Source organism: Entelurus aequoreus, linkage group LG17, assembly GCF_033978785.1.
Source record: "Entelurus aequoreus isolate RoL-2023_Sb linkage group LG17, RoL_Eaeq_v1.1, whole genome shotgun sequence".
Classification (NCBI taxonomy): domain Eukaryota; kingdom Metazoa; phylum Chordata; class Actinopteri; order Syngnathiformes; family Syngnathidae; genus Entelurus; species Entelurus aequoreus.
The window spans coordinates 22,767,227-22,839,315 of record NC_084747.1 but is presented as its reverse complement, the minus strand read 5'-3'; the positions used below and the strand labels follow the sequence as shown (position 1 = coordinate 22,839,315).

Here is a 72,089-nt window from a genome sequence, read left to right as displayed (position 1 = left end):
GGACGATGTTGAGGGTCTTCCAATAGATGACGATGTTGAGGGTCTTCCAATAGAGGACGATGTTGAGGGTCTTCCAATAGAGGACGATGTTGAGGGTCTTCCAATAGATGACGATGTTGAGGGTCTTCCAATAGATGACGATGTTGAGGGTCTTCCAATAGATGACGATGTTGAGGGTCTTCCAATAGAGGACGATGTTGAGGGTCTTCCAATAGATGACGATGTTGAGGGTCTTCCAATAGATGACGATGTTGAGGGTCTTCCAATAGAGGACGATGTTGAGGGTCTTCCAATAGATGACGATGTTGAGGGTCTTCCAATAGATGACGATGTTGAGGGTCTTCCAATAGATGACGATGTTGAGGGTCTTCCAATAGATGACGATGTTGAGGGTCTTCCAATAGATGACGATGTTGAGGGTCTTCCAATAGAGGACGATGTTGAGGGTCTTCCAATAGATGACGATGTTGAGGGTCTTCCAATAGATGACGATGTTGAGGGTCTTCCAATAGATGACGATGTTGAGGGTCTTCCAATAGATGACGATGTTGAGGGTCTTCCAATAGAGGACGATGTTGAGGGTCTTCCAATAGATGACGATGTTGAGGGTCTTCCAATAGATGACGATGTTGAGGGTCTTCCAATAGATGACGATGTTGAGGGTCTTCCAATAGATGACGATGTTGAGGGTCTTCCAATAGAGGACGATGTTGAGGGTCTTCCAATAGATGACGATACATCCCCAAATATTCCACCTGCTACTGTTTTTAGATGTGGTTTAGCTATGGTGAAACCTTTCTTTATCAATGGTAGCGCCATCCTGAACAAATTAGGGAATACCCCACCCAAACCGTGACCATATTGTGTAGCAACCCCTGAAAAACCATTTAATTCACCACCGGCCTGGGTTAGATAATAATTAACTTAAAGGCCTACTGAAATGATTTTTTTTTATTTAAACGGGAATAGCAGATCCATTCTATGTGTCATACTTGATCATTTCGCGATATTGCCATATTTTTGCTGAAAGGATTTAGTAGAGAAAATCGACGATAAAGTTTGCAACTTTTGCTCGCTGATAAAAAAAAACCTTGCCCCTACCGGAAGTAGCGTGACGTCACAAGCGGTAGTGCTGCTCACAATTCCCCGTTGTTTACAATGGAGCGAGAGATATTAGGAGCGAGAATGTGACGATTACCCCATTAATTTGAGCGAGGATGAAAGATTCGTGGATGAGGAACGTTAGAGTGACGGACTAGAATGCAGTTCAAGAGATATCTTTTTTCACTCTGACCGTAACTTAGGTACTAGCTGGCTCATTGGATTCCACACTTTCTCCTTTTTCTATTGTGGATCACGGATTTGTATTTTAAACCACCTGGGATACTATATCCTCTTGAAAATGAGAGTCGAGAAGGCGAAATGGACATTAACAGTGACTTTTATCTCCACGACAATACATCGACGAAGCTCTTTAGCATGAGCTAACGTGATATCATCTGTCTCAAATGCAGATAGAAACAAAATAAATAAATCCCTGACTGGAAGGATAGACGGAAGATCAACAATACTATTATCAGGAGACACCGAACCAAACACTGGACATGTAAATACACGGTTAATGTGTATTCGACGCCTGTCGAAGCCTAGCAATGCTGTTGCTAACGACGCTAACTTAACAACGGGACCTCGTCAGAGCTATGATAAAAACATTAGCGCTCCACCTACGCCAGCCAGCCCTCCTCCGCTCATCAACACCCGTGCTCACCTGCGTTCCAGCGATCGACGATGCGGTCGGCGGCCCGGAGACGTAGGAAGTCAAGGTGAGTTCGCCGCTAGCGCGTCTGCTATCCAACAAAGTCCTCCTTGTTGTGTTGCTACAGCCAGCCGCATACACCGATCCCACCTACAACGTTCTTCTTTGCAGCCTCCATTGTTCATTAAACAAATTGCAAAAGATTCACCAACACAGATGTCCAGAATACTGTGGAATTTTGTCCAAGAAAACAGAGCTCTGTGTATTGTGTCCAAAAGGGTCCAAACACTTCCGTGGACCTCGCGACGTCACGCGCATACGTCATCCTCCAAAGGCGTTTTGAACCGGAAGTTCCCCGGGAAATGTAAAATGTCACTTTATAAGTTAACCCGGCCGTATTGGCATGTGTTGCAATGTTAAGATTTCATCATTGATATATAAACTATCAGACTGCGTGGTCGCTAGTAGTGGCTTTCAGTAGGCCTTTAACTACCTTTGTTTCGGATGTATGGTCAACCCGTCATTTTCTTTAAATATTGGCTTTTATGAGTCTAAAGTGCAACTTGACTATGACTTCTCCGCATGCAAAGTTTATGTACTGATTCTGATCGTATTTTAGAGCAATGTCAAGGTCATGAATAGTATTCTTGGAGAGAGGTACGTAATGAGGACGATCAAAGTGTAAAGTGGCTACACGACTTGTGTCTGACGTGGTATTTATACACTTTAACAATCTGACACTGGCATCCCCTGTTAACTGATAGTCTACAATGTCAGAGTATATGTAAATATCATAAAAACCAGCATAAATATCAGCCGGAAGTGGCGCATACTGCTTTACATTGGGACGGCAGAGTAGTGGTTGTGCGGGATGAACACCCAGGATGCTACCAAGTTTACCTTTGAATGCGATGAGCGCTTGGTTTGTCGATTTTACATAGACAAGTCCTGTAACGTTGTCGTATCCAAACTGTGTGATTTACTCTCGCAAAACTTATCCTTTAAATCAGGGGTCACCAACGCGGTGCCCCGTAAGGACCAGATGAGTAGCCCGCTGGCCTGTTCTAAAAATAGCTCAAATAGCAGCACTTACCAGTGAGCTGCCTCTATTTTTTAAATTGTATTTATTTACTAGCAAGCTGGTCTCGCTTTGGCCAACATTTTTAATTCTAAGAGAGACAAAACTCAAATAGAATTTGAAAATCCAAGAAAATATTTTAAAGACTTGGTCTTCACTTGTTTAAATAAGTTCATTAATTTTTTTACTTTGCTTCTTATAACTTTCAGAAAGACAATTTTAGAGAAAAAATACAACCTTAAAAATGATTTTAGGATTTTTAAACACATATACCTTTTTACCTTTTAAATTCCTTCCTCTTCTTTCCTGACAATTTAAATCAATGTTCAAGTAAATGTATTTTTTTTATTGTAAAGAATAATAAATAAATTTTAATTTAATTCTTCATTTTAGCTTCTGTTTTTTCGACAAAGAATATTTGTGAAATATTTCTTCAAACTTATTATGATTAAAATTCAAAAAAAATATTCTGGCAAATCTAGAAAATCTGTAGAATCAAATGTAAGTCTTATTTCAAAGTCTTTTGAATTTCTTTTAACATTTTTGTTCTGGAAAATCTAGAAGAAATAATGATTTGTCTTTGTTAGAAATATAGCTTGGTCCAATTTGTTATATATTCTAACAAAGTGTGAATTGGATTTTAACCTATTTAAAACATGTCATCAAAATTCTAAAATTAATCTTGATCAGGAAAAATTACTAATGATGTTCCATAAATTATTTTTTTTATTTTTTCAAAAAGATTCGAATTAGCTAGTTTTTCTCTTCTTTTTTTCGGTAGAATTTTGAATTTTAAAGAGTCGAAATTGAAGATAAACTATGTTTCAAAATTTAATTGTCATTTGTTTCGTGTTTTCTCCTCTTTTAAACCGTTCAATTAAGTGTAAATATCCTTCATTATTAATAATAACATAGAGTTAAAGGTAAATTGAGCAAATTGCCTATTTCTGGCAATTTATTTAAGTGTGTATCAAACTGGTAGCCCTTCGCATTAATCAAGAAGTAGCTCTTGCTTTCAAAAAGGTTGCTGACCCCTGCTTTAAATGATCTGCAATTTCTTGAATATCTTGATAATGACCACTCGGCAGTATTAATCGCTCAACGTTTTGCTTATCATCCGTCACGGCGGGGTGGACGGATGTTTTTTCATCCTGTTTTGGAAAAGTTGTCCATGTACGTTGGGAATTGAATTTCAACAAGTCTCACCTGATATGGTTGATTCCGAATGACAGGTGTGTGTCATTTTTGTTACATAATTCCATATCTTGTTTGTAGAATACACACCCGGACAAATCTCGCCACCCCTAGTGTGTGCGGGACAATCATTGGTACTTTAACTATGGCTAGCGTTGCCAGGCAGCAAATCTTTCTGATCCATGTCGACACAGATTTTTAAATGAGGAAAAGACGATGTAGTCTAGCACAGACATGGATTGAGGGATGGTTGAGCAAACATGTTCGGCAGATATCCAAGAATTGAACTTTTCGGGCCACCTTAACCATTTTACAAAGAGCATCTGTTTGCCACCAAATTGTTTTCTTGTAAGTATTTTTTTCAATTTTATATTCCTTTCTTTTATCTACGATCACCTGCTGTAATTCGGGTTCATAAAATGTACCTTTTACGGCTTCTCCAGATAGATCTTTGATCCTATAGTCCGCTGGCTTTCTAGCTAGGCGTTCAGTAATTGTGAAATATTCCTCCGTGAATGTTTGTCCATACCCCTTGCGAAAAGTATCGTGATACTCACATTATCCCCGACATCATAGCCAAGTGTTGCAGGTTTACAACGTGTACAAGTTTGCAAATACTTGTTTTTGATTGACATCTACAGGTGCCATTTTTATGCTACTGTGGTATGATTTATTGTACGGTAAGACAAGACCTTGGAGGCAATCTACCTACCGTGGAGAATTGTTAGCTGTAAGATATCACCACATTTGAGGTAAACTTCTCAACAACACAAGCTTGTTTCTCACTCTCTGCTGAAGAAGGTACAACGCCATGCTGTTTCATTCATGCTTGGAATCGGCTGTTATAAAATTCCGTCAGAAAGGTCCTCGAGTTTGATTCCTGTGCGTGCTGAACATGAATCCACACACGTGCTGTGTCAGTCTGCAGGGAAGTGAAACTCAGGATTCTATTGGATGACGTACTCCATTCAGAAAGGATTCAAAGTCCATCCATCCATCCATTTTCTACCGCTTATCAAATACTTTTCTTAACATTCTGAGTCAATTCAGCGTTAAAATGAATACAAAGTTTTTACAGGTGGGTGCAGGTTGGACCCCTTTGCCTGCAAGCCCCGCCCACAGACTTGGCCCCACGTCTGTGCCTACATGACCCCCGACCACACAGCTGTAAACCCTGCTTCTGGTTCTCTGACTAGTCTCTAGTGCTCTAGCCCGGACGCCAGGTGGTACCTGGTAGGCCCTTGTCGGTAGACCTGGGACATGTGGAGGGACCAGGTCTCACAGCTGGACCGGGTCCGCCTCAGCCTCAGCAGGAAGTCTGGGCTTCCCCACCAAACCCGCGACCCGGATCAGCGGGAAAAAATGGGCGGATTGAAGTGACTTCCTGTCCGGGTGGGGTACTTCCTGCTTCACTTCCTCCTCGAAGCAGCCAATGGCGTCCACTGTGATAAGCTCCTCCTCCTCCTCCAGGGTCTCCTGCACCTGTCGCTTGTGCGCCGCACATTTCATGTGTTCCACCAACTTCCTGGGAGACTTGAAGTGACGCCTGCACGCCGCACAGAAGGGCCGCGACTCCCGCTTACACACCTGCACGCGCGCACACACACACCGTTTTTCATCTGTCCCACCCACCTGCAGGTGATGTCATCACTCACTTTGTGTTGCTTGGATCGGCGGTGGAGGATGACGTCACCGCTGTAGTGCGTCTGACACGTGTCACACCAGCGACCCCTCCTGCACGGTGGCAGTGGGCGTGGCTTAAAAAATGACATCACCTTTGGGCATGTGTGTGTGCGTTCCTACCTGCTCATGAGCGTGATGGAGCGTGTGATCTCCTTCACTTTGGTCATGTGATCCGATCCGGCCATGTGCTCCTCGAACACCTTAAACACACACACACACACACACACACACACACACACACACGCGCGCGTTGGCTCGTGACGCCATGTTTTGGCGACAGAAGGCGTGGCCTCACCTGCCAGGAGGGACAGGTGACGCCGCACACGTGACAGTGAGGTCTGTCGTCCGTCGCGTCCTTTTGTGGGAACTCGCGACTGTCGCTGCTCTGCTGGATGGTGACCTTGAGTGAGCCCGCACTGTGGAGCTAAACAAATAATCAATAATCAATCAACACAACAAAATACTATACTTCACCTCGGCAGTCCTGTTGGCGTCACCGAGCTCCGCTGCCCTCTGCTGGTCAGAGGGAGGGACTCCATCTGACAAGGTGAATTGAAAACATGTAGAAAATAAAACATACTTTTTGTTTTAAAACATTGGAACAATTGAACACACAAGCAGTAAATGTAGCGGTCCGTGTGCCTTCCCTTCATTCTATTTCCAATTCTGAAACGCAAATCAAAAAATACAATTAGGGCCGTTTTTCGATTGTTATTATATATGGCAGATTTGAAAACAAACAAAAAAAGGGGTAGATTTTCATTCAAATATTGTCATAAAATTGGATTTTGTGCAGTTTTCCTTTTATGGATTTTAATCTTCCAGATGAACACAAACATTGAATCCAAAATGCAAAAAATGTGTGTTTATCTGTGGGATGACTAATTGAACCGGAAGCGGTATTTTAGCTTTTCCTTCGCATTTAGCATGTTTTTACCATAACGCTAACATCTTTGTCCTTTTAAAAAAGTGTCATTATATAGTTGTTCGACTTTTGTTTCACAAATGAAAATAGAAAAAAATGGCCCAAATTTTTTGATTGGCATTTAAGAATTCAAAATAAAATGAACGGCACGGATGATTTTCATTAAAATATTGCCATAAAATTTGATTTTGTGCTGTTTTCCTTTTATGGATTTTTTTCCCCAGATAAACACAAAAATCCAGTTCATGTTCATCCAAAAATGCAAAAATGTGTGTTTATCTGCAGGGCCGGCCCATGGCATAGGCTGTATAGGCAAATGCTAAGGGCGCCATCCATCATGGGGCGCCACGCCAGTGCCACAAATGTTGGAGGAAAAAATAAAAAAATAAATAAAAAAAACGGTTGGTACTATTATTTCTAAATACATAAAATAATCCCACGTTAATTAAAATGCAAAGTAAAGCCTATTTAATATAAATATTATTTGTTACAACATTACGCCCCATCTCCCCCGGCACGGTGCGCCCCCTCCCTTCCCGTATCATGACTCTTTTTGGACGTCCCACATCAAAAAATCAACACAAGATGTCAAAACGGCCAAAACTGTCAGGTGCCCAGGGAAGAAAAAAGAGAAAAGAAGAGGAGGAACGAGAAAAAGACAGCGGTAGCAGGTAGGTAACGTTAGCCTACATGAAATTATTTGTCTGTTACAGAATGTGATAGTAACTTGGCTTTTTAGCATTAAGCTAATGTTACATGATTCGGCAATTGCTAATCAATAAATAGCTAGTTCTGTTTTAACGTCGGGTTAATATTGTGGAGGGGGCTAAATTGTTATGGAAAATAATAATGTAACGTTAGGTAATTACAGTACTCCCTGGTGTACAGTCATTTTTAAGTCATTCTAGTTAATGCAATATTAAAAAGCACAAATAGAGAACTCTGTAGTTCAGGATCCCCTTTTTTTGTAGTTGTTAAAGTCATACTGGTTTGATATCTTGTTTTGTGCAGTGCCTTATTTATATTGTATTTTTAATTTATTTTATGCAACTTGTTGACATGTTTTATTTTGTGTTTATGTATGTAAAAAATATTGTATTTCATATATTCATTTTTTATTTTTTGTATTCATTTATTTATCCTTTTTTTTTATCTTGTTAACTATTCTGATTGTTAATTTGCTTTCTTTAAGTAAAAAAAAAAGGTCAAAGACAAAGCTATTCGGTTTCTTGTGAGTATATACACTTCACTGCCGATGTGGGGGGGCGCCACCTAAAATCTTGCATAGGGCGCCAGATTGGTTAGGGCCGGGCCTGTTTATCTGTGTGATGACAAATTGAACCGGAAGCAGTATTTTAGCTTTTCCTTCGCGTTGAGCTTGTTTTTACCATAACGGCAACAACTTTGTTCTTTGTTTCTGTCCTTTTAAAAAAAGTCTCATTATATAGTTGTTCAACTTTTGTTTCACAAATGAAAATAGGAAAAATGGCCCGAAATGTGTTTTTTTAATTTGCATTTAAGAATTCGAAATAAAATGAACGGCACGGACGATTTTTATTAAAATATTGCCATAAAATTTGATTTTGTACTGTTTTCCTTTTGTGGATTTTTTTCCCCAGATAAACACAAAAATCCAATTCATGTTCATCCAAAAGTGCAAAAATGTGTGTTTATCTGTGTGATGACAAATTGAACCGGAAGCAGTATTTTAGCTTTTCCTTCGCCTTTAGCATGTTTTTACCATAACAGTAACATCTTTGTCCTTTTAAAAACGTGTCATTAAATAGTTAAATAGTTAAAAATAGTACAAAAAAATTGGCCCAAAATGTGTTTTTTGATTTGCATTGGAGAATTGGAAATGGAATGAACGGGAGATACACGGACCTATATCGACAATAAACAAATGAATTAAGGACCTTCCACTGCATGTCAATATTTTCAAATATCCACGAGGTTAATCAATATACATCCTTATACAAAAAAATGATAAATAAAGTAGAGACAATACCCATTTTTTTAAATTAAATTTAAAAAAAAAACATATACCAAAAATTGGGCTTATCTAAAACAACTTAAATTCCTCCAATAAATGTTTTCTATTTTTTTACCATCTTCAAAGAGTGTATTAATAATTTGAAATCATTAATCCAATGGGAGAATTTAAGTTTCCCATTCCAAAATCGACATTTATGTGTGAACAATTTAGCTTGCGACATATTAGCGACACATATCTATGTTTATTCATTCTGGTTTATTGAAACTACAGGAGCCAGTAAAGTTACAGACATGATGTGTTATGTTTAAGGCTAAAAGTCAAACATTACCAGCAAATTTACAAAAAAATGTTTGTCATCACTTCTGAGAATGAAGAGCGTAGAATAAAAAGGTCATTTCAAACATCAGTATTAAGGACAACTTTTAAACAAATGTGCATATCAGTGGTGGAATTCTCTTTACAATGAGATAAAAGATTGTGGAAATATATTACAATTGAAAAAAAGATATAAAGACAGAGCAATAAGATCATAAGTGTTTACATTTTGCTTTATATTTATTATTTGACTTATTTTTTGTCTGGTTTTGTATTTGTTTTGTATCATCCCGTGAGGTGTATATTACTTTTTTTGTTCGGTTTGTACTTCATCAAGTTTTGCACTTGTTTTTTTTCCACAGGTGTCAAAGTCAAGGCCCTGGGGGAGGGGCACCTCTTTTTCTTTTTCTTTTTTACCTGTAAACGTGTCAACAAGACGTTTCTTCATTTTTTGCTAAAAACGTTTCTATTTTGACAGAAAATACATCGTACCTTATGCAACTGCAGTTCGTCTTAATTTGACGTTGTTTGATGCAGAAATATTATATAAGCATTGTTTTGTCCAAAATTAGCTGAACTTCAATATATGCTTGTCAACTTGACTTAGGATTTCAAAGCAAATGTTCCATCAATTCCAGGATGAAAAAGAGTGTGACACCCCCGCTTTACATGCCATGAAATCCCATATTCTGTGACATGTAGTGTGATTTGATGGCGCTCCAACCCTGAGTGGCCGCAATGCCTCAACAAAGTCTTCTTTGTGAAACAAGCTGCTTTTTTTTTGGAGACGGCGTGATCTGCAGTGGCTTTTCATTTGTAAGCCATTGGGTTGAGTTTTTCCTTGCCCTGATGTGGGATCTGGGGCCGTACTTATCAAGCTTCTTAGAGTGCCATTTTACACTTAAGTCCTGAGAATTTGCGAAATTTAGTCCTACTCTCAAACTTAAGAATAAAAGCTTTTTATCAACGTTCTTAAGTCTAAGAATCACTCCTACTCTCCACGATATTTAAGAGACCTTCAGAGGTGTCTTAAGTGGTTAGGAGTTGCACTGAGGCGAGAGAGACGTGCGCCAACGTTCAGGGAACGGAACAATGTTTTTGTTTTTTTTGATGACGAGCAGCTGATCAAACGGTATCGTTTAGACAGAGCGGATATTATTTTTGTCACAGATTTAATACTTTTCGATTCCTTGTTGATTTCTGCATGTGGCTGCAGTGGGCTAGTATATATAGAGCCACCCACACCAGTTTCAAATTAGTTGCCTAATTAATGAATTGGAAAGAAAATGTTATGACAGTAGCGTATATGTGTGGCCGTGAGGTGAGTGACGTCAGTGAGTGTGTGGGCGAGAGAAGAGAGGGAGCGGTAGCGTGAGTGCCGGCGGGGACTAGTTTGTTTTGTATTATTTTGTAGTTTATTGTCAAAATATACACTCCCATTGTCCACTTAAATATTTCCAAGATATTTCTTTATTCTTAGACAACGGATTCCCTTCCGTGATTGGTCATTTCTATGGACACAGAAATGACGTCACCTAAAATTCCATTTACGGCACATAGTAATGTCGTAATTCAGCTCTGAGTGTGACACTTAAGATTCAGTCCTACACTTCGCTGAAAGTGTGAGTAAGACGCTTGATAACTAACTTTTAAGTGCAGCTTTCAGCGAAGAATTTATTTACTCTTAAGTCAACTCTTAGCAGACTTCTTAGGAGTCATTCTAAGAAGCTTGATAAGTACGGCCCCTGGCTTGTGCAGCCCTTTGAGACACTTGTAGATTTAGGGCTATATAAATAAACTTTGATTGATTTGTTTTCATTATATTTGGATGTATTTGTTGGGTTTGTATTCTTGTGAATGTGGGCTATCCATGAAGTGAGACTACTTATTATGTTGAAGGGGCCAGGAAATATCAGATTTCCTTCTCAAGCATAGGTGTGTAAATATGTGTTTACTTGCTAAAGTTTCATTGTCTATTGATCAAAAATGCACATCGATGAAGGAGATAAATACATTTTAAAAAATGAAAAAAACACCTTCGGCATTACTCTCACTTCCTGGATGGTCATGTGACCCGGAGGGCTGGCTCCTATTGGCCAGACCTGCATCTCCCGCTGCTCTGTTGGACATAAACAAAAGCACTTTTATCATTTTTAACGCTCGATACGATCACGTCTTTCCTTCCTTGCTCTGAAGGACATATTACATTTGTGAAAGAACCATTTCTATCTCTTACCTGTTATTTTTCTTGTGTGACTTCCTCATAGTCTTTGACGTTTACAGCACATTAGTGCTGCTATCTTCTGTACCATCAAATGTACTCATTTTAATTGCCGACTTGTCTTAAAACACATCTTTTGTTTTGTCATCACAACCTTAATTGACTTACAACGTGTTCTGTCAGCTAAAACGTGCGTTTGACACATTAGAAGGCCAACAGCGAAGACTAACGTTGTTTAACCTCCCTTAATATTCAATAAGTGCCCATGAAAAAAACAATAATTGTGCTTAAATATGAGCTAATAACAGGACGAATACAATAAATACGGTCACAATTATAGCGAAGTTAGCGCACCTTTTCGCCCGGCAGAAGCTAATGCTAACGAGGCTACATGTAAACAAACATACGCTCTTGGTCGCCCCCTGCTGGCCGAGAGGACAAGGCGCGGGCTTATTACGTCATCACCAAGCGCCCAGCTTTAGTTCAAGAGGAATACATCTGAACATAAAAATAAACACGAATAAAAACAAAACAACTTTGCACTTAGTTTAGTAATATATATATATATATATATATATATATATATATATATATATATATATATATATATATATATATATATATATATATATATATATATATATATATATATATATATATATATATATATATATATATATATATATATATATATATATATATGTCTTGCATTCTATTTTAGTTACTTTGAGTTTACAACCCCTTTGGCGCTGTTTTGTACTGTTTTTGTACTAATTTTGATAATTATTTCTCAACTGTTTGTAAATGTTGCAATTTATAAACAAAGGTTTATAAAATAAAATAAATAAAATAAAAATAACAATTTCAAAATATGTTAAAAAAAAAAAAATACAATTCTGTAAAATTTTCAAACAAGTAATTAAGATATTGAAACAAAACTTCCATGAATGAATCATTAAAAAAATAAAGAAACAATAAAAAAGTTAAAAAAATTACCATCATGAAAAAAAAAAAAAAAGAAACTAAAATATGTGCACACATAAAAAAATCAAACATAAAACAATTTTTTTTTTAAATCATACTCCAAATTACTTTTTTTTATTTGCAATTCATGATGATTTCATTCAAGTCATTTAGAATGGAATAGAATAGAATAGAATACATCTTTATTGTCATTGTACAACGAAATTGCAAGCAAACTAATTTAGTGCAAATTCATAATAACACATAAAAACATAAGAACATGGTACTCAGATAAATAGATACACATACATAAAAATAGCAAGCATGCACAGTTTTTATTGTCGTCTTGTGTTCAGCGACACTATTGCTCTCGAGTAAAAAGTGTTCTTAAATCGGTTTGCCCGGCATTTTATTGTCCTGTATCTCCTGCCCGAGGGCAGCAGTTCAAAAAGTTGATGTCCGGGGTGAGATGTTATGTCCCTTATGATGTATTGGGCTCAATTTCAATTTCAACTCTTTATCTAAAATGAAGGGACAAGCGGTTGAAAATGGATGAATGGAGGGACGGCACATATTAATACAATTATAAATAATATGTAAATATGTCAAATTTTACAGCCAAAGGCTAATTTGTGCCTGTAGTCCCCAGACAGGTTGGCGTATATTTACATTCAAACATTACCAATAAAACATGGAGACTGTTGGAAGCATATCCATATTTAAGTGTTACTTCTTTCTAAAAACTCCTATAGTCATATTTACATCAGCTAATGTCTCGTGTGGTACAAAGTGCTTGGATTGGAGTGTCCTTGGTTAGAGTCAGAGCGCTGTCTTTGTTGAGACTGCCATTACATTCCTAAGATAAGGAGCACAGCTAGACTGGGGAAACAGCAGGTGGGGGGGACAGGAGAAGGAGGAAGTAGACAGGAGTTCCGGGGTTTTGGTAGACCGATCTGGACCGGGCTAGGGAACGCTTGGGTGCTGGGTTGGTCTCAGGTTTGTCCTCTAAGCTTTGAGAATAAACTACAAAATACCAACTATTGCCTGGAGATTGAATATAAACATCAGCGTCAGATCATTAAAAGAGGGTTCCAAAACCAGGTAATTCAATTAAAAATAATATTGGAATGACATACAAATAAAAAAGGGGAATGCCCTGACTTTCAGGAAGATGGTGTGGTTACGACTGTGAAGGGCGCCATCTTGGTGTTGATAAGCCCAACACCAACTGCAAGATTGGCTAAAAAAAAACATAAGTTATAATGCAAGTTGAACAACCAGACAATGTGCATACAAATTAAACAAAAACATTCAGAAGTCAAATATTTGATGTGAAGTAGTTGGAGCTTTGAATCAGTCAATAATTCACATCAACATTGTACAAACCCCGTTTCCATATGAGTTGGGAAATGGTGTTAGATGTAAATATAAACGGAATACAATGATTTGCAAATCCTTTTCAAGCCATATTCAGTTGAATATGCTACAAAGACAACGTATTTGATGTTCAAACTGATAAAAAAAAATGTTGTTGTTGCAAATAATCATTCACTTTAGAATTTGATGGCAGCAACACGTGACAAAGAAGTTGGGAAAGGTGGCAATAAATACTGATAGAGTTGAGGAATGCTCATCAAACTCTTGTCTTACATTAAACATTAAGAAAACTGCAACAATGTATTTTGTAAACAAATATAAAATGTCATCCTTTCCAAATAGAACGGTTGATAAGGAAATAATACAAAATGTTAGTGAATATTGTTACCTGGGTGTCGTTTTGGAGCCAACACTTGGCTTTAAAAATGTGGAAGGAGTAGTCGCTAGAAAAAAGGGCGTAAATAGGGCATTGAAAAACCAGGAATTCTGGAAAATCCTGGAATTTTTTTTAACTTGGAAAAAAAGTCGTTTAAATTTCCAGGATGGTGGAATGTGTTGAAGGTGGAATGGTTTGAATAGGTTGAAACATGTGGAAATGATGGAAGTTTGAAAAATGGCCAATTCATTTTGAATGGGAAAAATGTCTGGGAAAACCTGGAATTCTGGGAAATCTGGGAATTTTTTTTAACTTGGAAAAAAAGTCGTTTAAATTTCCAGGATGGTGGAATGTGTTGAAGGTGGAATGGTTTGAATAGGTTGAAACATGTGGAAATGATGGAAGTTTGAAAAATGGCCAATTCATTTTGAATGGGAAAAATGTCTGGGAAAACCTGGAATTCTGGGAAATCTGGGAATTTTTTTTAACTTGGAAAAAAAGTCATTTAAATTTCCAGGATGGTGGAATGTGTTGAAGGTGGAATGGTTTGAATAGGTTGAAACATGTGGAAATGATGGAAGTTTGAAAAATGGCCAATTCATTTTGAATGGGAAAAATGTCTGGGAAAACCTGGAATTCTGGGAAATCTGGGAATTCTGGGAATTTGACAAGGGAAAGCCCCGCAATTCCCGAATAGGCTGAACAGTTTGAACAGATGTGCCAGAGTCTTAAATACAACATAAAAAGGTTCAAATGTATCAGGAATTCATTAACACTGGAGGCAGCTCAAACTTATTTTAATGCAATGATTATGTCTCCTTTTTATTATTGTACAACATGTTGGTCGCAGGCAAGCAAAATGACACGGAGGCCATTGGAAACTTTGCACAAACAATCCCTCAAAATCCTTGACCGAAAACCACAACACCACCATCACTGTTTAGTTCTCCAAAAATATAGATTGTTAAATTTAGCTAACATTCAAAGATTAGCATCAATACGAATGGCCCATGGAATCCTAAATAACACCGCACCAGCGCCACTTAAGCACTTTGTCCAGTTTACATCTGCTGTGACAACTAGCAACACGCGAGCCTCCACCAGGGGGCGGTGTAGCGTACCCAGATGTAAAACCTCTTTTGCACTGTTCATATAAAGCCATAAAGGAATGGAAGGACCTCACAACAAACTTGAAAAGTCTAACAGATGACTCTTCATTCACAATTGAAGTTAAAAAGTAACTTTGAAGCAATCAAAGCTGCTCACACGGTCACTAAGGCGGACATTATGTTTGACACATCAACCTAATGTGTATTATATTTATCCATGAGAGCATTTTTATTGTAAATTGTGAGGTGTGTGTGTTCAAATCATGGTTGTTGTTACAAATAATGACAGATGTGAACAAAAGCATGTATTGTCTTTGTGTGATGATGTACATGACGTGTGCTTGTATTGTATATTAAGTATGTGTACATGAAAGGGCATTTTATGACTTTTCCTAATTTAAAAACATGCTATAGTATGTTTTTATTGTCATAATTTTATTGCATGATTTTTGCATCCCTTTAATTTAGGTAGCCAGGGACTGCAGATGGAAAGTAGCTATTTAGCTATAATCTGGTACAGAACATATCTGTCTTTGAGCTTAATGTTTCTGTGCATTGTCCCTCCGAATAAAGACTAAACTAAACACTTATTTGGAACATCCCACAGGTGAGCAGGCTAATTGGGAACAGGTGGGTGCCATGATTGGGTATAAAAGTAGATTCTATAAAATGCTCAGTCATTCACAAACAAGGATGGGGCGAGGGTCACCACTTTGTCAACAAATGCCTGAGCAAATTGTTGAACAGTTTAAGAACAACCTTTCTCAAGCAGCTATTGCAAGGAATTGAGGGATTTCACCATCTACGCTCCGTAATATCATCAAAGAGAATGTGGAGAAATCACTGCACGTAAGCAGCTAAGCCCGTGACCTTCCATCCCTCAGGCTGTACTGCATCAACAAGCCACATCAGTGTGTAAAGGATATCACCACATGGGCTCAGGAACACTTCAGAAAGCCACTGTCGGTAACTACAGTTGGTCGCTACATCTGTAAGTGCAAGTTAAAACTCTCCTATGCAAGGCGAAAACCGTTTATCAACAACACCCAGAAACGCCATTAATGCTGAAAGGTACATACAGGTTTTGGAGCAACATGTGTTGCCATCCAAGCAACGTTACCATGGACGCCCCTGCTTATTTCAGCCAGACAATGCCAAGCCACGTGTTACATCAACGTGGCTTCATAGTAAAAGAGTGCGGGTACTAGACTGGCCTGCCTGTAGTCCAGACATTGAAAATGTGTGGCGCATTATGAAGCCTAAAATAGCACAAGGGAGACCCCCGGACTGTTGAACAACTTAAAGGCCTACTGAAATGATTTTTTTTTATTTAAACGGGAATAGCAGATCCATTCTATGTGTCATACTTGATCATTTGGCGATATTGCCATATTTTTGCTGAAAGGATTTAGTAGAGAAAATCGACGATAAAGTTCGCAACTTTCGCAACTGATAAAAAAAAGCCTTGCCTGTAGCGGAAGTAGCGTGACGTCACAGGAGCTAGTATTCCTCACAATTCCCCGTTGTTTACAATGGAGCGAGAGAGATTCGGACCGAGAAAGTGATGATTATCCCATTAATTTGAGCGAGGATGAAAGATTCGTAGATGAGGAACGTTACAGTGAAGGACTTGAGAGGCAGTGATGGACGTATCTTTTTTCGCTCTGACCGTAACTTAGGTACAAGCTGGCTCATTGGATTCCACACTCTCCTTTTTCTATTGTAGATCACAGATTTGTATTTTAAACCACCTGGGATACTATATCCTCTTGAAAATGAGAGTCCAGAACGCCAAATGGACATTCAGTGCCTTTTATCTCCACGACAATACATCGGCGAAATGCTTTAGCTACGAGCTAACATGATAGCATCTTGCTTTAACTGCATATAGAAACAAAAGAAATAAACCCCTGACTGGAAGGATAGATAGAAAATCAACAATACTATTAAACCGTGGACATGTAAATACACGGTTAATGCTTTCCAGGCTGGCGAAGGTTAACAATGCTGTGCTAACGACGCCATTGAAGCTAACTTAGCAACCGGACTGCACAGAGCTATGCTAAAAACATTAGCTCTCCACCTACGCCAGCCAGCCCTCATCTGCTCATCAACACCCGTGCTCACCTGCGTTCCAGCGATCGGCAGAAGGACGAAGGACTTCACCCGATGCGTTTGGCGGCCCGGAGACGTAGGAAGTCAAGGTGAAGTCGGCGGCTAGCGCGGCTAGCGCTCCAACAAAGTCCTCCTGGTTGTGTTGCTGTAGTCCGCTGCTAATACACTGATCCCACCTACAACTGTCTTCTTTGCAGCCTTCATTGTTCATTAAACAAATGGCAAAAGATGTCCAGAATACTGTGGAATTATGAAATGAAAACAGAGCTTTTTGTATAGGATTCTACGGGGTACCATAACTTCCGTTACTCGGACTTCGTCACGCGCATACGTCATCATACCGCGATGTTTCAGCCGGATATTTCCCGGGAATTTTAAAATGTCACTTTATAAGTTAACCCGGCCGTATTGGCATGTGTTGCAATGTTAAGATGTCATCATTGATATATAAACTATCAGACTGCGTGGTCGCTAGTAGTGGCTTTCAGTAGGACTTTAAGCTGTACATCAAGCAAGAATGGGAAAGAATTCCACTTCAAAAATGTGTCTCCTCAGTTCCCAAACCTTTACTGAGTGTTGTTAAAAGGAAAGGCCATGTAACACAGTGGTAAAAATACCTTTTTTGCAATGTGTTGCTGCCATTAAAGTCTAAGTTCAAGTTTGTCAGTGTGAACATGAAATATCTTGTCTTTGCAGTCTATTCTATTGAATATAAGTTGAAAAGGATTTGTTGTATTCTCTTTTTATTTACCATTTACACAACGTGACAACTTCACTGCTTTTGGGCTTTGTACTTCCATTTGAGGCCTTGCGTTCTATCCTAAGGGACAGACAGCGAGAGACGTTTGCACAGTGCCTGTGATTTTAAAAGGGGTAAATCTTTATTGTTTTAAGTTCTCTTTTATGCATTTTAAAAAGTATGTTTTAACGTATTACTTCTCTGAAAGTGCTCCGTGACTTGTGCTGCTGACCTCTAGACCAGGTCACCTTGTGAAAGAGATCTTGATCTCAGTGGGTTTCTTATCTGGTTAAATAAAGGTTGTGAACATAAATTAAATCATATTAAAATAACTGAATTAAATGTCTAAGACAGAATTAGACGGTGGCTATTAATCAAATAATATTAAAAATAACTTCAATAAATCTTTGTTTGAGACAAAAAAGACCGTGAATAATAGTCAAATGATATTAAGACAACTTTATCTAAGACTAAATGAGACAGCGAATATCATTATAATTTTAAATTATATTAAAATTATAATTATAATTTAAATTATAATTTTAATAATTATAATTATAATCATTTTGAATTCAATTTCTAAGACAGATGGAAAAAATGTGAATATTATATACATTTTATAAAAATGACTCTGGATTAAATATCTATTTTAGACAGAGACGGTGAATAATAATAATGAAATAATATTCAAATAAATGTCTAAGACAGAAAGAGACAGTGAATATTGAATAAATAATATTAAAAATAGCTTGAATAAATGTGTGAATATTAGGTTTAAAAACAACTCTGAATTAAATATTCATTTAAGTATTTATTTAAGACACAAAAAACTGTGAATGTTAATTGAATAATAGCAAATTAAACGTGAAAGAGACAGCAAATATCATGAAATAATATGTTGTTTATTTCATGCAGACACTGAATATTAATACTTAATAGTCAAATATGTTTAATGTTTATTTCATGCAGACACTGAATATTAATACTTAATAGTCAAATATGTTTAATGTTTATTTCATGCAGACACTGAATATTAATACTTAATAGTCAAATATGTTTAATGTTTATTTCATGCAGACACTGAATATTAATACTTAATAGTCAAATATATATTTAATGTTTATTTCATGCACAGACACTGAATATTAATACTTAATAGTCAAATATATATTTAATGTTTATTTCATGCACAGACACTGAATATTAATACTTAATAGTCAAATATATATTTAATGTTTATTTCATGCACAGACACTGAATATTAATACTTAATAGTCAAATATATATTTAATGTTTATTTCATGCACAGACACTGAATATTAATACTTAATAGTCAAATATATATTTAATGTTTATTTCATGCACAGGCACTGAATATTAATACTTAATAGTCAAATATATATTTAATGTTTATTTCATGCACAGACACTGAATATTAATACTTAATAGTCAAATATATTTAATGTTTATTTCATGCAGACACTGAATATTAATACTTAATAGTCAAATATATATTTCATGTTTATTTCATGCAGACACTGAATATTAATACTTAATAGTCAAATATATTTAATGTTATTTCATGCACAGACACTGAATATTAATACTTAATAGTCAAATATATTTAATGTTTATTTCATGCAGACACTGAATATTAATACTTAATAGTCAAATATATGTAATGTTTATTTCATGCAGACACTGAATATTAATACTTAATAGTCAAATATATATTTCATGTTTATTTCATGCAGACACTGAATATTAATACTTAATAGTCAAATATATTTAATGTTTATTTCATGCGCAGACACTGAATATTAATACTTAATAGTCAAATATATTTAATGTTTATTTCATGCAGACACTGAATATTAATACTTAATAGTCAAATATATGTAATGTTTATTTCATGCACAGACACTGAATATTAATACTTAATAGTCAAATATATTTAATGTTTATTTCATGCACAGACACTGAATATTAATACTTAATAGTCAAATATATTTAATGTTTATTTCATGCACAGACACTGAATATTAATACTTAATAGTCAAATATATTTAATGTTTATTTCATGCAGACACTGAATATTAATACTTAATAGTCAAATATATTTAATGTTTATTTTATGCACAGACACTGAATATTAATACTTAATAGTCAAATATGTTTAATGTTTATTTCATGCACAGACACTGAATATTAATACTTAATAGTCAAATATGTTTAATGTTTATTTCATGCACAGACACTGAATATTAATACTTAATAGTCAAATATGTTTGAATTATTTCTATTTAAGACAGATATTTTGTGAACATGAATTAAATATACCGGTACCTCTTATGATGATATGTGCTATAGAAAATGGATGGATGGATGATGGATGGATAATGGATGGATGATGGATGGATATATGGATGGAGGGATGATGGATGAATGGATAGATGATGGATGGATGGATGATGGATGGATATATGGATGGATGGATGATGGATAGATGATGAATGGATAGATGATGAATGGATAGATGATGGACGGATGGATGATGGATGGATATATGGATGGATGGATGATGGATAGATGATGGATGGATGGATGGATGGGTGGATATATGGCTGGATGATGGATGGATGGATGATGGATCTATGGATGATGGATGGATGGATATATGGCTGGATGATGGATGTATGTATGGATGTATGAATACATGATGGATGGATGGATATATGGCTGGATGGTGGATGGATATATGGATGGATGGATGATGGATGGATGGATATATGGCTGGATGATGGATGGATGGATATATGGCTGGATGGTGGATGGATATATGGATGGATGGATGATGGATGGATGGATATATGGCTGGATGATGGATTGGATATATGGATGGATGGTTGATGGATAAATATATGGATGGATGATGTATGGATGGATGGACAATGTATGGATGATGTATGGATGATGGATGGATGATGGATGGATGATGGCTGGATGAAGGCTGGATGATGGCTGGATGATGGCTGGATGATGGATGATGGATGGATGGACTTTTGTCGGCCCTGATCCATCACTTGTTAGTATAGTAGTGGTCTGCCCCTCCCCCACCCGACACTCACGTGCACGGGTGTGCGACATTGAGGTCATGTGTCTGCTGGTGTGATGACGTCACCCAGCAGGACACGCCCATTGTCATGTCAATCAGGTCACATGATCTTTGACTGACACGTACGAGCAATTACAGGTTACGAGGCGCCCGTCACCATGGTAACAGAGGCAGGGTGTTTGTTTCCGGTTGTAAACACGGACGTGAACATGTCAACATTCGTGTCACGTGTCACGTCTCTACCGGACACAACATTAGGTACATGCTCACAATATTACAAACAGCTGTTGAATGCGCGCGCGCGCCCGTGCCTAATGAAGTGGCCGGCGAGTGTGTGTGCGCATGTGCGTGACCGTGTGCGCGTCTTCGCTTCATTAACTCACAACAAGCAGAGCGGGATCGGCTCGTGCTCGCGGTCGCCGCGCCCGCGCGCCTCCTGTCCTCCGCCTCGGGAGCGCGCGTGAGTATCAAGGACAGGCGCGAGCTCGCCAGCATCATCAGGTCTATTTGGCGCGGACGCGCACACGCAGACCGGAGGAGAGGTAAACAAAGGTGAGTGTGTGCGTGTGTGCGTGTGTGTTGTGTGCGTGCGTGTGTGTGTGCGTGTGTGTGTGCGTGTGTGTGTGCGTGTGTGTGTGCCTGTAAATGTGTGTGTGTGCGTGTGTGTGTGCGTGTGTGTGTGCCTGTAAATGTGTGTGTGTGTGTGTGTGTGTGTGTGTGTGTGTGTGTGTGTGTGTGTGTGTGTGTGTGTGTGTGTGTGTGTGCCTATGTACGTGCGTGTGCCAGTGTGTGTGTGTGTGTGTGTGTGCGTGCGTGCATGCGTGTCGAACGCGACTGACGTCCGTGTGGTTGTCGCGTGCAGCCAACAGCTAGCGCGGGAGTCAACAGGACGGGCGCGCGACAGGAAGAGAAGAAGAAGAAGAAGAAGCTTCTCCAAGTGGATGACGACATCTCAGCCTGTGACGTCACGGCCAACGAGGACTCTTATTGTGGAAGCAGCGTCCGAAAGAGTAAGTCCCAGCTTTTATTGTTGCGTGAGCGATGACGTGACGTGGTGTGGCCCCCCCCCCCAGTGGAGGTGCGCTGCACGCTGCTGCTGGCGGTGCTGCACTGCAGCTCGGTGGCGCTGTGTGGCTGCGAGCCGCGGCAGGTCAACGTGGGCGCCGTGCTGAGCCAGAAGCGCTACGAGCAGGTGTTCAAGGACGCCGTCGGCCACGCCAACGCCGTCTACGGCCGCGACAAGTTCAAGATGAACGCCATCTCCGTCACGCACAAGCCCAACGCCATCCAGATGGCGCTGTCCGTCTGCGAGGACCTCATCTACAACCAGGTGACCAAAAGGGGCCAACATGGCGCCCGTTAGATTAACGCGCCGTTAATCCGCCCGTGCGGGATTAAACCGGCGCGCACGTCAAAGATGGCGCTCTTCTCGTGCCGCAGGTGTACGCCATCTTGGTGAGCCACCCGCCGCAGTCCAACGACCACCTGACGCCCACACCCGTCTCCTACACGGCGGGCTTCTACCGCATCCCCGTGGTGGGCCTGACCACGCGCATGTCCATCTACTCCGACAAGGTGAGCCGCCCGTCGTGCGTCGGCCATCTTGTGGCGGCGTGCTCACGTGGCGCCTGCCGTCCGTCCCTCAGAGCATCCACCTGTCCTTCCTGCGCACCGTGCCGCCGTACTCGCACCAGGCCAACGTCTGGTTCGACCTGATGAGGGAGTTCCGCTGGAACCACATCATCCTCATCGTCAGCGACGACCACGAAGGACGCGCCGCGCAGAAGAAGCTGGAGACGCTGCTGGAGGAGAAGGAGAGCAAAGTGAGTACACACACACACACACACACACACACACACACACACACACACACACACACACACACACACACACACACACACACACACACACACACACACACACACTTCTCTTTGTGAGGACGTCCATTCCAAGAGAGGAGAAGAGTGCGTTGCCGTGGCGACAGTTGTCCTCACAAAGACAGTGGTCCAGTTCATCCTCATCATCCTCGTCTTCACCGCTTGGTCTTTTCTTTGTTTGTCAACATCATGTGACTCGGTGGCCATCGCCAACCACTTCCTGCTCCTCGCCAACAAAGACTTTCACCACGCTCCCGTCGGACGCTGTGGCGAGCAGGAACGTCCTCGCGGCGCTTTCCGCCTGTTGATTCTCACAACAACTCTTATTCATCCCGATTCTGAATCGATTCGTCATTTTTATAAATCGATAAAAAAATACAAATAATAATATTTTATTTTATTTTATTTTTTTATATTATCACTGTTACTATAATTATCCATACTACTAATTAGAGGTGCACAAAAAAAAAAATCACAATTATTTATCCCGATTCTAAATTCGATTAATCATTTTCAAAAATCGATTAAAAAAAATACAAATCATCATTTTGTTATTTTTAACACAATTATCACTATTACTATAATTATTCATACTACTAATTAGGGGTGCACAAAAAAAATCGATTAATATCCAAATCACAATTCTTATTCATGCTGATTCTAAATCAATTCATAATTTTAAAAAATCGATCAATAAATAAAAATCATCCTTTTTAAAAAAATTATTACTATTGTCACTATTACTGTAATTATTTATACTACTAGTTAAAAAATTTGATTAACAACCAAATCGCGATTTTTATTCATCCCGATTCTAAATCGATTAATAATTTTCAAAAATCGATAAAAAAAAAAGAATAATAATCTATTATTTTTTTTATTTTTTATTTTTATTTACAACAATTACCATTATTACTATAATTATTCATACTACTAATTTGGGGTGAACAAAAAAATCGATTAATGTCAGAATCCCGATTCTTATTTATCCTGATTCTAAATCGATTCATATTTTCAAAAAATCTATAAATAAATAAAAATCATTATTTTTAATTTTTTTAATACTATTGTCACTATTACTGTAATTATTTATACTACTAGTTAGGATGCACGAAAAAAATGTGATTAACAACCAAATCGCGATACTTATTCATTCCGGTTCTAAATCGATTAATAATTTTCAAAAATCGATTTAAAAAAAAGATTAATCATCTTTTTCTTTTTTTTTTTTTTAATGTTAATTTACAACTATTACCATTATTACTATAATTATTCATACTGCTAATTAGGGGTGCACAAAAAAAAATCGATTAATATCCAAATCACAATTCTTATTCATGCTGATTCTAAATCCATTCATAATTTTTAAAAATCAATCAATAAATAAAAATCATCCTTTTTTTAAAAAAATGATTACTATTGTCACTATTACTGTAATTATTTATACTACTAGTTAGGATGCACGAAAAAAAATGTGATTAACAACCAAATCGCGATTGTTATTCATCCCGATTCTGAATCGATTCGCCATTTTCATAAATCGATAAAAAAAATACAAATAATAATCTTTTATTTTATTTTATTTTTTTATATTATCACTGTTACTATAATTATCCATACTACTAATTAGAGGTGCACAAAAAACAAATCACAATTCTTATTCATCCCGATTCTAAATTCGATTAATCATTTTCAAAAATCGATTAAAAAAAATACAAATCATCATTTTGTTATTTTTAACACAATTATCACTATTACTATAATTATTCATACTACTAATTAGGGGTGCACAAAAAAAATCGATTAATATCCAAATCACAATTCTTATTCATGCTGATTCTAAATCAATTCATAATTTTTAAAAATCAATCAATAAATAAAAATCATCCTTTTTAAAAAAAAATTATTACTATTGTCACTATTATTGTAATTATTTATACTACTAGTTAAAAAATTGATTTTTATTCATCCCGATTCTAAATCGATTAATAATTTTCAAAAATCGATTTAAAAAAAAGAATAATAATCTATTATTTATTTTTTTATTTTTTTAAATTTACAACAATTACCATTATTACTATAATTATTTATACTACTAATTTAGGGTGAACAAAAAAGTCGATTAATGTCAGAATCCCAATACTTATTTATCCTGATTGTAAATCAATTCATATTTTTTTAAAAATCAATAAATAAATACAAATCATTATTTTTAATTTTTTTATTACTATTGTCACTATTACTGTAATTATTTATACTACTAGTTAGGGATACACGAAAAAAATGGATTAACAACCAAATCGCGATACTTATTCATTCCGGTTCTAAATCGATTAATAATTTTCAAAAATCGATTAAAAAAAAAGAATAATAATCTTTTTTTTTTTTTTTAAATGTTCATTTACAACTATTACCATTATTACTATAATTATTCATACTACTAATTAGGGGTGCACAAAAAAAATCGATTAATATCCAATCACAATTCTTATTCATGCTGATTCTAAATCAATTCATAATTTTAAAAAATCAATCAATAAATAAAAATCATCCTTTTTAAAAAAATTATTACTATTGTCACTATTACTGTAATTATTTATACTACTAGTTAAAAAATTGATTTTTATTCATCCCGATTCTAAATCGATTAATAATTTTCAAAAATCGATTTAAAAAAAACAATAATAATCTATTATTTATTTTTTTATTTTTTTAAATTTACAACAATTACCATTATTACTATAATTATTTATACTACTAATTTAGGGTGAACAAAAAAATCGATTAATGTCAGAATCCCAATACTTATTTATCCTGATTCTAAATCAATTTATATTTTTTTAAAAATCAATAAATAAATAAAAATCATTATTTTTAATTTTTTTAATACTATTGTCACTATTACTGTAATTATTTATACTACTAGTTAGGGATGCACGAAAAAAATGTGATTAACAACCAAATCGCGATTCTTATTCATCCCGATTCTAAATCGATTAATAATTTTAAAAAATCGATTAAAAAAAAAGAATAATAATCTATTATTTATTTTTTTTATTTTTTTTATTTACAATTACCATTATTACTATAATTATTCATACTACTAATTTGGGGTGAACAAAAAAATCGATTAATGTCAGAATCCCGATTCTTATTTATCCTGATTCTAAATTGATTCATATTTTTAAAAAATCTATAAATAAATAAAAATCATTATTTTTAATTTTTTTAATACTATTGTCACTATTACTGTAATTATTTATACTACTAGTTAGGGATGCACGAAAAAAATGGATTAACAACCAAATCGCGATACTTATTCATTCCGGTTCTAAATCGATTAATAATTTTCAAAAATCGATTTAAAAAAAAGATTAATCATCTTTTTCTTTTTTTTTTTTTTAATGTTAATTTACAACTATTACCATTATTACTATAATTATTCATACTACTAATTAGGGGTGCACAAAAAAAAATCAATTAATATCCAAATCACAATTCTTATTCATGCTGATTCTAAATCCATTCATAATTTTTAAAAATCAATCAATAAATAAAAATCATCCTTTTTTTTAAAAATGATTACTATTGTCACTATTACTGTAATTATTTATACTACTAGTTAGGATGCACGAAAAAAAATGTGATTAACAACCAAATCGCGATTGTTATTCATCCCGATTCTGAATCGATTCGCCATTTTCATAAATCGATAAAAAAATACAAATAATAATCTTTTATTTTATTTTATTTTTTTATATTATCACTGTTACTATAATTATCCATACTACTAATTAGAGGTGCACAAAAAAAAAATCACAATTCTTATTCATCCCGATTCTAAATTCGATTAATCATTTTCAAAAATCGATTAAAAAAAATACAAATCATCATTTTGTTATTTTTAACACAATTATCACTATTACTATAATTATTCATACTACTAATTAGGGGTGCACAAAAAAAATCGATTAATATCCAAATCACAATTCTTATTCATGCTGATTCTAAATCAATTCATAATTTTTAAAAATCAATCAATAAATAAAAATCATCCTTTTTTTAAAAAATTATTACTATTGTCACTATTATTGTAATTATTTATACTACTAGTTAAAAAAATTGATTTTTATTCATCCCGATTCTAAATCGATTAATAATTTTCAAAAATCGATTTAAAAAAAAGAATAATAATCTATTATTTATTTTTTTATTTTTTTAAATTTACAACAATTACCATTATTACTATAATTATTTATACTACTAATTTAGGGTGAACAAAAAAATCGATTAATGTCAGAATCCCAATACTTATTTATCCTGATTGTAAATCAATTCATATTTTTTTAAAAATCAATAAATAAATAAAAATCATTATTTTTAATTTTTTTATTACTATTGTCACTATTACTGTAATTATTTATACTACTAGTTAGGGATGCACGAAAAAAATGGATTAACAACCAAATCGCGATACTTATTCATTGCGGTTCTAAATCGATTAATAATTTTCAAAAATCGATTAAAAAAAAAGAATAATAATCTTTTTTTTTTTTTTTTTTAAATGTTCATTTACAACTATTACCATTATTACTATAATTATTCATACTACTAATTAGGGGTGCACAAAAAAAATCGATTAATATCCAATCACAATTCTTATTCATGCTGATTCTAAATCAATTCATAATTTTAAAAAATCAATCAATAAATAAAAATCATCCTTTTTAAAAAAATTATTACTATTGTCACTATTACTGTAATTATTTATACTACTAGTTAAAAAATTGATTTTTATTCATCCCGATTCTAAATCGATTAATAATTTTCAAAAATCGATTTAAAAAAAACAACAATAATCTATTATTTATTTTTTTATTTTTTTAAATTTACAACAATTACCATTATTACTATAATTATTTATACTACTAATTTAGGGTGAACAAAAAAATCGATTAATGTCAGAATCCCAATACTTATTTATCCTGATTCTAAATCAATTCATATTTTTTTAAAAATCAATAAATAAATAAAAATCATTATTTTTAATTTTTTAAATACTATTGTCACTATTACTGTAATTATTTATACTACTAGTTAGGGATGCACGAAAAAAATGTGATTAACAACCAAATCGCGATTCTTATTCATCCCGATTCTAAATCGATTAATAATTTTCAAAAATCGATTAAAAAAAAAGAATAATAATCTATTATTTATTTTTTTTATTTTTTTTATTTACAATTACCATTATTACTATAATTATTCATACTACTAATTTGGGGTGAACAAAAAAATCGATTAATGTCAGAATCCCGATTCTTATTTATCCTGATTCTAAATTGATTCATATTTTAAAAAAATCTATAAATAAATAAAAATCATTATTTTTAATTTTTTTAATACTATTGTCACTATTACTGTAATTATTTATACTACTAGTTAGGGATGCACGAAAAAAATGGATTAACAACCAAATCGCGATACTTATTCATTCCGGTTCTAAATCGATTAATAATTTTCAAAAATCGATTAAAAAAAAAGAATAATAATCTTTTTTCTTTTTTTTTTAAATGTTCATTTACAACTATTACCATTATTACTATAATTATTCATACTACTAATTAGGGGTGAACAAAAAAATTAAATAATGTCCGAATCACAATTCTTATTTATCCCGATTCTAAATTCGATTGATCATTTTCAAAAATCGATAAAAAAATGTTAAAAAAATCATTTAAATTTTTTTTATTTTTTTTTAACACAATTACCACTATTACTATGAATATTTATACTACTAGTTAGGGATACGCCAAAAAAATCGATTAACGTCGGAATTCTTCTTCTTCGTGATTCTAAATCAATTCATCATTTTCAAAGAGCGATTTAAAAAATATAATAATATTTTAAATTTAATGATTCTACTACTGTTATCACTATTACTAGAATTATTCATACTACTAATTAGGGATGCACAAAAAAAATCGATTAACGTCCAAATTACGATTCTTATTCATCCAGATTCTAAATTCGATTCATAATTTTTTTTAAATCGATTTTTTTTTAAAAATCATTAAAAAAAAAAAAAAGTTCAACACAATAATCGCTATTACTATAAATATTTATACTACTAGTTAGGGATGTGCAAAAAAAAATCGATTAACGTTGAAAACGCTATTATTATTCTTCGTGATTCTAAATCCAGTCATCATTTTCAAAAATCGATTTTAAAAAAAGAATATATATATATTTTATTTTATTTTATTTTTTTTAAAATTTAATTTACAACTTAACTTTATGACTATTACTATAATTATTCATACTACTAATTAGGGGTGCACCAAAAAATTGATTAATGTCCAAATTGCGATTCTTATTTATTCCGATTCTAAATATGATTCATAATTTTCAAAAATCGATAAAAAAGAAGAAAAATATATATTTTTTAAATTTAAAACTATTACCACTATTACTATAATTATTCATACTACTAATTAGGTGTGCACAAAAAAATCGATTAATGTCCGAATCACAATTCTTATTCATCCCAATTCTAAATTTAGTCATCATTTAAAAAAATAGAAAAAAATAAATAAAAATAAAAATTATTGTAATTTTATTTTTTTAACACAATTATCAATATTACTATAATTCTGTATACTACTAGTAAGGGATGCGCAAAAAAAAATCCATTAACGTCCGAATTCTTATTCTTCGTGATTCTAAATCGATTCATCATTTTCAAAATCGATTGAAAAAATAAAATAATATTTTTAATTTTATTTATATCAATTGTTCTACTACTATTATCACTATTACTATAATTATTCATACTACTAGTTAGGAATGTACAAAAAATCGATTAACGTCCAAAACGCAATTATTATTCTTCGTGATTCTAAATCGAGTCATCATTTAAAAAATCGATTTAAAAAAAAGAATAATAATCTTTTATTTATTTTAAAAAAAAAATAATTTACAACTATTACCATTATTACTATAATAATGTATTCTACTAATTAGGAGTGCACAAAAAAAATCGATTAATGTCCGAATTACAATTCTAATTTATTCTGATTCAAAATTTTATACGTAATTTTCAAAAATCGATAAAAAAAATGTTTTATTTTTATTTATTTTTTAAAAAACTATTACCACTATTACTATAAGTATTCATACTACTAATTAGAAGTGCACAAAAAAATTGATTAATGTCCAAGTCACAATTCTTATTAATCCCGATTCTAAATCTATTCTCAATTTTCAAAAATCTATAAAAACTAATAATAAATAATTGTTTAAAAATTTATTTTTTTTAACACAATTATCACTATTACTATAAATATTCATACTACTAGTTAGGGATGTGCAAATTGTTTTTATTAATATCCAAATTCTTATCCTTCATGATTCTAAATCGATTCATAATTTTCAAAAATCGATTTAAAAAATACAATAATATTTTTTATTTCATTTATTATTTATTATTTACTACTATAATCACTATTACTGTAATTATTCATACTACCAGTTAGGGATGCACAAACAAATTGATTTGCATCCAAATCGTGATTTTTATACATCAGGATTGTATTATGTATAATTATTTATAATTTATCATTTAAAAAAATCAATTTAAAAAAAAATCAACATCACAATTTATTAATTTATTTCAAACATTTTTTTATTAATATTATCACTATTACTATGATTAATTATACTACTATTTAGGGGTGCACAAAAAAATGTAATCATGTCCGAATCGCGTCCAATTCTAAATGGAATGATAATATTCAAAAATCGATTAAAAAAAAAAAAAAAGAAGTCCGAAAGAGGAAGAGATGATAGAGTATTATCTGCTCGCAGGCGCTACTTGGTGGTTGTTTGAGCACACTGCAGCTAGTCCTGGATAGTCCCGCTCCTTCATGCTTCAGTCACACGCAGGATTCTCACAAGAATGAGGGAAAATGACAACCTTACCTACTCTATACTTATATGATGCTGCCATGCTCGCGGACAATGAAGTCAATGAAGCTAACAAAAAATTCAACAACTTCATGCTAAAGCGCTAACTGGTGGATCCGTGACGTTTGGCGTTGGAAACCAAAGTAGTTTTGTCCGATTAAAAGCAGAGCGAGTGTAAATTTGATGAGATGCAGAGCGGCGAGAGACCAAGGCGGACTAACGGGACACGCCGCTGCCACACTAGCTTAGCGTCACAGTCACTTTGTAGGCCACCGCTTGGCGCACTTGTCCATTATTTCTGGCCCGCTAACCACGCCTGCACCTTTTATCTTCGCTCACATTCATTTCCCCGAGCTGTGCGCTAACTGCTAAGAGACGAAAGGTTCAGATTTAGCAACAACGAGCTCAGCTTCTACTCACATTTCTGAAGGTGCTAGCAGCTTAAATCAACCTTTAGCTGTAAGCTAGGCCAGGCTAATGTCAGCGACAAGACAAGAAAACACACTTAGCGAGCTAACAGTCAAAACGCTATTTAGGGAACATTTTGATCGCTATCTTTGTTGTTCTTTCCTTTTAACTCCAACAAAAGCCTCTTAATATAACTCCTCCTGTGCTACTTTTAAATCCGGACTTGGCAGGAAAACAAAGACCTGCTGAGATAATGACAATAACAAAGTCATAAACACTAGCTGTGTTTAAAATACAAACTCCTTAGCTGTTTAACATCTATATGCTAATGACAAAAGGCTAACACTACAGTTATTTAACATCCTAAGTAGCTAAATGCTATCTCTACATCTGTTTAACATTACATGCTGATGTAGCTAAGTACTTACAACTGTAAGCACCCACATTTCAAATGTTAATGTAGCTAAACACTAACCTCACAGCTATTTAACATGCTAAGTAGCTAAATGCTAATTCTACAGATGTTTAACATTACTTGCTAATGTTGAAAAATACAAACTATATAGCTGTTTAATATTTATATGCTGATTACTAGGCGCTAACTCTACAGTTATTTAACATGCTAAATAGCTAAATGGTATCTCTACAGCTGTTTAACGTAGCTAATAGCATCCACATGCTAATGTGGCTAAATGCTAACCTCACAGCTATTGAACATGTTAAGTAGCTAAATGCTATATCTACAGATGTTGAACATTACATGCTAATGTAGAAAAATGCTAACTCTATAGCTGTTTTTAACATTTATATGCCGATAACTACACGCTAACCCTACAGTTATTTAACATGCTAAGTAGCTAAATGCTAATTCTACAGATGTTGAACATTACATGCTAATGTAGAAAAATGCTAACTCTATAGCTGTTTTTAACATTTATATGCAGATGACTACACGCTAACCCTACAGTTATTTAACATGCTAAGTAGCTAAATGCTAATTCTACAGATGTTGAACATTACATGCTAATGTGGAAAAACGCAAACTCTATAGCTGTTTAACATTTACATGCCGATGACTAAACGGTAACACTACAGTTATTTAACATGCTAAGTAGCTAAATGCTAGTTGTACAGATGTTTAACATTACATACTAATGTAGAAAAAAACACAAACTCTATAGCTGTTTAACATTTATATGCCGATGACTAAACGCTAACACTACAGTTATTTAACATGCTAAGTAGCTAAATGCTAGTTGTACAGATGTTTAACATTACATGCTAATGTAGAAAAAAACACAAACTCTATAGCCGTTTAACATTTATATGCCGATGACTAAACGCTAACCCTACAGTTATTTAACATGCTAAGTAGCTAAATGCTAATTCTACAGATGTTTAACATTACATGCTAATGTAGAAAAATACTAAGTCTATAGCTGTTTAACATTTATATGCTGATGACTACACGCTAACACTACAGTTATTTAACATGCTAAGTAGCTAAATGCTAGTTGTACAGATGTTTAACATTACATACTAATGTAGGAAAATGCTAAGTCTATAGCTGTTTAACATTTATATGCCGATGACTACACGCTAACCCTACAGTTATTTAACATGCTAAGTAGCTAAATGCTAGTTGTACAGATGTTTAACATTACATGCTAATGTAGAAAAAAACACAAACTTGATAGCCGTTTAACATTTATATGCCGATGACTAAACACTAACACTACAGTTATTTAACATGCTAAGTAGCTAAATGCTAATTCTACAGATGTTTAACATTACATGCTAATGTAGGAAAATGTTAAGTCTATAGCTGTTTAACATTTATATGCCGATGACTACACGCTAACCCTACAGTTATTTAACATGCTAAGTAGCTAAATGCTAGTTGTACAGATGTTTAACATTACATGCTAATGTAGAAAAATGCTAACTCTATAGCTGTTTTTAACATTTATATGCCGATGACTACACGCTAACCCTACAGTTATTTAACATGCTAAGTAGCTAAATGCTAATTCTACAGATGTTTAACATTACTTGCTAATGTAGAAAAATACTAAGTCTATAGCTGTTTAACATTTATATGCTGATGACTAAACACTAACACTACAGTTATTTAACATGCTAAGTAGCTAAATGCTAAGTCTATAGCTGTTTAACATTTATATGCTGATGACTACACGCTAACTGAAGCGGCGCTTGAGAGGCTCACGCGGCAGAGCCAGTCAGGTGGGCGGAGCCAGTCAGGTGGGCGGAGCCAGGCTCAGTGCTGTGTTTGCAGGGTTGTTTGTTGTTCTCTGACTGTTGTGTCGTTCTGTCTCTGTGTCACATGACCATCATCAGACTAAAATCAGGAACTATGAAAACGTGGACCAACACAACTTTGACTTCAGGAGAACGCCAAAGGTATATCAAAAACGTTGCATGGCCGCGACCACGGTGCACGCCGCCCAACCGGGAAGCCAGGCCCCGCCCACTCAGATCCAAGATGGTGGCTGCCATCTTCCTTTTCTTTTGTCATGACTCGTGGGAATGTTAGCAAAAGGACAGACCACACCCCCACGTGAGGGCTGCATGCGGGGGCCGGGTCGCTGGGTCTGATGGACGCCGCCCACTAGGCGGGAGCCCCGCCCCCTACTCCTCTGCCCCACTTCCCGCCACTCTTGACTTTTCTTTGATTTGCGGTTGCATCAGCGCTCTCTCAACATGCACGTCCCTGATTGGTTGATTGGACTCTTGCATGTGCCACTTTTGTCCCGCCTCCCCCCACTCGGGCAAGAGGGAGCATGGCCGGGGCGGCGTGGTTGGCGGGAGGGGAGGGCGTACGCCAGCTAACGCCGTGTGTCCTATGATGTGTGCTGTGTGGGACGTCCAGGCCGAGAAGGTCCTGCTCTTCAACCAGGACACCAACCTGACGGCTCTGCTGCTGGAGGCCAAGGACCTGGAGGCCCGGGTCATCATCCTCTCTGCCAGGTGGGTGCACGTCACCTGGCCAGCCGGCGAGCGTACACTTGTAAAGAACATCATGTCATGGCTGTCTGGTCTTTCCAATCGTTTCTACTTCCTTTACCACTTTTGAGGTGTGTTTGGGGGTCATTGTCCTGTTGGAACACCCGACTGCGCCCAAGACCCAACCTCCGGGCTGATGATTTTAGCTTGTCCTGAACAATTTGGAGCTAATCTTCCTTTTTCATTGTCCCATTTACACTCGGTGTCAGGTTCAAACACAGGTGACATCTATCAGAAAGGACAAGAAGCAAAGGTAATCAAACAGAGACAGGATTCAATTTAGCTCATGAGGAGAAACGTCTGGGCTGCAACTTGGTACAGTGTCCCACCACGCTCTGAAGCCAGTCCCAATGCGCTCCTCCTTTATTTGGGCATTTTCTTGGCGGCCACTCGAAGCGAGTACGGCCTCCTGGTAGGGGGGTATCCCTTTATGGAGGATGCCTGTGCTTGACTCTGTTTAACGTGGGGAGACTGGTGCACAGACAGTCACCACACGATCCTTGACAGATCCGGGTCATGGTCCAGAAGGCATTGGACCGTGTCCCTCGGGAAGTCCTGTGGGGAGTGCTCAGAGAGTATGGGGTATGGGACTGTCTGATTGTGGCGGTCCGCTCCCTGTATGATCAGTGTCAGATCTTGGTCCGCATTGCCGGCAGTAAGTCGGACACGTTTCCAGTGAGGGTTGGACTCCGCCAAGGCTGCCCTTTGTCACCCATTCTGTTCAGAACTTTTATGGACAGATTTTCTAGGCGCAGTCAAGGCGTTGAGGGGATCTGCTTTGGTGGCTGCAGGATTAGGTCTCTGCTTTTTGCAGATGATGTGGTCCTGATGGCTTCATCTGGCCAGGATCTTCAGCTCTCACTGGATCGGTTCACAGCCGAGTGTGAAGCGACTGGGATGAGAATCAGCACCTCCAAGTCCGAGTCCATGGTTCTCGCCCGGAAAAGTGTGGAGTGCCATCTCCGGGTTGCGGAGGAGACCCTGCCCCAAGTGGAGGAGTTCAAGTACCTCGGAGTCTTGTTCACGAGTGAGGGAAGAGTGGATGGTGAGATCGACAGGCGGATCGGTGCGGCGTCTTCAGTAATGCGGACGCTGTATCGATCCGTTGTGGTGAAGAAGGAGCTGAGCCGGAAGGCAAAGCTCTCAATTTACCGGTCGATCTACGTTCCCATCCTCATGAGCTTTGGGTTATGACCGAAAGGACAAGATCACGGGTACAAATGAGTTTCCTCCGCCGGGTGGTGGGTCTCTCCCTTAGAGATAGGATGAGAGGCTCTGCCATCCGGGAGGAGCTCAAAGTAAAGCCGCTGCTCCTCCACATGGAGAGGAGCCAGATGAGGTGGTTCGGGCATCTGGTCAGGATGCCACCCGAACGCCTCCCTAGAGAAGTGTTTAGGGCACGTCCGACCGGTAGGAGGCCACGGGGAAGACCCAGGACACGTTGGGAAGACTATGTCTCCCGGCTGGCCTGGGAACGCCTCGGGGTCCCCCCGGGAGGAGCTGGACCAAGTGGCTGGGGAGAGGGAAGTCTGGGCTTCCCTGCTTAAGCTGCTGCCCCCGCGACCCGACCTCGGATAAGCGGAAGAAGATGGATGGATGGATGGATGCCATGACATGATGATCTTCACAACTTTTGACCACGGCTGTAGCTAACCCAACTAGCTAGCTGGCGGCTAACGACGAGGTGTGTTTGTGTGCCGCTAGCGAGGACGAAGCGGCGGACGTCTACAAGGCGGCCCGACATCTCAACATGACGGGCTCCGGGTACGTTTGGATCGTGGGCGAGAGAGAAATGACCGGGAAGGCTTTGAGTGAAGCTCCAGACGGTACGTCCGCCTCTTCCTCCTTCTTCTCTTCTGGCTGTCTGTCCTCCGCTCTGCTTCTGTCTGTCCACACCTCCACACCTCCACACCAGAGAGAAGATCATACTTATTAACTCCTCCTTCTCTTCAGGTCAAACCGCTCGCTTTCCAGCAATTAGCCAGCCCTTCTTTTCCGTTTCAACCTCTTTTTAGCCAGCCCAGAGCTTTATTATTATCAGCAAGTGGATGCTAACAGTATTTAGCTACCTTAGCATGTGGAGGCTAACAGTTGTAAGTACTTTGCTACATTAGCATGTAATGTTAAACAGCTGTAGAGATAGCATTTAGCTACTTAGCATGTTAAATAACTGTAGTGTTAGCGCTTAGTCGTTAGCATACAGATGTTAAGTAGCTATAGAGTTGGTATTTTCCTACATTAACATGTAATGTTAAACATATGTAGAGATAGCATTTAGCTACTTAGCATGTTAAATAACTGTAGTGTTAGCGCTTAGTCGTTAGCATACAGATGTTAAGTAGCTATAGAGTTAGTATTTTCCTACATTAACATGTAATGTTAAACATATGTAGAATTAGCATTTAGCTACTTAGCATGTTAAATAACTGTAGTGTTAGCGCTTAGTCGTTAGCATACAGATGTTAAGTAGCTATAGAGTTAGTATTTTCCTACATTAACATGTAATGTTAAACATATGTACAATTAGCATTTAGCTACTTAGCATGTTAAATAACTGTAAGGTAAGCGCCTAGTCATTAGCATAGAGATGTTAAATGGCTATAGATTTAGTATTTTTCTACATTAGCATGTAACGTTAAACATCTGTAGATATAGCATTTAGCTATTAAACATATATAGCTGTAAGGTTAGCGTTTAGTCACATTAGCATGTGGAATGTGGACGCTAACAGTTGTAACTACTTAGCTAAGTTAGCATGTAATGTTAAACAGCTGTGGAATTAGCATTTAGCGACTAAACATGTTAAATAACTGTAGGGTTAGCGTTTAGTAATTAGCATACAGATGTTAAACGGCTATAGAGTTAGTATTTTCCTACATTAGCATGTAATGTTAAACATATGTAGAATCAGCATTTAGCTACCTTAACATGCAGATGCCAACAGTTATAGCTCGGCTAAGCATTTAGCTCCTCTAACGTGTGGTTAACCTTTACAAAATGGGTTTCCATTTAGCTCCTTTATCATGTGGAATGTGGATGCTAAAAGTTTGAAGTACTTAACTACACCAGCATACAAATGTTAAACAGCTAGATAGTTAGTGTTTTTCTACATTAGCATTTAAAGGCAAACATCTGTATAATTAGCATTTAGCTACATTAGCATGTGGATGCTAACAGTTGTTAGTTGGGTTAGCATTTAGCTACGTAAGCATGAGGATAGCATGTTAAACAGCTCTCGCGATATCATTTAGCTAGATTAGCATATGGATGCTAACAATTTTAAGTAAGCTAGCATTTATCTACATTAGCATGTGGATGTTAAACAGCTTTAGGGTTAGCATTCAGCTACATTAGCCTGTGTAAGGTTAGCATTTAGCTAGATTAGCCTGTGGATGGCATGGCTGAGCTCCCTAAAGTGTTGGTGTGGTGTGCTAATGTTACATGTTGTGCATGAAAGTAGAACAACAAACGTTGCTAGTTGTGTAGCGGGTGGTTGCCGTTGGTTACGTGTGACATTGTGCGTCCAACAACATTGATGGAAACATGTCGGCTTTGATGCAGGAAGCTAATGGCGGTCAGCGCTAATTAGCTTCTTAGCGGCGTGTGGTTGAACGTTTAAACATGTCCGCCATGTTTAAAAGTTGTATTGTTGCTTGGGGTGTAACTATTCATTTTGACATCCATCCCTTGAGTTAGCATCCAACAGGGAAGCTAATCTTGATTTATTGCTATCAGATTCCTATTGGGTTTTTTTCTATTAATGGATCAAATGAAAACAAATAAAGCAGTAGAAATATATTTAAGTTGATTTAAGTAAGCTAACAGTAGTTTTTTAAGTAAGCTAACAGTAGTTGTTTTTAAGTGAGCTAACAGTAGTTTTTTTCTATTAATGGATCAAATGAAAACAAATAAAGCAGTAGAAATATATTTAAGTTGATTTAAGTAAGCTAACAGTAGTTTTTTAAGTAAGCTAACAGTAGTTTTTTTCTATTAATGGATCAAATTAAAACAAATAAAGCAGTATAAATATATTTAAGTTGATTTAAGTAAGCTAACAGTAGTTTTTTAAGTAAGCTAACAGTAGTTGTTTTAAAGTGAACTAACAGTAGTTTTTTTCTATTAATGGATCAAATTAAAACAAATAAAGCAGTATAAATATATTTAAGTTGATTTAAGTAAGCTAACAGTAGTTGTTTTTAAGTGAGCTAACAGTAGTTTTTTTCTATTAAGGGATCAAATGAAAAGAAATAAAGCAGTAGAAATATATTTAAGTTGATTTAAGTAAGCTAACAGTAGTTTTTTAAGTAAGCTAACAGTAGTTGTTTTTAAGTGAGCTAACAGTAGTTTTTTTTCTATTAATGGATCAAATGAAAACAAATAAAGCAGTAGAAATATATTTAAGTTGATTTAAGTAAGCTAACAGTAGTTTTTTTCTATTAATGGATCAAATGAAAACAAATGAAGCAGTATAAATATATTTAAGTTGATTTAAGTAAGCTAACAGTAGCATTGCTATTTCAATGTTTGTGCCTAAATGCCTTAGAAAAATGTAACGATACAGGGTGTCCCCAAAGTATGTTTAAAATGTTACATTTAATATACACTTATTTTTTTATATTATAACATATGATATATATTTGTTGCTGTTTAAATTGTTATTGAAATATTGAACTTTTGTGATTTTAATTAAAAATGTTCATATTTGTTTGCAAAACGTATGTGATTTATACATCACGTGTACATTATATGTGCAGGGGAGTCCAAACTTTACCCAGTAAGCATCTGGACACTTAAACAAAAAATGCTAAAACGATGCTATGCTAACATGCTATGCTAACTCAACCATGCTAACATCTTTGTGTTTTCGCTTTCAAAGCTAATTAGGGTGGTGTTTAATGTCATATCTACAAGCCGAGGGCCAATAAAAAAGGAAACTTTGGACACCCGTGGTGTGTTATAAGAAATATTACGTTTATATTTTATATTTACATCCCAAATGATGAATGTTTGCACCCCTACTAGCTAGTGTGTGCCTTTCAATGTGCTAACATCTTTTGTTTGTTTCTTTAGCGTCTTTCCTCACGCCGCCCGTCTTGTCATGTTTGGCCGGCCAGGGGGGCAGGGGGGGGGTAATGTTGGGGGGGCACAGGGGTAGGGGGGGGACAGCTAATGTTGCTACGCTAACGCGAGGTGGACTGACTGGTAAGACGCTTGATTATTTACATTCTGCTATTGGCTCGCCAGACTCCGCCCACTGCAGCTTGGGCGGAGTCAATCAGCTGATTAGCCAACAGTCAGAGGTCTTCACACACACACACACACACACACATACACACACACACACACACACACACACACATACACACACACACACACACACACACACACACACACACACACACACACACACACACACACATACATGTCTTGCCTACTTTGTGTGGGTTGTGAGGGCCCCCCTTTCCACTATAGCTAGAATGATGAAAAAATATACATCTAGCCCTAGATGGGAGTAGAGAGTTGCAACTAGGGATGTCAGATAATGGCTTTTTGCCGATATCCAATATTCCGATATTGTCCAACTCTTTAATTACCGATACCGATATCAACCGATGCCGATATCAACCGATATATGCAGTCGTGGAATTAACACATTATTATTAGGGATGTCCGATAATGGCTTTTTGCCGATATTCCGATATTGTCCAACTCTTTAATTACCGATACCGATATCAACCGATACCGATATCAACCGATATATGCAGTCGTGGAATTAACACATTATTATTAGGGATGTCCAATAATGGCTTTTTGCCGATATCCGATATTCCGATATTGTCCAACTCTTTAATTACCGATACCGATATCAACCGATACCGATATCAACCGATATATGCAGTCGTGGAATTAACACATTATTATTAGGGATGTCCGATAATGGCTTTTTGCCGATATCCGATATTCCGATATTGTCCAACTCTTTAATTACCGGTACCGATATCAACCGATATCAACCGATATATGCAGTCGTGGAATTAACACATTATTATTAGGGATGTCCGATAATGGCTTTTTGTGATATCCGATATTCCGATATTGTCCAACTCTTTAATTACCGATACCGATATCAACCGATATATGCAGTCGTGGAATTAACACATTATTATTAGGGATGTCCGATAATGGCTTTTTGCCGATATCCGATATTCCGATATTGTCCAACTCTTTAATTACCGATACCGATATAAACCGATACCGATATCAACCGATATATGCAGTCGTGGAATTACCACATTATTATGCCTAATTTGGACAACCAGGTATGGTGAAGATAAGGTACTTTTTAAAAAAATTAATAAAATAAGATAAATAAATTTTAACAAAATTCTTGAATAAAAAAGAAAGTACAACAATATAAAAACAGTTACATAGAAACTAGTAATTAATGAAAATGAGTAAAATGAAGTGTTAAGGGTTAGTACTATTAGTGGACCAGCAGCACGCACAATCATGTGTGCTTACGGACTGTATCCCTTGCAGACTGTATTGATATATATTGATATATAATGTAGGAAGCAGAATATTGATAACAGAAAGAAACAACCCTTTTGTGTGAATGAGTGTAAATGGGGGAGGGAGGTTTTTTGGGTTGGTGCACTAATTGTAAGTGTATCTTGTGTTTTTTATGTGGATTTAATAAAAAAAAACAAAAAAAAAAACAACAACAACAACAAAAAAACGATACCGATAATTAAAAAAACGATACCGATAATTTCCTATGTTACATTTTAAAGCATTTATCGGACATCCCTAGTTGCAACCTCACTTCAGAATGCAAAACACACAAAGTAAAAAAAATATTTTACTTTTGTAGTTGTGAGGTTAAAAGATCCTCACAGAAAGGGTGTGGCTTGTCAAGTGTATGTCCACACAAGGATGGTGAGACAAGTGCACACACACACACACACACACACACACACACACACACACACACACACACACACACACACACACACACACACACACACACACACACACACGTACGCATCCAAAGGCCGCCGTGGCCTCTGGAACATTCCAAAGAAGCGTCTGACTGCTGGCTGATCCCTGCGGACCCTCGCCGTGGTCCGTGGTCGCCCTCTCCGAGACGTGGAGTCATGTGACGTCACGTGACTCCACGTCAGACGTCGCAGCCGTTTGCGTCCGCGGGAGCTTTCTGGCTTCCTGCCCTTTCACATTAAAAGCCTCCTCACCAGGCTGTGGGTCACATGTGCACGCCACACACATGACCCCGCCCACTTTCGTCACCAGGCACACCATGAACAATAACCATGCTAGCTGAGCAAATTCCTGCTAGCATTGGTAGCATTCTTCAGTCGCACACCAAACAATAACACATTTACACTGTTAGCAACTCAACATAGGGTTTTTTTATGGCCAATGCTAACACTGTTAGCAACTCAGCAGGTGTTTCCTGTGAGGGATGCTAAAAGTGTTAGCAACTCAGCAGGTGTTTGCTGTGGCCAATGCTAACAGTGTTAGCAACTCAGCAGGTGTTTGCTGTGGCCAATGCTAACACTGTTAGCAACTCAGCAGGTGTTTGCTGTGGCCAATGCTAACAGTGTTAGCAACTCAGCAGGTGTTTGCTGTGGCCAATGCTAACAGTGTTAGCAACTCAGCATGTGTTTCCTGTGAGGGATGCTAACACTGTTAGCAACTCAGCAGGTGTTTCCTGTGAGGGATGCTAACGGTGTTAGCAACTCAGCAGGTGTTTGCTGTGAGGGATGCTAACAGTGTTAGAAACTCAGCATGTGTTTGCTGTGGCCAATGCTAACACTGTTAGCAACTCAGCAGGTGTTTCCTGTGAGGGAAGCTAACAGTGTTAGCAACTCAGCATGTGTTTGCTGTGGCCAATGCTAACACTGTTAGCAACTCAGCAGGTGTTTCCTGTGAGGGATGCTAACACTGTTAGCAACTCAGCAGGTGTTTCCTGTGAGGGATGCTAACAGTGTTAGCAAATCAGCAGGTGTTTCCTGTGAGGGATGCTAACAGTGTTAGAAACTCAGCATGTGTTTGCTGTGGCCAATGCTAACACTGTTAGCAACTCGGCAGGTGTTTCCTGTGAGGGATGCTAACGGTGTTAGCAACTCAGCAGGTGTTTGCTGTGGCCAATGGTAACACTGTTAGCAACTCAGCATGTGTTTCCTGTGAGGGATGCTAACACTGTTAGCAACTCAGCAGGTGTTTGCTGTGGCCAATGCTAACACTGTTAGCAACTCAACATAGGGTTTTTTTTTATGGCCAATGCTTTCACTGTTAGCAACTCGGCAGGTGTTTTCTGTGAGGGATGCTAACAGTGTTAGCAACTCAGCATGTGTTTGCTGTGGCCAATGCTAACACTGTTAGCAACTCAGCAGGTGTTTCCTGTGAGGGAAGCTAACAGTGTTAGCAACTCAGCATGTGTTTGCTGTGGCCAATGCTAACACTGTTAGCAACTCAGCAGGTGTTTCCTGTGAGGGATGCTAACACTGTTAGCAACTCAGCAGGTGTTTCCTGTGAGGGATGCTAACAGTGTTAGCAACTCAACAGGTGTTTCCTGTGAGGGATGCTAACAGTGTTAGAAACTCAGCATGTGTTTGCTGTGGCCAATGCTAACACTGTTAGCAACTCAGCATGTGTTTCCTGTGAGGGATGCTAACGGTGTTAGCAACTCAGCAGGTGTTTGCTGTGGCCAATGCTAACACTGTTAGCAACTCAGCATGTGTTTGCTGTGGCCAATGCTAACACTGTTAGCAACTCAGCAGGTGTTTCCTGTGAGGGAAGCTAACAGTGTTAGCAACTCAGCATGTGTTTGCTGTGGCCAATGCTAACACTGTTAGCAACTCAGCAGGTGTTTCCTGTGAGGGATGCTAACACTGTTAGCAACTCAGCAGGTGTTTCCTGTGAGGGATGCTAACAGTGTTAGCAACTCAGCATGTGTTTGCTGTAGCCAATGCTAACACTGTTAGCAACTCAGCAGGTGTTTCCTGTGAGGGATGCTAACGGTGTTAGCAACTCAGCAGGTGTTTGCTGTGGCCAATGCTAACACTGTTAGCAACTCAGCAGGTGTTTCCTGTGACGGATGCTAACGGTGTTAGCAACTCAGCAGGTGTTTGCTGTGGCCAATGCTAACACTGTTAGCAACTCAGCAGGTGTTTCCTGTGAGGGATGCTAACAGTGTTAGCAACTCAGCAGGTGTTTGCTGTGTCCAATGCTAACACTGTTAGCAACTCAACATAAGGTTTTTTTTATGGCCAATGCTTTCACTGTTAGCAACTCGGCAGGTGTTTCCTGTGAGGGATGCTAACAGTGTTAGCAATTCAGCTTGTGTTTGCTGTGGCCAATGCTAACACTGTTAGCAACTCTGCAGGTGTTTGCTGTGGCCAATGCTAACACTGTTAGCAACTCAGCATGTGTTTCCTGTGGCCAATGCTAACACTGTTAGCAACTCAGCAGGTGTTTGCTGTGGCCAATGCTACCACTGTTAGCAACTCAGCATGTGTTTGCTGTGGCCAATGCTAACACTGTTAGCACCTCAGCAGGTGTTTCCTGTGAGGGATGCTAACAGTGTTAGCAACTCAGCATGTGTTTGCTGTGAGGGATGCTAACAGTGTTAGCAACTCAGCATGTGTTTGCTGTGGCCAATGCTAACACTGTTAGCACCTCAGCAGGTGTTTCCTGTGAGGGATGCTAACAGTGTTAGCAACTCAGCATGTGTTTGCTGTGGCCAATGCTAACACTGTTAGCACCTCAGCAGGTGTTTCCTGTGAGGGATGCTAACAGTGTTAGCAACTCAGCATGTGTTTGCTGTGGCCAATGCTAACACTGTTAGCACCTCAGCATGTGTTTGCTGTGGCCAATGCTAACACTGTTAGCACCTCAGCATGTGTTTGCTGTGGCCAATGCTAACACTGTTAGCACCTCAGCAGGTGTTTCCTGTGAGGGATGCTAACAGTGTTAGCAACTCAGCATGTGTTTGCTGTGGCCAATGCTAACACTGTTAGCACCTCAGCAGGTGTTTCCTGTGAGGGATGCTAACAGTGTTAGCAACTCAGCATGTGTTTGCTGTGGCCAATGCTAACACTGTTAGCACCTCAGCATGTGTTTGCTGTGGCCAATGCTAACACTGTTAGCACCTCAGCATGTGTTTGCTGTGGCCAATGCTAACACTGTTAGCAACTCAGCATGTGTTTGCTGTGGCCAATGCTAACACTGTTAGCACCTCAGCAGGTTTTTCCTGTGAGGGATGCTAACACTGTTAGCAACTCAGCATGTGTTCGCTGTGAGGGATGCTAACAGTGTTACCAACTCAGCATGTGTTTGCTGTGGCCAATGCTAACACTGTTAGCACCTCAGCAGGTGTTTCCTGTGAGGGATGCTAACAGTGTTAGCAACTCAGCATGTGTTTGCTGTGGCCAATGCTTACACTGTTAGCACCTCAGCAGGTGTTTCCTGTGAGGGATGCTAACACTGTTAGCACCTCAGCAGGTGTTTCCTGTGAGGGATGCTAACAGTGTTAGCACCTCAGCAGGTGTTTGCTGTGGCCAATGCTAACACTGTTAGCAACTCAGCATGTGTTTGCTGTGAGGGATGCTAACAGCGTTAGCAACTCAGCATGTGTTTGCCGTGGCCAATGCTAACACTGTTAGCAACTCGGCAGGTGTTTCCTGTGAGGGATGCTAACGGTGTTAGCAACTCAGCAGGTGTTTGCTGTGGCCAATGGTAACACTGTTAGCAACTCAGCATGTGTTTCCTGTGAGGGATGCTAACACTGTTAGCAACTCAGCAGGTGTTTGCTGTGGCCAATGCTAACACTGTTAGCAACTCAACATAGGGTTTTTTTTTATGGCCAATGCTTTCACTGTTAGCAACTCGGCAGGTGTTTTCTGTGAGGGATGCTAACAGTGTTAGCAACTCAGCATGTGTTTGCTGTGGCCAATGCTAACACTGTTAGCAACTCAGCAGGTGTTTCCTGTGAGGGAAGCTAACAGTGTTAGCAACTCAGCATGTGTTTGCTGTGGCCAATGCTAACACTGTTAGCAACTCAGCAGGTGTTTCCTGTGAGGGATGCTAACACTGTTAGCAACTCAGCAGGTGTTTGCTGTGGCCAATGCTTTCACTGTTAGCAACTCGGCAGGTGTTTTCTGTGAGGGATGCTAACAGTGTTAGCAACTCAGCATGTGTTTGCTGTGGCCAATGCTAACACTGTTAGCAACTCAGCAGGTGTTTCCTGTGAGGGAAGCTAACAGTGTTAGCAACTCAGCATGTGTTTGCTGTGGCCAATGCTAACACTGTTAGCAACTCAGCAGGTGTTTCCTGTGAGGGATGCTAACACTGTTAGCAACTCAGCAGGTGTTTCCTGTGAGGGATGCTAACAGTGTTAGCAACTCAACAGGTGTTTCCTGTGAGGGATGCTAACAGTGTTAGAAACTCAGCATGTGTTTGCTGTGGCCAATGCTAACACTGTTAGCAACTCAGCATGTGTTTCCTGTGAGGGATGCTAACGGTGTTAGCAACTCAGCAGGTGTTTGCTGTGGCCAATGCTAACACTGTTAGCAACTCAGCATGTGTTTGCTGTGGCCAATGCTAACACTGTTAGCAACTCAGCAGGTGTTTCCTGTGAGGGAAGCTAACAGTGTTAGCAACTCAGCATGTGTTTGCTGTGGCCAATGCTAACACTGTTAGCAACTCAGCAGGTGTTTCCTGTGAGGGATGCTAACACTGTTAGCAACTCAGCAGGTGTTTCCTGTGAGGGATGCTAACAGTGTTAGCAACTCAGCATGTGTTTGCTGTAGCCAATGCTAACACTGTTAGCAACTCAGCAGGTGTTTCCTGTGAGGGATGCTAACGGTGTTAGCAACTCAGCAGGTGTTTGCTGTGGCCAATGCTAACACTGTTAGCAACTCAGCAGGTGTTTCCTGTGACGGATGCTAACGGTGTTAGCAACTCAGCATGTGTTTGCTGTGGCCAATGCTAACACTGTTAGCAACTCAGCAGGTGTTTCCTGTGAGGGAAGCTAACAGTGTTAGCAACTCAGCATGTGTTTGCTGTGGCCAATGCTAACACTGTTAGCAACTCAGCAGGTGTTTCCTGTGAGGGATGCTAACACTGTTAGCAACTCAGCAGGTGTTTCCTGTGAGGGATGCTAACAGTGTTAGCAACTCAGCATGTGTTTGCTGTAGCCAATGCTAACACTGTTAGCAACTCAGCAGGTGTTTCCTGTGAGGGATGCTAACGGTGTTAGCAACTCAGCAGGTGTTTGCTGTGGCCAATGCTAACACTGTTAGCAACTCAGCAGGTGTTTCCTGTGACGGATGCTAACGGTGTTAGCAACTCAGCAGGTGTTTGCTGTGGCCAATGCTAACACTGTTAGCAACTCAGCAGGTGTTTCCTGTGAGGGATGCTAACAGTGTTAGCAACTCAGCAGGTGTTTGCTGTGTCCAATGCTAACACTGTTAGCAACTCAACATAAGGTTTTTTTTATGGCCAATGCTTTCACTGTTAGCAACTCGGCAGGTGTTTCCTGTGAGGGATGCTAACAGTGTTAGCAATTCAGCTTGTGTTTGCTGTGGCCAATGCTAACACTGTTAGCAACTCTGCAGGTGTTTGCTGTGGCCAATGCTAACACTGTTAGCAACTCAGCATGTGTTTCCTGTGGCCAATGCTAACACTGTTAGCAACTCAGCAGGTGTTTGCTGTGGCCAATGCTACCACTGTTAGCAACTCAGCATGTGTTTGCTGTGGCCAATGCTAACACTGTTAGCACCTCAGCAGGTGTTTCCTGTGAGGGATGCTAACAGTGTTAGCAACTCAGCATGTGTTTGCTGTGAGGGATGCTAACAGTGTTAGCAACTCAGCATGTGTTTGCTGTGGCCAATGCTAACACTGTTAGCACCTCAGCAGGTGTTTCCTGTGAGGGATGCTAACAGTGTTAGCAACTCAGCATGTGTTTGCTGTGGCCAATGCTAACACTGTTAGCACCTCAGCAGGTGTTTCCTGTGAGGGATGCTAACAGTGTTAGCAACTCAGCATGTGTTTGCTGTGGCCAATGCTAACACTGTTAGCACCTCAGCATGTGTTTGCTGTGGCCAATGCTAACACTGTTAGCACCTCAGCATGTGTTTGCTGTGGCCAATGCTAACACTGTTAGCACCTCAGCAGGTGTTTCCTGTGAGGGATGCTAACAGTGTTAGCAACTCAGCATGTGTTTGCTGTGGCCAATGCTAACACTGTTAGCACCTCAGCAGGTGTTTCCTGTGAGGGATGCTAACAGTGTTAGCAACTCAGCATGTGTTTGCTGTGGCCAATGCTAACACTGTTAGCACCTCAGCATGTGTTTGCTGTGGCCAATGCTAACACTGTTAGCACCTCAGCATGTGTTTGCTGTGGCCAATGCTAACACTGTTAGCAACTCAGCATGTGTTTGCTGTGGCCAATGCTAACACTGTTAGCACCTCAGCAGGTTTTTCCTGTGAGGGATGCTAACACTGTTAGCAACTCAGCATGTGTTCGCTGTGAGGGATGCTAACAGTGTTACCAACTCAGCATGTGTTTGCTGTGGCCAATGCTAACACTGTTAGCACCTCAGCAGGTGTTTCCTGTGAGGGATGCTAACAGTGTTAGCAACTCAGCATGTGTTTGCTGTGGCCAATGCTTACACTGTTAGCACCTCAGCAGGTGTTTCCTGTGAGGGATGCTAACACTGTTAGCACCTCAGCAGGTGTTTCCTGTGAGGGATGCTAACAGTGTTAGCACCTCAGCAGGTGTTTGCTGTGGCCAATGCTAACACTGTTAGCAACTCAGCATGTGTTTGCTGTGAGGGATGCTAACAGCGTTAGCAACTCAGCATGTGTTTGCCGTGGCCAATGCTAACACTGTTAGCAACTCAGCAGGTGTTTCCTGTGAGGGATGCTAACAGTGTTAGCAACTCAGCAGGTGTTTGCTGTGGCCAATGCTAACACTGTTAGCAACTCAGCAGGTGTTTGCTGTGGCCAATGCTAACACTGTTAGCAACTCAGCATGTGTTTGCTGTGGCCAATGCTAACACTGTTAGCAACTCAGCAGGTGTTTGCTGTGGCCAATGCTAACAATGTTAGCAACTCAGCAGGTGTTTGCTGTGGCCAATGCTAACACTGTTAGCAACTCAGCAGGTGTTTGCTGTGGCCAATGCTAACAATGTTAGCAACTCAGCATGTGTTTGCTGTGGCCAATGCTAACACTGTTAGCAACTCAGCAGAGGTTTTCCGTGGGGGATGCTAACACTGTTAGCAACTCGGCAGGTGTTTTTCTGTGAGGGATGCTAACAGCAGACGTAATGTTGGTGTGACAAAGTAGACCAAACGGCTGTGAACTCCCAGCATGCAGCAGTGTTAATGAAGGATGGTGTGTTTAATTAAGAATGGTGTGTTTAATGAAGGATGGTGTGTTTAATGAAGGATGGTGTGTTTAATGAAGGATGGTGTGTTTAATGAAGGATGGTGTGTTTAATTAAGAATGGTGTGTTTAATGAAGGATGGTGTGTTTAATGAAGGATGGTGTGTTTAATGAAGGATGGTGTGTTTAATTAAGAATGGTGTGTTTAATGAAGGATGGTGTGTTTAATTAAGAATGGTGTGTTTAATGAAGGATGGTGTGTTTAATGAAGGATGGTGTGTTTAATTAAGAATGGTGTGTTTAATGAAGGATGGTGTGTTTAATGAAGGATGGTGTGTTTAATGAAGGATGGTGTGTTTAATGAAGGATGGTGTGTTTAATGAAGGATGGTGTGTTTAATGAAGGATGGTGTGTTTAATTAAGAATGGTGTGTTTAATGAAGGATGGTGTGTTTAATGAAGGATGGTGTGTTTAATGAAGGATGGTGTGTTTAATTAAGAATGGTGTGTTTAATGAAGGATGGTGTGTTTAATGAAGGATGGTGTGTTTAATGAAGGATGGTGTGTTTAATTAAGAATGGTGTGTTTAATGAAGGATGGTGTGTTTAATGAAGGATGGTGTGTTTAATTAAGAATGGTGTGTTTAATGAAGGATGGTGTGTTTAATGAAGGATGGTGTGTTTAATGAAGGATGGTGTGTTTAATTAAGAATGGTGTGTTTAATGAAGGATGGTGTGTTTAATGAAGGATGGTGTGTTTAATGAAGGATGGTGTGTTTAATGAAGGATGGTGTGTTTAATGAAGGATGGTGTGTTTAATTAAGAATGGTGTGTTTAATGAAGGATGGTGTGTTTAATGAAGGATGGTGTGTTTAATGAAGGATGGTGTGTTTAATTAAGAATGGTGTGTTTAATGAAGGATGGTGTGTTTAATTAAGAATGGTGTGTTTAATGAAGGATGGTGTGTTTAATGAAGGATGGTGTGTTTAATTAAGAATGGTGTGTTTAATGAAGGATGGTGTGTTTAATGAAGGATGGTGTGTTTAATGAAGGATGGTGTGTTTAATTAAGAATGGTGTGTTTAATGAAGGATGGTGTGTTTAATGAAGGATGGTGTGTTTAATTAAGAATGGTGTGTTTAATGAAGGATGGTGTGTTTAATGAAGGATGGTGTGTTTAATTAAGAATGGTGTGTTTAATGAAGGATGGTGTGTTTAATTAAGAATGGTGTGTTTAATTAAGAATGGTGTGTTTAATGAAGGATAGTGTGTTTAATGAAGGATGGTGTGTTTAATTAAGAATGGTGTGTTTAATGAAGGATGGTGTGTTTAATGAAGGATGGTGTGTTTAATGAAGGATGGTGTGTTTAATTAAGAATGGTGTGTTTAATGAAGGATGGTGTGTTTAATGAAGGATGGTGTGTTTAATTAAGAATGGTGTGTTTAATGAAGGATAGTGTGTTTAATGAAGGATGGTGTGTTTAATTAAGAATGGTGTGTTTAATTAAGAATGGTGTGTTTAATGAAGGATGGTGTGTTTAATGAAGGATGGTGTGTTTAATGAAGGATGGTGTGTTTAATTAAGAATGGTGTGTTTAATGAAGGATGGTGTGTTTAATGAAGGATGGTGTGTTTAATTAAGAATGGTGTGTTTAATGAAGGATGGTGTGTTTAATGAAGGATGGTGTGTTTAATGAAGGATGGTGTGTTTAATTAAGAATGGTGTGTTTAATGAAGGATAGTGTGTTTAATTAAGAATGGTGTGTTTAATGAAGGATGGTGTGTTTAATGAAGGATGGTGTGTTTAATGAAGGATGGTGTGTTTAATGAAGGATGGTGTGTTTAATTAAGAATGGTGTGTTTAATGAAGGATGGTGTGTTTAATTAAGAATGGTGTGTTTAATTAAGAATGGTGTGTTTAATGAAGGATGGTGTGTTTAATGAAGGATGGTGTGTTTAATTAAGAATGGTGTGTTTAATGAAGGATAGTGTGTTTAATTAAGAATGGTGTGTTTAATGAAGGATGGTGTGTTTAATTAAGAATGGTGTGTTTAATTAAGAATGGTGTGTTTAATGAAGGATGGTGTGTTTAATGAAGGATGGTGTGTTTAATGAAGGATGGTGTGTTTAATTAAGAATGGTGTGTTTAATTAAGAATGGTGTGTTTAATGAAGGATGGTGTGTTTAATGAAGGATGGTGTGTTTAATGAAGAATGGTGTGTTTAATGAAGGATGGTGTGTTTAATTAAGAATGGTGTGTTTAATGAAGGATGGTGTGTTTAATTAAGAATGGTGTGTTTAATGAAGGATGGTGTGTTTAATGAAGGATGGTGTGTTTAATGGAGGATGGTGTGTTTAATTAAGATTGGTGTGTTTAATGAAGGATGGTGTGTTTAATGAAGGATGGTGTGTTTAATGAAGGATGGTGTGTTTAATGAAGGATGGTGTGTTTAATGAAGGATGGTGTGTTTAATTAAGAATGGTGTGTTTAATGAAGGATGGTGTGCTTAATGAAGAATGGTGTGTTTAATGAAGGATAGTGTGTTTAATGAAGGATGGTGAGGACAGGTGTGTAATGTGTGTGTGTGTGTGTGCGTGGGGGTGTGCATGCAGGCCTGCTAGGTCTGCAGCTGATTAATGGTAAGAACGAGTCGGCCCACATCATGGACGCCGTGGCGGTGGTGGCACAGTCGCTCCAGGAGCTCCTGGAGAAGGAGAACATCACGGAGCCACCACGGGGCTGCGTTGGAAACACCAACATCTGGAGGACGGGGCCCCTCTTCAAAAGGTACGCCGCGTAGGAAGTCACCTGACTTGGTCAACACGCCTCGGACTTAGGAAGTCACCTGACCTGGTCAACATGTTGCTGGCGTGTGATTGGCTGTCAGGGTGCTGATGGCATCAAAGTATCCTGAAGGCCTGACTGGACGGATCGAGTTTAACGACGATGGCGACCGTCGCTTCGCTACCTACAGCATCCTTAACTACCTGCAGAAACCTGGACGCCTCGTCCCTGTCGGAGTCTTCAACGGATCACAAGTAATCACACCTGCTAACCAACAATCACACCTGCTAACTAACAATCACACCTGCTAACCAACAATCACACCTGCTAACTAACAATCACACCTGCTAACCAACAATCACACCTGCTAACCAACAATCACACCTGCTAACTAACAATCACACCTGCTAACTAACAATCACACCTGCTAACCAACAATCACACCTGCTAACCAACAATCACATCTGCTAACCAACAATCACACCTGCTAACCAACAATCACACCTGCTAACCAACAATCACATCTGCTAACCAACAATCACACCTGCTAACTAACAATCACACCTGCTAACCAACAATCACACCTGCTAACTAACAATCACACCTGCTAACCAACAATCACACCTGCTAACCAACAATCACATCTGCTAACCAACAATCACACCTGCTAACCAACAATCACACCTGCTAACCAACAATCACATCTGCTAACCAACAATCACATCTGCTAACCAACAATCACACCTGCTAACCAACAATCACACCTGCTAACCAACAATCACATCTGCTAACCAACAATCACACCTGCTAACCAACAATCACACCTGCTAACCAACAATCACATCTGCTAACCAGCAATCACACCTGCTAACCAGCAATCACACCTGCTAACCAACAATCACACCTGCTAACCAGCAATCACACCTGCTAACTAACAATCACACCTGCTAACCAACAATCACATCTGCTAACCAACAATCACACCTGCTAACCAACAATCACATCTGCTAACCAACAATCACACCTGCTAACCAACAATCACATCTGCTAACCAACAATCACACCTGCTAACCAACAATCACACCTGCTAACCAACAATCACATCTGCTAACCAGCAATCACACCTGCTAACCAGCAATCACACCTGCTAACCAACAATCACATCTGCTAACCAGCAATCACACCTGCTAACTAACAATCACACCTGCTAACCAACAATCACATCTGCTAACCAACAATCACACCTGCTAACCAACAATCACATCTGCTAACCAACGATCACACCTGCTAACTAACAATCACACCTGCTAACCAGCAATCACACCTGCTAACTAACAATCATATATGCTAACAATCGTACATGCTAACTAACAATCATACCTGAAAACTGACACTCATTCCTGCTGACAATCAACCATACATGCTAACTAACAATCGTACATGCTAACTAACAATCATACCTGCTAACCAGCAATCACACCTGCTAACCAGCAATCACACCTGCTAACCAACAATCACATCTGCTAACCAGCAATCACACCTGCTAACTAACAATCACACCTGCTAACCAACAATCACATCTGCTAACTAACAATCACACCTGCTAACCAACAATCACATCTGCTAACCAACAATCACACCTGCTAACCAACAATCACATCTGCTAACCAACGATCACACCTGCTAACTAACAATCACACCTGCTAACCAGCAATCACACCTGCTAACTAACAATCATATATGCTAACAATCGTACATGCTAACTAACAATCATACCTGAAAACTGACACTCATTCCTGCTGACAATCAACCATACATGCTAACTAACAATCGTACATGCTAACTAACAATCATACCTGCTAACAATCATACCTGCTAACTAACAATCATACCTGCTAACTAACAATCATACCTGAAAACTGACACTCATTCCTGCTGACAATCAACCATACATGCTAACTAACAATCGTACATGCTAACTAACAATCATACCTGCTAACAATCATACCTGCTAACTAACAATCATACCTGCTAACAATCGTACCTGCTAACTGACAATCATACCTACTAACAATCATACTTGCTAACTAACAATCATACCTGCTAACAATCGTACATGCTAACTAACAATCATACCTGCTAACAATAATACCTGCTAACTAACAATCATACCTGCTAACAGTCGTACATTTTAGATTTAGATTTAGATTTATTGGTCCCCGTTGGGGAATTCATTGTCACTGCCGCACATTTAAACAATAGACATTACACATGACGAAACAAAAATAACACAAAGACATCATACATGACCAACACATTTACGGGCTTGTCAGACAGGTCGGCCGGGCCTGCTGTTAATGGCGGCTATAGCTGTAGGGATAAGGCTTTTCCTGAGGCGGGCCCTCCGGAATTTGATGGTTTTGTACCTGCGCCCTGATGGTAGTGGGATGATGTATTGGTGTAGTGGGTGAGTCATATCCTGGACTATCGTGTTTGCCAGTCGAGTGATGGACCTGTGGTTTGGATCTGAAATGTTGGGTGTGGGTAGGCCGAGGATTTTAGCTGCTATGTTTGTAATGCGTGTGAGTTTGGTCCGGTTGGTTCCAGAAAGCATGGTGAACAAACATGTGGAACAGTACATAAGGATGGTGAACAAACATGTGGAACAGTACATAAGGATGGGTTGAACAATGCTTTGGTAAAGTAATAACAGGAGGTGAGGTGCAACGTATAGTCCTTTAGGTTTACGGATTGGCTGACAGTCTTTGTTGACTTCTTTTTTGAATGTCCGTGGTGTGCTGATCAAAGGTGAGTTTATTGTCCAAGGTTACGCCCCGGTATTTAAAAGTGTCAACTGTTTGAACTGTGTGTGTGTTTATGATGATGGGGTTCTGAGGTGGGCAGCACGGTGGCAGAGGGGTTAGTGCGTCTGCCTCACAATACGAAGGTCCTGAGTAGTCGAGAGTTCAATCCCGGCCTCGGGATCTTTCTGTGTGGAGTTTGCATGTTCTCCCCGTGACTGCGTGGGTTCCCTCTGGGTACTCCGGCTTCCTCCCACCTCCAAAGACATGCACCTGGGGATAGGCCCCTCCCACCTCCAAAGACATGCACCTGGGGATAGGCCCCTCCCACCTCCAAAGACATGCACCTGGGGATAGGTTGATTGGCAACACTAAATGGTCCCTAGTGTGTGAATGTGAGTGTGAATGTTGTCTGTCTATCTGTGTTGGCCCTGCGATGAGCTGGCGACTTGTCCAGGGTGTACCCCGCCTCCCGCCCGATTGTAGCTGAGATAGGCTCCAGCGCCCCCCGCGACCCCGAAGGGAATAAGCGGTAGTAAATGGATGGATGGATGGATGGATGGATGGGGTTCTGAGGTGAGGGGGGGTTGAACCATATTACTTCTGTTTTATTGACATTGATTTCCAGATAACTGGCTGTGCATGACTCTGTGAAATGTTGGACTGTGTTATGATAGTCCAGGATGGATTGACTGTTGGAGAGGAGTGCGAGAATGGCTGTGTCATCTGAGTATTTGAAGTATGTTGTGGTGGGTGAGATGTCATTGGTGTAGAGTGTGTACAGGAAAGGGCTCAACACGGTGTTGATGGTAAGCATCGGGGATGTGTTTGAGCCCACCCTTACTGCTTGCAGTCGGTCGGTGAGGAAGTTGTGGGCGATGTGGATCAGCTGAGGGGGGATGTTGAGCTGGTGTAGTTTCCGGATCAGTAGATGCTTCTGTAGGGAGTTGAAGGCGGAGCTGAAGTCCACAAAGAGGATCCTGGCAAAGTTGCCTGGGGAGTCCAGATGCTGGAGGAGGAGATGCAGCAGGCAGGCCACACCACCTGCATCTTCTGTGCCCCTCCTGGCCCTGTAGGCAAATTGGAGGGGGTGCAGGTGTGGGGTGACAACTGGAAGGATGATGTCAAGCAGCAGTTTCTCCAGGCACTTCATAATTATGGATGTGAGGGCTATGGGGCGGTAATGGTTGAGTTCTGTGGGTCTGGATTTCTTCGGTACTGGGATGATGGTTGCAGTTTTCCACAGTGTGGGTATTGTTGCAGTCCGGTAGCATTGACAGAAGAGTGAGTGTAGGATAGGGGAGAGCTCTATGGCACAGTCCCTGATCACCCTGGCTGGAATGCCATCAGGCCCTGGTGCCTTGCCTGGTTTGCAGCGGCTCAGCTGGCGCTGTACTTCCTCTTCTGTGAAGGGGGCCGGTTCCTCTGGGTCTGGTGGTGGGAGGGCTCTCAGCAGGTCCTGACACTCTGGTGAGCCTGGTGGTGGGAGGGCTCTCAGTAGGTCCTGACACTCTGGTGAGAAGTCCAAATGATCAAAACGGGTAAAAAATGTGTTTAGGTCTTTAGAGAGGGTTTCCGGGTCACTGACAGTGCATGATGTTTTTGTTTGGCATCCTGTCAGGGTTTTCACCTTCTGGAAGGCCTGCTTGGTGTTTATGTTGCTGAATTCAGTTTCCAGTTTGTTTTTGTACTTCAGTTTTGCTTGAAATACTTTGTTTTTTAAATTCCTATTTTTTGCCTTGAGGCTTGCCCAGTCCTGTTGCCTGAAGGATTTATGTTTTTCCCTCAGGCTCTTTTTTAATTGTGGGGTAATCCATGGTTTGGAGTTGGGATAAATATGTATTGCTTTGGTTGGTATTGTGGAGCTGATGCAGAACTTGATGTAGTCTGTAATGACAGAGACCCCGCCTGTCATTCAGACTACCAGCAAAAATGGTGCATGCTAACTAACAATCATACTTGTGTCACACCGCGGTGAGGGATGTCTTGTCTTGGTTTTTTTCTGTCTTGTGATTTTCATGTTTTATTTTGAAAAGTAACTCTCCTCTCGTTTCAGGTCACTTGCCCTTCCTTTTGTGTCATCAGTCTGACGTCATCCCTGTTCCCTGATTGTTTCCACCTGTTCCCTATTACCCTCATGTGTCTTATAAGCCCACTCCTTCCTTTGTTCTGTGCCAGATTGTTTCGTTCATTCGTACTTTCCAGCGTCTACGTCCATGTCCATGTCCTTGCCTTGTATCCAGTCTATGTTCCATGTTCTTCAATCCCTTCGTGGCTATTTTGAGTTTTCCTTTTTCCTCCTCAGCAGAGTGATTTTTTGTTATTGACTTTATTCAGCCGAAGTGGTAAGTTATTAGTTAAATTCCTCAATTTTTGAGTGACTATTTTTGTTAAACTTTATTAAATAAGATAGTGTAGAATTGTTCATAGCTGTTGTTTATTCCTCCCGTTGGAGCGTTTTTTTGTTTATACATTTTATAGCATTTACTGCGCCAATTATTAGTTCGTCTTTGGTTTTGTGTTTTCCTCCGTTCGGAGTGATTTTCAGTTGTTCCTATTTTTTGGAACCTTTTTCATCGAGTAGTTTTTTTTGGTTAATTATAGTATTGTATTCCTTGACTTTGGAGGTGAAAGGAAGCTGCCAAAATAAAAGCCTGTCAAGTTCCCTACTCCCTAGTCCAATCCTTTTACCAAGCCCTGACAACTTGAAAACTGACACTCATTCCTGCTGACAATCAACCGTACATGCTAACTAACAACTGTACTTGCTAACTAACAATCATTCATGCTAACTAACAATCGTACTTGCTAACTAACAATCGTACATGCTAACTAACAACTGTACTTGCTAACTAACAATCGTACATGCTAACTAACAATCGTACTTGCTAACTAACAATCGTACATGCTAACTAACAACTGTACTTGCTAACTAACAATCGTACTTGCTAACTAAAATGACACTAGCAAATGAAACATCACAAACACGACAACATGTACTAACTATATTCATGAGGTGTCATAAGCGCTGTATTAACTTTTGTTGTGTGCATGTGCGTGTGCGTGTGCGTGTGCGTGTGCGTGTGTGTGTGTGTGTGTGTGTGTGTGTGTGTGTGTGTGTGTGTCTCAGGTGGTGATGAACCCCCAGAAGAAGATCATCTGGCCTGGTGGGGAGACAGAGAGGCCAGTAGGTTATCAGATGTCAACCAAGCTGAAGGTAGGCAACACAACTGTGACAATGGTATTGTTTCACAATGCTGGAACTGTACACGTGTGTGTACATGTGTGTGTACGTGTGTGTACATGTGTGTGTGTGTTCTGGCAATGTAAATGAGTTTGTGTGTGTTTGTGTGTGTGTTCTGGCAATGCTTACTTAATGGGGACCTGGCTCTGTTTACACCAGGGGTCTCAAACTCAATTTACCTGGGGGCCATTGGATGCAGAAACTGGTTGAGGCTGGCCCGCAAGAAAAGATTTCTTTAAAAAAATCTAACATGCACTTTTTAATGAATTCACCTTCTTTGAATGGCTTTCCCGCCCTAGCAAGCATCTCACTCACCATGTAGCTAGCTTTGACTGCTGCATCGCTCTTTTCGCTTGCTTTCTTGACGAAATCTTGTTGCCTCAGTAGACTGCTTTTAAAATGTGCAACCCGGTTCACTCTCTCATCTCCCGGGTATTTTGCATACTCCTCAGCACGTCTAGTTGTATAATGACGTTTCAAATTGTATTCCTTGTGCACCGCAACTTTCTCCGTGAGGTGTATATTTCTTCTTTTGTTTTTTTTTGTTCGGTTTGTACTCCATGAAATTTTGCACTTCTTGTGTTTTTTTGTGTGTTTTTTTTGTTTGTTTTCATTATATTTGGATGTAATTGTTGGTTTATATAGCATTAAGTAAGACTGCGTATTATGTTGAAGGGGGCAGAAAAATATACGATTTTTCTTCATCCTGCTCCTTCTCAGGCATTGGTGTGTAAATGTATAATTGAATAATTGAGGTATAATTGTCTATCGATCAAAGATGCACATCAATGAAGGAGATAAATAAAAATGAAATGAAATGAAATAAGACACGTCGGGGTGCCCCTGTGCTCAACAAAGAAATATTGCATCAAAAATCGTCTCTGTCTGGAGCCAACGGGAGGGGGGGGGTCTCGCCGTGGAGTTTACAGTTACGGTAGCACAATTAGCCCCGAACGGGCTAACATCACCACTAACGTGTTACACGTCTGATTCGCCCAGCGACTCTCTGTCGGAGTATCAGCGCTGGGGTCCAGGGCACCACACTTTTGTATTGTCGCTCGCTCCTTCGAGTGCTTTGGAAGTCTTCCCCGCCCGGACTGTTTACAACGGGGGCGGGAGCGAGCAGGCGGGCGAGCGAGGGAGGCAGGGAGGGAGGGAGGGAAGAGCATGTGCGGGTGTCGTGGAAAAGCGGCAAAATGTTTCTCTGCTTGCATCACATCACGCAAGTGACGTCAATGCATACTTGCCAACCTTGAGACCTCTGAATTCGGGAGATGGGGGGAGGGGGGGGGTTAAGGTGGGTGTGGGGGGGGGTGAGGTGGGCGGGGTTGGGGGTAGCGGGGGTGTTTTTGTAGCCAGGAAGAGTTAGGGCTGCAAAAGGATTCTGGGTATTTGTTCTGTTGTGTTTATGTTGTGTTTAGGTGTGGATGTTCTCCCGAAATGTGTTTGTCATTCTTGTTTGGTGTGGGTTCACAGTGTGGCGCATATTTGTAACAGTGTTAAAAAATAAATAATATAAAATATGACCACCCTCAGTGTGACATGTATGGCTGTTCCTCAAGTATGTCTTGCAATACCTTGCGTGTGTCTGCATAAGCCTCATACAACATGTGTCTGGGCCGGCACACTGTTAGTGTGGAGTAAAAGATGGTGCGGTGACGGTTTCTAGAGGACACTAAAGGCAGTGCCATCACGGCACACCCTCGACAGACCCTTATACCACACCATGAATGGTAGAATCCTTCAGCTCCACACACAACGCTGTCAAGCGCCATTCATTTAAAACTCGCGGGCAGCACTAACATTAAACTTTCATATTAAGGTGGGGGCCGCAAAATAACGTCTCACGGGCCGCGTGTTTGAGACCCCTGGTTTACACAGTCACCTTTAGGGGACGGTATGGGGACAAAAAAACAGGTCCCATAAAGGGAAACCTTTTTAAATGATACTCAGATCCATTCTGAAGATGCCTAAGTGATTTTTAAAGGCCTACTGAAATGACATTTTTTTATTTAAACGGGGATAGCAGATCTATTCTATGTGTCATACTTGATCATTTCGCGATATTGCCATATTTTTGCTGAAAGGATTTAGTATAGAACAACGACGATAAAGATCGCAACTTTTGGTATCTGATAAAAAAAGGCTTGCCCCTACCGGAAGTAGCGTGACGTAGTCAGTTGAACATATACGCAAAGTTCCCTATTGTTTACAATGATGGCCGCATGAAGTGAGAGAGATTCGGACCGAGAAAGCGACAATTTCCCCATTAATTTGAGCGAGGATGAAAGATTTGTGGATGAGTAAAGTGCAAGTGAAGGACTAGTGGGGAGTGGAAGCGATTCAGATAGGGAAGATGCTGTGAGAGCCGGGGGTGACCTGATATTCAGCTGGGAATGACTACAACAGTAAATAAACACAAGACATATATATACTCTATTAGCCACAACACAACCAGGCTTATATTTAATATGCCACAAATTAATCCCGCATAAAAACACCTAGGTGTTTGTTATTCTAGCTCCTAGCTACTAGCTCGAGCTAGTTATAGCTCGAGCGGGTAATATGGACGGGATCCCGTCCATAAAACCCGCCAATACAATTCAAACACCTGCACAACACACACAATCACTCAGCCCAAAGGACCGTTCACCTAACCCAAGGTTCATAAAGCTTATATATTTAATCAAAGTTACGTACGTGACACGCACGTACGGGCAAGCGATGAAATGTTTGGAAGCGCGCGGGTGGGACCTGATATTCAGCTGGGAATGACTACAACAGTAAATAAACACAAGACATATATATACTCTATTAGCCACAACACAACTAGGCTTATATTTAATATGCCACAAATTAATCCCGCATAACAAACACCTAGGTGTTCGTTATGCTAGCTCCTAGCTACTAGCTCGAGCTAGTTATAGCAAGCGATCAAATGTTTGGAAGCGTACTCACGGTATCGCGTCTGCGTCTGTTAACGAAGTCAAAGTCCTCCTGGTTAGAGTCTCTGTTGTCCGAGTTCTTCGATCTTGACTGCATCTTTCGGGAATGTAAACCATGAAACACCGACTGTGTTGTGTTGCTGACTTCCCTCGCAAAATACTCCGCTTCGCACCGACTTTCTTCTTTGCTTGCTCAGCTTCTTTCTCCATAATGCAATGAACAAATTGCAACAGATTCACCAACACAGATGTCCAGAATACTGTGGAATTATGAAATGAAAACAGAGCTATTTCGTATTGGCTTCCATGGGGAAGCCATACCTCTGTTAAACTGGCTACGTCACGCGCATACGTCATCCTCCAAAGGCGTTTTGAACCGGAAGTGTGGCGGGAAATTTAAAATGTCACTTTATAAGTTAACCCGGCCGTATTGGCATGTGTTGCAATGTTAAGATTTCATCATTGATATATAAACTATCAGACTGCGTGGTCGCTAGTAGTGGCTTTCAGTAGGCCTTTAAGTTTTGGCCCATAAAACATGTTTAAGTAATTTGAACTTTGTTTTTTTTTAAATGGTCCTCAGTAGTCACGTACAAATGTGTGTGAATTATACAAAATTATTTAAATGTGGTCCCCATGAAGCATATGAAGTCTTTTTCCCCAGGGTCCCCAGTAGGAATGATCAGCACATGACTTCATCAATGCAGAGATTTAATATGAGCTAACTGGCCAGTGGACATTTGACACACTGCGTGTGTGTGTGTGTGTGTGTGTGTGTGTGTGTGTGTGTGTGTGTGTGTGTGTGTGTGTGTGTGTGTGTGTGTGTGTGTGTGTGTGTGTGTGTGTGTGTGTGTGTGTGTGTGTGTGTGTGTGTGTGTGTGTGTGTGTGTGTGTGTGTGTGTGTGTGTGTGTGTGTGTAGATTGTGACCATCCACCAGGAGCCCTTTGTGTACGTCAAGCCAACAAAGAGTGACGGCACATGCAAGGAGGAGTACTCCGTTAATGGTGTGCTCATCAAGAAGGTCATCTGTACCGGACCCAACGGGACTATCCCAGGTGAGACTGAGCGGCTTGCCATGTGTGACTAAGGCTGCAGCTAACGATTATTTTTCTATCGATTAATCTATAGATTTTTTTTTCCCGATTAATCGGTTAATCTATAGATTATTTTTTCGATTCATCTATAGATTATTTTTCCTTTTACCGATTATTTTTTATTTTATTTTATTTAAAATGAAGATGAAAAAATAAAAGTAGGCCAGTTTTTTCAAAAGGCATGGCTTTTATTTACAAAAAAAAAGAAGTATGGCCACTCAGTCAACATTGACAACAACATGACTAAATATTCTGTAACAATGTAAACATTTAAAACTTTTAACATTTAACAAAATTAAAAGTAGCTTATTTGCTTTTTAATGTGCAAATATAAAAGTCAACATCTAGAGCAAATCTTAATATTCTGCAATAGTATAAGCATTTCAAAAGTAAAAGTATTGCTTATTTTGCTTTAAAATGTGCAAAAATAAAGATAAACATCCAATACAAAAAAGTGCAAAACGAAATATTCTGTAACAACAGTGTAAACATTTCAACAAAAGTGAAAGTATTGCTTATTTGCTAAAATGTGCAAAAATAAAGATAAACATCCAATACAAAAAAGTGCCAATCTAAATATTCTGGAGCACTGTAAACATTAAGTATTGCTTTTCAAATGTGCAAAATAAACATCCAGTCCAACACAATAACCAATTCTACTCATTCCAGTGAGTGTCTAACAGTTGTAATGAAGAAAGGTTAGCATGTCTACATGCTCTGCTTCTTTTCTTGTTTACAATATTCCCAGCAGCTGAAAATAGGCGCTCAGAAGGGGTCGATGTGGCTGGAACTGAGAGCTAATTAGCCTTCACCTCAAACCAGGACTGCGAGCGAGCTGAGCTGCAGTTGAAGTTTCTAGAAGGTCAACGGGCTCATAGTGATTTGAGGTGTTTATTATCATTTGGGGAGAGTCCGCTGCCTGATGCTCACCTGCTAAACAACTATCTGCTCCACGCTGAAGCGCTGACTACATGCGCTATGAATACACACTGCTGATTGGCTGATAATGCTGCGTGCGTACCAATCAGATGGTTGTGTGGGTGGGACAATGCTGCGTGTGTACCAATCAGATGGTTGTGTGGGTGGGACAATGCTGCGTGTGTACCAATCAGATGGTTGTGTGGGTGGGACAATGCTGCGTGTGTACCAATCAGATGGTTGTGTGGGTGGGACAATGCTGCGTGTGTACCAATCAGATGGTTGTGTGGGTGGGACAATGCTGCGTGTGTACCAATCAGATGGTTGTGTGGGTGTGACAATGCTGCGTGTGTACCAATCAGATGGTTGTGTGGGTGGGACAATGCTGCGTGTGTACCAATCAGATGGTTGTGTGGGTGGGACAATGCTGCGTGTGTACCAATCAGATGGTTGTGTGGGTGGGACAATGCTGCGTGTGTACCAATCAGATGGTTGTGTGGGTGTGACAATGCTGCGTGCTGAGACAGAGGCAGAGAAGCAAAGCAACTTGTTAAGACTTTAGCAGCTAAAGTTAGCTTTAGCTTAGAAACTCGTTCGGTACACCCCCGTACCGAACCGAAAGCCCCGTACCGAAACGGTTCAATACAAAACACGTACCGTTACACCCCTAGCAGATACAAATGACACATTCATGTTTTTGTGTAATGATGACAACGTATGCTAACGCGGACGATTGACTAGTTCGGGGGTCGGCAACCCGCGGCTCTAGAGCCGCATGCGGCTCTTTAGCGCCGCCCTAGTGGCTCTCTGGAGATTTTTCAAAAATGTATGAAGAATGGAAAAAGATGAGGGAAAAAAATGTATTTTTTTGTTTTAGTATGGTTTCTGTAGGAGGACAAACATGACACAAACCTCCCTAATTGTTATAAATCACACTGTTTATATTAAATATGCTTCACTCATTCGAGTATTTGGCGAGCGCCGTTTTTTCCTACTTATTTTGGCGGTCCTTGAACTCACCGTATAGTTTGTTTACATGTATAAATTTGTCCGACTTTCTAGGACGTGTTTTATGCCACTTCTTTTTCTGTCTCATTTTGTCCACCACACTTTTAACGTCGTGCGTGAGTGCACAAAGGTGAGTTTTGTTGATGTTATTGACTTGTGTGGAGTGCTAATCAGACATATTTAGTCACTGCATGACTGCAAGCTAATCGATGCTAACATGCTATTTAGGCTAGCTATATGTACATATTGCATCATTATGCCTCATTTGTAGCTATATTTGAGCTCATTTAGTTTCCTTTAAGTCCTCTTAATTAAATGTATATCTCATGACACATGTAATATGGCTTTTAATTTTTTGCGGCTCCAGACAGATTTTTTTTTTGTATTTTTGGTCCAATATGGCTCTTTCAACATTTTGGGTTGCCGACCCCTGGACTAGTTGATGGTTTTCTTTTCAAATGTTGGTTCATAGCCGTTGTGCTGCTATGATAGGCCATTTACGCTCGACACAGTGTGCATACAACAACATTATTAGGCCGTTTATTGAAATACTCCCACACTTTTGACCACTTTTGGCATGCGTTTTTCCCCCCTCGCTCGCACAGTCTGCTTTGCGCTCCGCCATGACGGTAGTGTGACGTAAATATGCGACGCGTCGACGCACAAAAACGGCGTCGACGTATTTACATAACCGATGACGTCGACTATGTCGACGCGTCGTTTCAGCCTTAGGTGTGACCTGCGTACACTCATACTTGTGTGTGTGTGTGTGTGTGTGTGTGTGTGTGTGTGTGTGTGTGTGTGTGTGTGTGTGTGTGTGTGTGTGTGTGTGTTGCAGGGCAGCCGATAGTTCCTCAGTGTTGCTATGGTTTCTGCATCGACCTTCTCATCAAGCTGGCCATGAACATGAACTTCACCTACGAGGTTCACCTGGTGGCTGACGGCAAGTTTGGCACCCAAGAGCGAGTAAGTGGACTCCCAGCATGCACCTGGGCAGGAAGGCAGCCGATTGGCTGACGCTCGCGCGTCGCACCGGGATGTCATTCTCCTCCAGCTGGCCCGAATCATCCCCACCGTCCTTGTTGCCATGACGACCACCTCTGCATCCCATGCATCTCCTCCTCCATCTTGTCCTCCACACTGTGCGTCACATGACCCTTTAAAGGGTGTGAGAAGCCTCTTTTGACCCAGACTCCGCCCCCCCGCAGGTGAACAACAGTAACAAGAAGGAGTGGAACGGCATGATGGGGGAGCTGCTGGGGGGTCTGGCCGACATGATCGTGGCCCCCCTCACCATCAACAACGAGCGCGCTCAGTACATCGAGTTCTCCAAACCCTTCAAGTACCAGGGCCTCACCATCCTCGTTAAGAAGGTGAGCGCAGGTGCAGCGTGTCACCTGACTTGGCCGCGTGTCATTAACGCTGTGTGTGTGTGTGTGTGTGTGTGTGTGTGTGTGTGTGTGTGTGTGTGTGTGTGTGTGTGTGTGTGTGTGTGTGTGTGTGTGTGTGTGTGCGTGCGTGCGTGCGTGCGTGCGTGCGTGCGTGCGTGCGTGCGTGCGTGCGTGCGTGCGTGCGTGCGTGCGTGCGTGCGTGCGTGCGTGCGTGCGTGCGTGCGTGCGTGTGTGCAGGAAATCCCCCGCAGCACTTTGGACTCGTTCATGCAGCCATTCCAGAGCACCTTGTGGCTCTTAGTCGGCCTGTCGGTCCACGTGGTGGCAGTGATGCTCTACCTATTAGACCGCTTCAGGTGAGCATGTCACCTGCTCTCTAACATGTGTCCTATATGTCACCTGCTCTCTACCACCTGTCCTATATGACACCTGCTCTCTACCACCTGTCCTATATGACACCTGCTCTCTACCATGTGTCTTATATGACACCTGCTCTCTAACACCTGTCCTATATGTCACCTGCTCTCTAACACCTGTCCTATATGTCACCTGCTCTCTAACACCTGTCCTATATGACACCTGCTCTCTAACACCTGTCCTATTTGTCACCTGCTCTCTAACACCTGTCCTATACGTCACCTGCTCTCTAACATGTGTCCTATATGTCACCTGCTCTCTAACACCTGTCCTATTTGTCACCTGCTCTCTAACACCTGTCCTATACGTCACCTGCTCTCTAACATGTGTCCTATATGACACCTGCTCTCTACCACCTGTCCTATATGACACCTGCTCTCTACCATGTGTCTTATATGACACCTGCTCTCTAACACCTGTCCTATATGTCACCTGCTCTCTAACACCTGTCCTATATGTCACCTGCTCTCTAACACCTGTCCTATATGACACCTGCTCTCTACCATGTGTCCTATATGTCACCTGCTCTCTAACACCTGTCCTATATGTCACCTGCTCTCTAACATGTGTCTTATATGACATGTTGTCTAACACGCTAACATGTGAGCTGGAGTTGGTGGTGTTTTCAGCCACACAGTCATGTGTAGAGTGAATAGAGGAGGGGGCTCAGAACGCAGCCCTGGGGGGCACCGGTGTTGAGGATGATGGGTGAGGAGGTGCAGTTCCCTGCTCTCACAGCTTGTGGTCTGCCTGTCAGGAAATCCAGGACCCGCTGACAGAGGGTTGAGTTCAAGCCCAGGTCCTTGAGCTTGATGACGAGTTTGGATGGGACTATGGTGTTGAATGCTGAACTGTAGTCTATGAACAGCATTCTCACGTAGTTCCCCTGCCTTTTGTCCAGGTGTGTCGTGGCGGTATGCAACACGTGTGCGATTGCATCGTCGGTTGACCTGTTTGGGCGGTATGCAAATTGCAGGGGGTCTAAAGTGGGGGGGGGGGGGGGGGAGCATATGTGGTCTTTGATTAGCTTCTCAAAGCACTTCATGGCTATGGGGGTGAGGGCTACGGGGCGGTAGACGTTGAGGCAGGCAGGGGCAGATTTCTTTGGAACAGGGACAATGGTGGATTTTTTCAGACAGGTGGGGATGACGGACTGTTCAAGGGACAGATTGAATACCGCTGCCAGTTGGTCAGCACAGACTTTTAGGACGCAACCGGGAATGCCGTCTGGCCCTGTGGCTTTCCTGGTATTCACCCTCTTAAAGGTTCTCCTCACGTCGTGTTCTGTTATTCTGAATGCTGAGTCTCCATTGCCGGTGGCCATACCCTCTTTTGCGGCGCCATGAAGGCTGCTGTTTGAATTTGCAGCCAGCCTCAAACCGTGCATAAAGGTATTTAGCTCATTTGCCAGGGAGACATCAGCATTCACCATGGGGGGGGGGGGCTGCCTCTGTAGTCTGTCATGGTTCTGAGTCCTTGTCATACAGCTCTGGAGTCAGCCTGCTGAAATGGAAACTCCATTTTGTCTCTGTATCGTCCCTTTGCCTGCTTCACTACACGCCTGACGTCATACCACGCTGCCTTGTACGCGTGCATGTCGCCGGTCGCGCGCCCTCTGCTGTGGGCTGAGGCGTGCGCTTTCAAAGCCTCTCGGACCGAGCTATCAACCAGGGCTTCTGATTTGGAAAAACCCGCACTGTGGTTGTGGGGACTATTTCCTCGACCAGTTTACCAATAAAGTCCAGCACGGTGTCTGTATATATTCGTCAATGTTGCGCGTCCTGAAGCGCTCTTTCTGAGTTCACAGACCAACGCTTGACTTCTCGTGTCACCACGGGGGGGCGCTTCAAACTTTGTTTATACACGGGTACGAGCAAGATGGCGGAGTGGTCTGATTTACCGAAGGCTGATAAAGACTGTGACTTAAAGCCGCATTTGAACTGCGAGTAGCAGTGGTCTAGTATATTATCGCCTCGGGTAGGACAGGTCACGTGTTGGTAAAACGTTGGTAATACCGTTTTAAGTTTGGCCTTATTAAAGTCCCCAGCAACCACAATAGCAGCATCAACATGAGCTGTTATTTACCTGGTCGTAGAGCTCCGAAAGTGCGGCCTCAATGTTGGCCTGGGGTGGAATGTATACACCCATGAGTAGAACTGATGTTAGCTGGGGTGGAATGTATACACCCATGAGTAGAACTGATGTTAGCTGGGGTGGAATGTATACACCCATGAGTAGAACTGATGTTAGCTGGGGTGGAATGTATACACCCATGAGTAGAACTGATGTTAGCTGGGGTGGAATGTATACACCCATGAGTAGAACTGATGTTAGCTGGGGCGGAATGTATACACCCATGAGTAGAACTGATGTTAGCTGGGGCGGAATGTATACACCCATGAGTAGAACTGATGTTAGCTGGGGTGGAATGTATACACCCATGAGTAGAACTGATGTTAGCTGGGGTGGAATGTATACACCCATGAGTAGAACTGATGTTAGCTGGGGTGGAATGTATACACCCATGAGTAGAACTGATGTTAGCTCCCTTGGTAGGTAGAACGGGCGGCATTTGATGATGAGAAACTCCAGGTCCAGTGAGCAGTGTTCCCCTATCTTCTCCACACTGCTTGGTCCACACCAGTGTTTATTCACCGTGAAACACACGCCTCCGCCTGTGTGGTATATGATATGTTCCCTAACACGCTAACATGCGTGTGCAGCCCATTTGGAAGGTTTAAAGTCAACAGTGAAGAGGAGGAAGAAGATGCCCTCACCCTATCCTCTGCCATGTGGTTTTCGTGGGGAGTACTCCTCAACTCCGGTATAGGAGAAGGTGAGTGACATCACGTGTGGATGGAGGCGTGCTCGTGTCCGGACTAACGCCGTCTCGGCTCCGCCCCCGCAGGAGCCCCGCGGAGTTTTTCGGCGAGGATTCTGGGAATGGTGTGGGCAGGTTTCGCCATGATCATCGTGGCCTCGTACACCGCCAACCTGGCGGCCTTCCTAGTGCTGGACCGGCCTGAGGAGCGCATCACTGGCATCAACGACCCCAGGGTAAAGCCTCACGCCGTCATAATGCCACCCCTCACCCTTATCATAATGCCATCCCTCACCCTCATCATAATGCCATCCTTCACCCTCATCATAATGCCATCCTTCACCCTCATCAAAATGCCATCCCTCACCCTCATCATAATGCCATCCCTCACCCTCATCATAATGCCATCCCTCACCCTTATCATAATGCCATCCTTCACCCTCATCATAATGCCATCCTTCACCCTCATCATAATGCCACCCCTCACCCTTATCATAATGCCATCCTTCACCCTCATCAAAATGCCATCCTTCACCCTCATCATAATGCCACCCCTCACCCTTATCATAATGCCATCCTTCACCCTCATCATAATGCCATCCTTCATCATCATAATGCCATCCTTTGCCGTCAGCATAACGTTGCATCATCTTCTGGTTGCCACGGCGACAGCTGCGTAACCCGTCGGACAAGTTCATCTACGCGACGGTCAAGCAGAGCTCGGTGGACATCTACTTCCGGCGCCAGGTGGAGCTGAGCACCATGTATCGCCACATGGAGAAGCACAACTACGAGAGCGCCGCTGAGGCCATCCAGGCCGTGCGGGACAAGTGAGCGGCGTGGGTGGGCGGGGTCACGCCACATCGGCCACCTTTTCTAACCTTGGCTCCGCCCCCTGGCAGCAAGCTGCACGCCTTCATCTGGGACAGTGCCGTGCTGGAGTTCGAGGCGTCCCAGAAGTGCGACCTGGTGACCACGGGAGAACTCTTCTTCCGCTCGGGCTTCGGGATCGGAATGAGGAAGGACAGTCCGTGGAAGCAGAACGTGTCCTTGGCTATTCTCAGGTGAGATGTGACCACGCCCACCACCGTGACCACGCCCACGCCCACCTGCGTCTGTCCACAGCTCTCACGAGAACGGCTTCATGGAGGACCTGGACAAGACGTGGGTTCGATACCAGGAGTGTGACTCCCGCAGTAACGCTCCCGCGACTCTCACCTTTGAGAACATGGCAGGTCAGAACATCACACTTCCTTCTTCTTCTTCTCCTTATCCTCCTCCTTCTTCTTCTTCTTCTCCTTATCCTCCTCCTTCTTCTTCTCCCTTTCCTCCTTCTTCTTCTTCTCCTCCTTATCTTCCTCCTTCTTCTTCTCCTCCTTCTTCTTCTCCTCCTTCTTCTCCCTTTCCTCCTCCTTCTTCTTCTCCTCCTTATCTTCCTCCTTCTTCTTCTCCTCCTTCTTCTTCTCCTCCTTCTTCTTCTCCTCCTTCTTCTCCCTTTCCTCCTCCTTCTTCTTCTCCTCCTTATCTTCCTCCTTCTTCTACTCCTCCTTCTTCTTCTCCTTATCCTCCTTCTCCTCCTTCTTCTTCTCCTTCTTCTTCTTCTCCTCCTTCTCTTCCTTCTCCTTCTCCTCCTCCTTCTTCTCCTTATCCTCCTCCTTCTTCTCCTTATCCTCCTCCTTATTCTCCTCCTCCTCCTTATCCTCCTTCTCCTTCTCCTTCTTCTTCTTCAACCAACTATTTCTCCTTCTTCTCTCCAACTCTTTCTTCTTCTTCTTCTTCTTCTTCTTCTCCAACTCTTTGTCCTTCTTCTTCTTCTTCTTTTTCTTCTACTCTTTCATCTTCTCCTACTCTTTCTTCTTCTTCTCCAACTTTTTCTCCTTCTTCTTCTCCTCCCAACTCTTTGTCATTCTTCTTTTTCTTCTTCTTCTTTCTCCCCAACTTCTTCTTATTCTCCATCTTCTTCTTCTCCCTCCTTTTCTTTTTTTCTCCTTCTTCTTCTCCTCCCAACTCTTTGTCATTCTTCTTTTTCTTCTTCTTCTTTCTCCCCAACTTCTTCTTATTCTCCATCTTCTTCTTCTCCCTCCTTTTCTTTTTTCCTCTGCCTTCTTCTCCTCCTCCTTTTTCTCCTTCTTCTTCTTTATATTTTCCAATTCTTTCTCTTTCTTCTTCTTCGTCACCAACTCTTTTTCCTTCTTCTTCTTCTTCTTCTTCTCTATAGTTTTCTTCTCCTTCTTCTCCATCTCCTCAACCTCATTCTTATTATTCTCCTTCATAATTGTATTGCTTCTTTTTTCTTTTCCTCGTCCTTCTTCTTCTTTCTCCTCCTCCTCCTCTTTCTTCCTCCCTATCCCTCCTCTTCCTCTCCTGGTGGCTGACGTGTGGCGCCCCCTCAGGTGTGTTCATGCTGGTGGCGGGCGGCATCGTGGCGGGCATCTTCCTCATCTTCATCGAGATCGCCTACAAGCGGCACAAGGACGCCCGCAGGAAGCAGATGCAGTTGGCCTTCGCTGCCGTCAACGTGTGGAGGAAGAACCTGCAGGTAGTCTCCTTTTGTCCGCCATCTTGTTTGATGTCACTCTCGCGCTGGTAAAGCGGACAAAATCTCTTTTACTGGACCATCACTTCCTGTGCAGAAAGGAAGTTCCCCAGACCTCACACACACACACACACACACACACACACACACACACACACACACACACACACACACGCACACACACACACGTGGGTGGTCTCTTGTCTCCCGTGTCCATCTTTGTCTCGTCCTCCCTCGCCGCTCATCCTTCCACGCTCTCACTTGCAGCGGCTCTTATTTTGGAAATCCGCTGGCGCGCAGGTCGGACGCGGTTTGTTTCGTAACCGAGTCCGTCCGAGTAGATTGACAAGCAGGGCAGTGGGCGGGACTTCCTGTCTTTAGAAGGAGCCCCGCCCCCGAATGGGTCGGGCGCTAACACGCATGTTTTGTGTCTCCGTAGCCCTACCCCACCGACATCACCGGACAGATCAACCTGGCGGACCCCTCCGTCAGCACCGTGGTCTGAACGCCGCCGCCTCAGTCACACACATGTGCTTTTATTTTGGTAGCTGTGCTTTCCGTCATTTATCGGGAGGGCGGGGCCTGTGGACCAGGAAGTAAACCACATGTTGTCTATTTTTGTATCCAGTCACATCAGCAATAAAAAGTCCTCTCATATTTCCGGAAATGTGACCTCGCTTCCAGAAACTAGATCCAAGGTATAAACTTGCTGCTCCATAGGCTCCGCCCCCCCCCCCCCCCCCCCCCAGTCCCATAGCATGATGGGACACCACCGATGATGTCATCAGACGTGTATGATGTCATGCTGTCTACCGCCACCTGCCAACCGACGCAAAGCGGTGTCCATGCTACGTTAGCTTAGCGTGTCAACTTTGTGGTGAAGATGTAGCATCAAAGGGGCTAGCAGCTAGTGTTAGCGCCTGCAGCTAGCTTGGTGCGCCATTACACTGACTTGGGACCAGCCGAGTGGCGCTCTGTGCGCCGATGTGGCTAACGCTAATTTATGCTGAGTCCGCAAACGCACATTTTTAGATGTAGTTTGTTTTTTGTGCTAAGAGTCTCCGATTGTAACTGTGCTCTGACACGCCTCCTCACGGAACCCCAGCGTGTCCACCCGTCAAATGACACGCAGCCAGGGCCTCACTTAGAACCCCAGCGTGTCCACCCGTCAAATGACACGCAGCCAGGGCCTCACCTAGAACCCCAGCGTGTCCGCCCGTCAAATGACACGCAGCCAGGGCCTCACCTAGAACCCCAGCGTGTCCACCCGTCAAATGACACGCAGCCAGGGCCTCACCTAGAACCCCAGCGTGTCCACCCGTCAAATGACACGCAGCCAGGGCCTCACCTAGAACCCCAGCGTGTCCACTCGTCAAATGTCACGCAGCCAGGGCCTCACTTAGAACCCCAGCGTGTCCACTCGTCAAATGACACGCAGCCAGGGCCTCACCTAGAACCCAAGCGTGTCCACCCGTCAAATGAC

At 40.5% G+C, this 72,089-nt stretch overlaps 2 protein-coding genes across 8 annotated transcripts; one reads left to right on the top strand and one right to left on the bottom strand.

The window, feature by feature from the left end:
- Positions 1 to 3,605: 3,605 nt before the first annotated feature.
- On the bottom strand, positions 3,606 to 11,603 carry ciz1b (cdkn1a interacting zinc finger protein 1b). Of its 5 annotated transcripts, none has more exons than XM_062025277.1 (7): positions 11,184 to 11,603; positions 10,984 to 11,066; positions 6,186 to 6,250; positions 6,007 to 6,135; positions 5,832 to 5,911; positions 5,684 to 5,762; positions 3,606 to 5,615 (listed from the first exon to the last, which is right to left on the bottom strand). In XM_062025277.1, the coding sequence occupies exons 1-7, from the start codon at positions 11,210 to 11,212 to the stop codon at positions 5,307 to 5,309; spliced, it is 774 nt and encodes a 257-aa protein (XP_061881261.1). In that variant the 5' UTR covers positions 11,213 to 11,603; the 3' UTR covers positions 3,606 to 5,306. The 5 variants fall into 5 exon arrangements, with proteins under 5 accessions (XP_061881261.1, XP_061881262.1, XP_061881263.1 ...); XM_062025278.1 differs by having other exon boundaries at positions 11,002 to 11,066; XM_062025279.1 differs by lacking the exon at positions 6,186 to 6,250.
- A 9,781-nt stretch (positions 11,604 to 21,384) lies between these two features.
- On the top strand, positions 21,385 to 71,340 carry LOC133632692 (glutamate receptor ionotropic, NMDA 1-like). Of its 3 annotated transcripts, none has more exons than XM_062025274.1 (22): positions 21,385 to 21,514; positions 21,825 to 21,972; positions 22,036 to 22,292; positions 22,403 to 22,537; positions 22,609 to 22,785; positions 33,571 to 33,633; positions 34,103 to 34,200; positions 35,941 to 36,062; positions 51,259 to 51,433; positions 51,534 to 51,684; positions 57,362 to 57,448; positions 61,341 to 61,476; positions 64,280 to 64,407; positions 64,650 to 64,814; positions 65,070 to 65,188; positions 67,973 to 68,085; positions 68,158 to 68,306; positions 68,743 to 68,900; positions 68,973 to 69,134; positions 69,196 to 69,305; positions 70,464 to 70,609; positions 71,046 to 71,340. In XM_062025274.1, coding segments are annotated over exons 2-22 (2,718 nt in total). In that variant the 5' UTR covers positions 21,385 to 21,514; positions 21,825 to 21,971; the 3' UTR covers positions 71,112 to 71,340. The 3 variants fall into 3 exon arrangements, with proteins under 3 accessions (XP_061881258.1, XP_061881260.1, XP_061881259.1); XM_062025275.1 differs by having other exon boundaries at positions 21,398 to 21,504; XM_062025276.1 differs by lacking the exon at positions 33,571 to 33,633.
- The last annotated feature ends 749 nt before the right edge of the window (positions 71,341 to 72,089 follow it).

Bases quoted from the DNA above. Each gene is read 5' to 3' on its own strand.
- LOC133632692 (XM_062025274.1), top strand. The intron at 22,786-33,570 runs GTGAGTACACAC...GACCATCATCAG, and splicing joins TGGAGGAGAAGGAGAGCAAA to ACTAAAATCAGGAACTATGA. The intron at 68,901-68,972 runs GTGAGCGGCGTG...GCCCCCTGGCAG, and splicing joins ATCCAGGCCGTGCGGGACAA to CAAGCTGCACGCCTTCATCT.
- ciz1b (XM_062025277.1), bottom strand. From the start codon at position 11,212: ATGAGGAAGTCACACAAGAAAAATAACAG. The intron at 6,251-10,983 runs GTGTTTTTTTCA...TCACCTTGTCAG, and splicing joins AAGTGAGAGTAATGCCGAAG to ATGGAGTCCCTCCCTCTGAC. The intron at 5,912-6,006 runs GTGAGGCCACGC...TGTGTGTTTAAG, and splicing joins TCACCTGTCCCTCCTGGCAG to GTGTTCGAGGAGCACATGGC.